The sequence below is a fragment of the Hemiscyllium ocellatum genome, unplaced genomic scaffold, assembly GCF_020745735.1.
Source record: "Hemiscyllium ocellatum isolate sHemOce1 unplaced genomic scaffold, sHemOce1.pat.X.cur. scaffold_103_pat_ctg1, whole genome shotgun sequence".
Lineage (NCBI taxonomy): Eukaryota > Metazoa > Chordata > Chondrichthyes > Orectolobiformes > Hemiscylliidae > Hemiscyllium > Hemiscyllium ocellatum.
Window position 1 is genome coordinate 2,374,006 of NW_026867652.1, and position 72,089 is coordinate 2,446,094.

At 42.3% G+C, this 72,089-nt stretch overlaps 1 long non-coding RNA gene and 1 other non-coding gene across 2 annotated transcripts in view; both read right to left on the minus strand.

Moving 5' to 3' along the window:
• Positions 1–15,539: 15,539 nt before the first annotated feature.
• trnah-gug (transfer RNA histidin (anticodon GUG)) lies at positions 15,540–15,611 on the minus strand. Its single transcript has one exon. It is a non-coding gene; the product is annotated as a tRNA-His (tRNA).
• A 35,646-nt stretch (positions 15,612–51,257) lies between these two features.
• The window catches only part of LOC132809307 (uncharacterized), a 21,461-nt gene continuing 629 nt past the window's right edge, over positions 51,258–72,089 (minus strand). The window contains exons 2-3 of the long non-coding RNA XR_009642254.1: positions 55,120–55,226; positions 51,258–51,935 (exon numbers count right to left, since the gene is read on the minus strand). This is a non-coding gene — a long non-coding RNA (uncharacterized LOC132809307). The remainder of the gene's footprint in view (positions 51,936–55,119; positions 55,227–72,089) is intronic.

Sequence of the window (72,089 nt, forward strand, 5' to 3'; positions counted from 1 at the left end):
GGAGCGAATTTCACAGTGACAGGGATTCTGGGAATCCTGGATGGGGCGGCAAAAGTGACACACTCACGAATGGTTTAGCGTTCGTCGGAAAGAAATTGCATAATACCTGCAACTGAACATGTTCAGTGTAAGAAGAGCTGGTGATGTTGAAAGGTGGAGCAGCTGGTTCCACGTGAACTGCTATAAATTGTTAATGTACTGAGCTGTTTGTTTTATCTTTGGATTAAATGGAAGCCAGTTAGCTCAGTCCGCTGGCTAACTGGTTTGTGGTATAGAGTGAGACTAACAACGCGGGATTAATTGTCGCACTGTCTCAGCTTGCCATCAGGAACATCATCTCCACCGCCTCTGTGATCTGTAATATAATTGTGACTCTAGTGAGTAGGAATGGACCTGTCGATGTCAAGCACCATTATCATTGCCATCTGTTGCCTTGAACATTTGTTCACAATGACCAGGAACGGGACTGAGTTCATTTAATACGCAATGACCTCCTCTCGAAAAATCCAGCGACAAGACTCGTCTTTATTCCTATTAGATTCCTCTGTTCTGCACAGCAGCAAAACTCTGTGTCATGACTTTACCAGATTCACTGACAACATTCAGTCTACCCAAAGAGGTAAATCTAATTCCTTTCGAACGGTTTAATGAACTGTGTGAGTTTGTAGCAAACAGGATTATATGCAACGAGTTGAACAACCTTTTCAATAATGTAATCCACAGCAGTGTCAGAGATTTGGAAAAGATCATCAAGCTAAATTATCACCTCTGTTTCTTGATGCACAGATGGAAAATTACCTGGGGAATAAGTGCAGTTTTACGATTAATAATTAATGCCTTTCCCAAAGACAGAACAATCCCACAAATCAGAAACTGGAGTTTTAGAATAGATGTTGCTTCATTCGACATTATTCTTCAACTACGCTTCAGTCTGATGCTCCAATAATTCCTGATCAACGTCAGTAAATTCAGCTTTATATAAGGATTGAAATTACAACTGAGGCATTTTGACACGCTGTTAAGTACCAAGCGCAGATCAGTTGCTGCATTGGAGCCACCGGCAACAAACCTATAACGTGCCCTACTCGTACCTCTGGGACCTTCGACCCGCCCGCTCTACTTTTGCTGGTGTTCTGAAATTAAAGCTAAGGCAGAAGAGGAGGAACTGATATGGACCTGTGACTTCTCGAGCATCAAGTTCAGGAAATGGGACACAGAATACTGATGCGAAAAATAGAATTGATTGAAAACTGGGTTTCTGTGTGTCGCTGCGTTGTTTACAGACAATGTTATATTATCGCTGTCACAGGGTTTCTCATTCGGACTGCTTCAATTTAGCACAGAATTCGATTCAACGACACTTCACTAACTTCCTTCTGCAAGTTCCTACAGACAACATGAAACAAACTGCACTCGTCATAAATCTTCAACATGGTTACATCCAAGGACATGTTGCGCAGTTTTCCTGAATAATGAAGATAGAAGAATGTTATGCAAGAGTAAATTGAATTTCAGTTTAAATTGTAAAGTGATAAGAACCCAGAGTAAGATACTGAATTTCCCAAATTCATGTTTATTACTGTGGCCAGTACTCTAGCCAGGCAAAGGGGAAATCTGTCCCTGAATCCCCAATAGCGACATGGCCGTTTGCTCGAATGTGCCCACTTGGAAAACTGTGTGAAGGAACATGCAGTCTGACAGACCGCCTGGGAGAATCCTTCACTTTCTGATCTAAAGCTGCAACAGGAACTGTGTATCCCAGCTGTGAAAGCAGTGGAATAAAGGGGAAGACCTTAGGATTCCTTGGTGTAGATTCAGATTGTCCTCATCCTGTTATTGTTTAGAACCCTCTGTCAGAAACAGCACAGAGAGAGAGGAATAAGAGGGGGGCATTGAACCCGTCAACACTACCCCGCCATTTGATATCATTATGGCTGACCAAACACGTCAATGTCTTTTCCCAGCCCATCCATATCAACCTGTTGCCCAAAGCGAAAAAGACACTGAATAAACCGAAAAATTCTGTGTAACTGTGGGAGGGAAATGTGTTTAGAGACAGTGGGATTCTGCCGTGGGTTTTGTGAATGAGCAGCCGATTCCGGGCTGATGATGTTTGAAATGATATGATTCCCTCAAACCTCACCACCAAGAAAGTGAGGAATCTTCTCTGGTCAGTAGCAGGGACCAGAACTCCAGACGATGGGAACTAATGATGAATCAGCAGAACAATCGTTGATGCCGCTGAAATCTGAACTAAACTCCGATTCTGGTGGGACTTAAACCCACAAACTTTGAATCGCAATCGTAATACAGTTGATGTCCAACACGTCTTTCATTGTGCCACAGAGCTGCTCTAGGCTCCAGTTTACTGCTCCCAAGGTTACGATATTCAAATTTTTCATCAAGCACCTGTGTATCCTCGCCCCACTTTCCCGTACTTGGTCATTGTCCGTGCATGCTTTAGCTCCTCAAGTGTTCAGCTAATTACTCCTGAAGTGTTTTGCTGACTCTTAGCTTTTCCACACGTTCAACATTGAGTTCCAGACAAACAACACTCTCAGGATGTAAGCATTCTTCCTAAATCTTCTCTGAACATCCTCTTTCCAGCTTTTTATCTATAGCCCTGGTTATTAACTCTTCTCATAATAAGTTTATTCCTGTCATACGTATCTATCCCCTTTCTGTGCACGTTAATCAATTCCTCTCTTGGTTTCCCCGCTCTCAGACAAAGAGCCCCAGTCGAGCTCATCTATCTTTGCAGTGGCGAAAGTGTAGTACTTTAAAAGCACAGAATGTCAGGCAGCATCCGAGGAGCAGGAGATTCGATGTTTCGGGCATAAGCCCTTCATCAGGAATGAGACTTTTCAGTCGGGGTTGAGGGAGGGGAATGGGTTTGATTGTCAGGTAGCTGGGAAAGCGATAGGTGGATAAAGGTGAGGGAGAATGTGATAGTTCAGAGGAGGGATTGACGGCTGGGTCCAGAGAGCAGTGCCTATTTGGAGGCATTGAACTGGGATAATGTGTGGAGGTGAAATGAGGAAGCTGTTGAAATATACATTATCCCGTGTGGTTGCAAGCTCCTAAGGTGGAATATGAGACGTTCCTCCTCCAGGCATCGGTTGGTAATCGAATAGGGTGGCTTGTGCCCGAAGCATCGATTTTCCTGCTCGTCAGATGCTGTCTGACGTGCTGTGCTTTTCCAGCACTACACTCTCGACTCTGAGCTCCAGCATCTGCAGCCCTCACTTTCGCTTACCTTCGCAGGGGGAATGGTCGAGCTCAGGCACCATTCTCCCGTGAAAACACACGTTTTCTGAAGGCTGGCAATCAGCATAGAACAAAACTATCCAAAGAAAAGCCGAACTATCTGAACAAAATCTGCAGGTCTTAGTGTATCTGGGGAGAGATATTCGAGCCAAACGATCCGCCTTTGGAACGAATGGTATGTGTCAGTGTTTCAGGAACGTGAAAGAAGGTGGACAGGGTTTAAAATGATTGAACGCGATGTTGAGTATGGAAGATTGCACGATGTTTCAGTAGGAAATGAAGTACCGCTCTTCCAACTCGCGCTGTGCATTGTGCGAGCTCTGTAGCACAACAAACTGAAATGGAGGCATGGGAACACAGTGGGATGTTGAGGTGACAGGAACCTGGAAGCTCAGGGTCTTTTTTGCTTGCAGACAGAAGGTAGGTGTACACACGTTTGTCACCCGTTCTGTTTTTCTCTCCTCAGTCTCGACGAGATCACACTGTGAGCAGAAAATGCAGTCTGCTAAATTAAGTGAGGGGCAGATAAATCACTGGAACATTACACAGTGAGGAGAGACATCGTAAACGAGCAGCATTACACCTTCAGGGATTTCGTATAATGGTGTCAGATGAGTAAGTGCTGGGGGTAGAGGCGGATGTGATGATGGTGTACAGAAAGAAATTGTCCTGCAGAATGCCGGTATTCAGTGGTATGGACCAGTGGGAAAGGGCGGTAGAATGTATATCTACCTGAGCTACCTGCTATAAGTAAAACCTCACTATGGAGCAAAAGTATCTAATGATTTTCATTCCAACACTAACACTAGGTGCAGCTTGCAGACTTCACGTATTTGCACTGTCACTGTCACTCTGTCTCCTCGGGAGCAATAGTACTGCCACACGCTGATTCAAAAAGCACAGTTCTTCCTGTGACATGTCCCTTCGAGAGTGGAGGGACAGGTATTAATAACCAGTACTTGGAATGGATCATCTGTATTGCTCAATAATAATCGCTTAACTGTCCACTTCCTTTTCAAATCACTTGACCCACAGCCTTGTATGTCTTGGAATCACAAATTCACATTTGAATACGTCGGAAAGTTATGTGGATTTTTGCCTCTCCATTCCTTGCATACGCTGTGTTCCAGATTTCAACCACCCACTATTTGAAAACGTTTTTCCACGCATTCACTCTAATCGTTCCTCCTCTGGCCGTAAATCGATTGTCCCCAATGATCGAAATCTCCATCAAAGTGTATTTCAGTCAATATATTCATATCCGTCAGTACTTTGTACATCTTAATTATGTCACCCCACCACCACCCCACCCCCCCAGCCCTACAATCTCCTCTGCTCTAAGAAAAACAACTCCAGTTTATCCAATCACTCTTCTTCAGCACAGACAATATCCTGGCAAACCTCCCCTGCATAACTGCACACAATAGTCTCACTAGAGCCGAATGAGCAAGTGAAGTAAATGATGTGGATGTCGACAGAAACTTGTGTTTTTTAAATAAAGTTTCTTTTCCTCAATGCTGCCCTGTGCCCTTTTCCTATGCTTGATGTTTCAATAATCGCTGGTCCATCTCAGTAGAAGCTGTGACATGAGGATCGATCTCACAACTGCGGTATCAAAATGGATCAACTGGTTTGAACATCCAAATGGTAAGACTTGAGCATCGTCACCCAGTAATAATGAGCACAGCAGCATAGACTCAACGAAGTTATTGTGAAAGTGATTGTAAGGGAAATGAGAGCGGAACAATAGACAATAGGTGCAAAAGTAGGCCATTCTGCCCTTCGAGCCAGCACCACCATTAATTATGATCATGGCTGATCATCTTCAATCAGTATCCTGCCTTATCCTCATAACCCTTGCTTCCACTATCCTTAAGAGCTGTATCCAACTCTTCCTAGAAGTATCCAGAGACTTGGCCCCCACTGCCTTCTGGGGCAGAGCATTCCACAAATCCACCACACTCTGGGTGAAGAAGTTTCTCCTCAACACAGTTCTAAATGGCCTACCCCATATTTTTAAACCATGTCCTCTGATTCTGGACTCACCCATCAGCGGAAACATTCTTCCTGCCTCCAGAGTGTCTAATCCTTTAATAATCTTATATATATCAATCAGATCCCCTCTCAGCCGTCTGAACTCAAGTGTATACAAGCCCAGTTGCTCCAGTCGTTCACTGTAAGATAGTCCCGCATTTCTGGGAATTGACCTCGTGAACCTACGCTGCACTCCCTCAATAGCCAGAATGTCTTTCCTCAAATTTGGAGACCAAACCTGCGCTCAATATTCCAGTGCAGTCTCACCAGGGCCCTGTACAGCTTCAGAAGAACCTCTTTGCTTCTATACTGAATTCCTCTTGTTATGAAGGCCAGCATGCTATTAACTGTCTTCACTGCCTGCTGTACCTGCATGCTTGTTGTCATTGACTGATGTACAAGAACACCTAGATCTCGTTGTACTGCCCCTTGACCTAACTTGACTCCTTTTAGGTAGTAATCTGCCTTCCTGTTCGTGCCACCAAAGTGGATAACCATACATTTATTCACATTAAAATGCATCTGCCATGCATCTGTCCACTCACCTAGCCTGTCCAGGTCACCCTGCAATCTCCTAACATTCTCCTCACTGTTCACCCTGCCACACAGCTTTGTATCATCAGCAAATTTACTAAAACTACTTTAAATACCATCATCTATATCATTCATGTACATTGTAAAAAGCTACGGTCCTAGTACTGATCCCTGCGATACCTCACTGGTCACCACCTACCATTCAGAAAGGGAGCCTCTTTGTTTCCTGTCAGCCAACCAATTTTCAATCCAAGTCAGTATTTTGCCCGCAATACCATGCGTCCTAATTTTACTCACTAAACTTAAAAGAGGAAAGTGATTGCGAGAGGGAGGGAATTCTCCGAGAATGGATGTGTCTGAATCCTGACATATGACTAGAAGAGATGTGTGTGTGTGTGAGAGGGGGGGTGGGGGGCGTTGATGGGAAAATGAACTCATAATCTCAGGGAATGCTTTCATGTAAAATCAACTAATTTCTTACTGTGTTTCTTCAGCATGAGTCACATGGACTAAAATGCAGTGACTCGGATTCGAACGAGCTGACTGCGGCCACCATGCAGAATATTTTAACATTCAAACCATCACTGAGTCATGCAGAGACACGCATTTAAAAACAGCAATGTTTACAGAGACAGAGGATATGTTAGGAAGAGTAACAGATACAAGACAGGAATATTAGGCGAGCGATAGCAGACATGTGGGGTACACAATTTGCTGAATTTTGAATTCGATATCCTCAGACCTGTGGTGGTTCCATCGAATACTGCATGTTGAAGACTGACTTTGAAACATTTCTCGGGAAATAAAGGGCCATGGGATGGTGTGGGACATTGGTGCAATGTATGTTTCAATAACAATGTGTTATTAACAATGTGTTAACAACAGTTTCCTAGAACCAGAATCAGACACACTTTGTTTCGCAGCTGCGAATACCTAACCAGACATGGCGGTGGAAATGAGCACGTGAAGCTATTCTGGTGCACCAGTGACATGATTGGCAAAGGCCCGGTCATAGAGTCACAGAGATATACAGCAGGGAAGCAGACTCTTCGGTCCATACCGACCAGATATCCCAACCCAATCTAGTCCCACCTGCCAGCACCCGGCCCAGATCCCTCCAAAACCCTTCCTATTCGTATACCCATCCAATTGTCTCTTAAATGTTACAATTGTACCAGCCTCCATCACTTCCTCTGGCAGCTCATTCCAATCATGCAGCATCTTCTGTATGAAAAAAGTAGCCCCTTAGGTCTATTTTATTTCTTTCCATTCACAAACTAAATCTATGCCCTCTAGTTTTCGACTCCCCGACCCCATGGAAAATACTTCATCTATTTATCCAAGTGCATGAAATGCTGAGGCTGGGAGTGCTTCCGGTCAAAAGTGGGGTGGAAGGGCATATTATTAAGATTCAGCAGCAGCTTTAACCTCCACTGAGGACTGGGTCAGAGGGAGCACGCTGGAGCTTTCAGTGAGAGGTCGGTGAATCGAAAGCATTCTCAGAGATTTTCCTTAACAAAGCGGTATTTTGTTACTTTGACAGTAAGAAATGCATTTGCTCACATCGTCTCCACATCAGTCTCCTGCTCCAGTAAACACTCTAATCCAGCGTACATTGCTTCCATTCCAACTCAGAAATGCGTCGTATTCTCTCTGGGATAATCTGAATTGACAATGTCATTCTTTGAATGGAGAAATATAGCAGGGAGTTGTCAGTGCAGCGGCGATATATTGGGCTAGTAATCTTTTGTGACTGGGAGGTGGCAGGTGCTGTTATTTAAATTCGATGAATAAAATCTGAAAAAAAACCCAATCTCAGGAACAGAGACAATAACTTTACTTTACTGAACACTCATAAGTCATCTCCCTTCGATAGGGAAATCTGCCAACCATAACGAGTCCGGTATATATGGGACTCCAGACCCACAATAACGTGATTCACCCATGTATGCCCTCTGACTCAGTTCAAGGTGAATTAAGAATGAACAACAAATGCTCTTCAGACCAATGATAACAACATTCCATGGGAGAATAAGGAAGAATAAAAATACACGAACAACGTGGAAAATGGGAATAGTACCTGTGTGGACTCGAATTCAACTGATTGTCAAACTAAATAGACACAAGGATACCCGTAGCGTCAAGAAGTCAGGGCCATGGGGTGAGTGCAGAAAGGGATTCAATTACCCGCTGAGGTGTAAACTCACTCAGTCACAATGCGCACAGGTCAGTCACCACTCCCATATGTGAGAGGTGATCACTCAGGAGACCAACTGACAGAGTCACCAGCTAGTTTACAAATGACAGCAGGAGTTCTATTCTGCTGTTATTGAAGCTGTTAATCCAAACCAGCAAGGAACCATGTCTGGATGCATGTTTCCAATGGAGTTCGCTGTTTTCTGATGTAGACCAATGATTTAGACTTAGTTGTAATTGCCATGATTCTGAGGTTTGCTGATGATGTAACAAATGGTCGTGTAGTTGACTATGATTAAGAATATCAGAGACTACAGTGATGTATCAATCAGGTGGAAAGATAAAATGTTGAATGGAATTGAATCCAGATCAATGAGTGTTAACGAAATTGTGGAGAAGAAACAATAACAGTGAGTATTCTGTGTGATGTAGACAGACAAAGAGATCTGGGAGTGGACATTCATGATCGCTGAAGATCAATGGATAGGGGAATCAGTTGAACAGAAGTGCGTACTGTAGAGGGTGGAGATTACAGTCAAGACTAAAGTGGTGCTGAAGAAGCACAGCAGGTCAGTCAGCATCCAAGTTGCAGAAGGAAATGACGTTTTGTGCAAAAAGCCTTCATCAGGAATAAGGCTGGGATCCTCGAGGTTGGCGAAATAAGTGGGGGGGGGGAGGGGTTGGGAGAATTTAGCTGAGAGTGCAATGGGTGGGTGGAGGTGGGGATACGAGTGTTAGGTCAGACAAGAGGGTGGCATGGATAGGTGGGAGGGAAGTTAGACAGGTGAGACAGGTCATGGGGACAGTGCTGAGCTGGAAAGTTGCAACTAGGTTAAGGTGGGGGGAGATGAAATGAGGAAACTGGTGAAATCCACATTGATGCTATGGGATTGAAGTGTCATGAGGCAGAAGACGAGACATTCTTCCTCCAGGGTGGTGAGGGAGCGGCGGTGAAGGAGAACAAGGACCTGCATGTCCTCGGGAGAGTGGCGCTGGGGTGTGTGTTGAAGTGTTTGGTCACGGGACGTCGGGGTTGATTGTTGCCAGTGTTCTGGAGGTTTTCTCTGAAGCGCTCTGCGAGAAGGTGTCCGGTGGCCCCACTGTAGAGGAGACTGCATCGGGAGCAATGGATGCATTTAATGACATGTTTGGAATTGCAGGTGAAACTTTGGTGGTTGTGGAAGGTTTCTTTGTGGCATTTGGCATAAGTGGTGTGTGTGTGTGGGCGCAGATTTTGCAATTGCTGTGGAGGCAGATGAAGGCGCCGGGAGGGGAGGGTGGGTCATTGGAGGGCGTCGATTTGACTTGGTAGTCGTGGAGGGAAAAGTCTTTGCGGAAAGTGGATGGGGTGGGGAGGGAAAATTATCCCTGGAGGTCAGTGTTACTGATTTTTTTTAGAAACCCACTGACTCCCACAGCTATCTGGATTACACCTCTCCAACCCCACTTCGTGCACAAATGCTATCCTGTGTTCTCAACTCCTCCGCATCCACCACATCTGCTCCCTGTGGACCTGTTCCACCACTGAACACACCAGATGGCCTCCTTCATTCAAGAGCAGACCTTCCCCACCCATGTGGTTGAAGATGCTCTCTAATGCATTTCATCCATGTCCCGTACCTCCATCCATGAAGTCCACACCTCCAAACACAACCAGAACAGAACAAGGACAGAGGAAGGTCTTCGCCTTACATTTCACCAACCTCCACATATATCACATCCGCTGACATTTTCACCATCACTAAATTGACCCCACAACCAGGGATATATTTCCCTCCCCAAATCTATCCGCTTTCTTCAAAGACCTTTTCCTCCGCTACTATCTACTCAAGTCCACGCCCTCCAATGTCTCACCATTACCTCCCAGCACCTTCCTCTGCCACTGCTGGAATTGCACAACTTGCGCCCACATCTTCCCCCTCACCTCTTCCCAAGACTCCAATGGATCCTTCCACATCCATGAAAATGTCACCTGCAATACCTCACGTGTGATTTGTTGTGTCTGTTGCTCCTGATGCGGTCACCTCTAAATTGGGGAGATCGGATGTCTTCAGACAAAGCACTTCAGAGAACATCTCCAGGACACCTGCAAGAATCAACTCCACTGATCCATGGCCAAACATTTCAACTCCCCCTCCTACTCTACCGAGGACATGCAGTTCCTGGGCCACTTCTATCGCCAATCCATCACCACCCAACGTCTGGAGGAAGAACACTCCACCTTCTTTCTCGGGACACTACAACCCCATGGAATCAATGTGGACGTCATCAGTTTCCGCATTCCCACTCCCCCACCTTACCCCAGTTCTAACCTTCCAGCTCAGTACCGTCCTCCTGACTTGTCCAACCTGTGTATTTTCATTCCCACCTATCCACTCCACCTTCCTCCCTTATATATCACCATCACCCACCTCCTTCCATCTACTGCGCTCTCAGCTAAATTCTTCCCTGTCCCACCCACGTCCCATTTATCTCTACACCCCATAGGCTCCCAGTCTCATTCCTGATGAAGGGCTTTTGCCCGAAACGTTGATTTTTCCTCAGATGCTGTCGGAGCTGCTGTCCTTCTCCAGCACCACTTTCATCTTGAGGGGAATCGGTTGATTGAGAGGGTTTTCGGATATTTTCTATTGTTGACCCCAGGCTGTAGATGATAGTAGAACTTTAACAACCACAAAATTCGGAAATAGCTACAGGACTGAGCACAAATCTGGTGTCTGCATTCATCAATATTTCTTAGATATTAAGATAAAAGTTGGAAGGTTGAAGTATGCAACTTTGCCAATCAAGACTGCTTCACCAGTCAATGAGTTTATCACTGATTCCTTTCCAAGTAAGGGTGCTATGGTCCTTGGAGGGGTACTTGCAAGTGGTGGCGTTGCTTTGCATATTTCAACCTTGTCCTTATAGTCAGTACAGCTGTTGAGCTTTGAAGGTTCTATCAAAAATGCACGGATGACTTAGTCCAGTGCATCATGTAGTTGGTGAACCCTGCTGCAATTGTGATATAGCTGTGAAGAGAATAAATATTCAGTTATTGAAGAGGGTACAATCAAGTGACTGCATTGTCGTGGACGGTGCCCAGTTCCTTAAGTGTTATTGAAGTGAAACCCATCGAGGCAAATGGAGAGGTATGTTCCACGTCTCATTTGTGCCTTGCAAACGATGTAGGATTCACGGAGACACGAGTTGAGTTTATAATTAAAAACTGTATAGCAACGGACATGATTTTGTTGTCAAAGTGTTTCTATAGACAACCTCAATCCGTTTTTCCTAAGTACTAGCTCCATGGACGATTACACGGGGAATTAGTTTAAAGGAAAGCCATTGAATGTCAATGGGATATGATTAGGTTTTCATTTGCCAGAGTTATCATTACTGTATTTCGTCCTTGTGTGGTTTTCAGTCGCTAGCTGATTTCAAGTTTCAATTCCCGTCTGTGCTTGTAATTTCAAAAGTTGCCTCACATTAATTTTTCCACCTGCCTTAATAATGTGTCTGGACGCTGCAGGGGACAGCAGAGATTTACAAACGTGTTGCAAAATCTGGATAAAATGGATCTTCGTGTAATGATTGGTTAGGCTGGGATTATTTCCCTGAAACAAAGGAGGCGGAGTGGAGCTCTGTAATCACATAATAATATTTATAAACGTTCAATATTCATGGGATCTCGACAGGGTAGATACGGGCAGGTGCTTCACCCTCTGGTATGAAGGGAGCACCAGAGGACATGAAATTTGTATTAAATATTGCCTATTTAATTCATAAATGAGGCGTAATTTCTTTGCTCAGGGGCCAGTGAGTCGGTGGAACTCCTTACCGAAACTGTTGTTGAGGCGGAGTTGGTGTGTTTTTTCAAACTGTGCCAGACAGATATTTAACCAGAAAGACGACGAAGCTTTGTCGATGTAAGGCAGGAGAATGGAGTTGAGGATTTTCAGATCAGCTATGAGTTCATTGAATAGTGGAGCAGACTCGATGGGCTGAATGGCCGATTTCCAATCCTACATCATTTGGTCTAACACATCATTTTATTGATAAATTTAGAATTCTGAGGGGATGGGATGAAGTGATAGAAAAGGTTTACAAACTGATCAGACAGATCGGGAACTAGGCTCATAAGCTCATGAAGAAGAAATGCGATGTGGCCTGGAGACAACAAATGGCACTGGGCATTCCGCAGATGGGTATGTGCAGAAGGTGTGCTTACTAAAGGAAATTGGTGGATCTTATATTGTGCCAACTTGGTGATCACACTGGAAGCTGGATCACGGTATAATTCACACAGGAAAAGGTTGTGAAAAATTGAAGTTTCATTTCATTGGAAACGCTTACTGTGGTTCCAATTCTAATTGACTGTTTTAAACACTGATCAGAACTTTGTTAAAATTCACAATCCCACTGGATAAGCTATTGCACCTGATATTTGTTTCATTTTCATTCGATGTAAATTCATAGCAAGTCAAGATGGAATGAAAGGAGGAAAGAAACGTTACATTCCTTTTCATTATCCCAATTTAACTTACAACACAAACAAATTGCTTTATTTCTACTTTGATGAGGTAACGATTTATCACAAATCTACGGTGCAATGAAGGGCAAGAGCAAGACTCTCCATCCAATGTGTATTAAAGATGTGAGGCATAAAGGGAAACCAAAGCTGCGTTTGATAGCAGTAACAGCCAGAGTAGGATTCAAATCCACACGTGCACAATGGAAGAGCAACCTGTCACCTTAACCCCGTGGCCACTTCAGCCCATTGCAAAGGGGCTCACATGTGACCCCGTCAAGATTACAAATGGTGCACCCAGGGGATAAGAAATTCCCTGAGCGGAATCGAATCCACACCATTATGTTTCTGCTTTCAACGGAATAATAATACCAGCAAAATCGAAGGAATTGTCCTCGTCCTTGGAAGGAATACCTGTCCTTGATTCATTCCGTGTCGGAACTGTCTCAGAATGAACCAGTAAACATGAAATTCCCGTCACATTCACACGCACATTTAGTCTTGACGCATAAATTCTTCAGTTTCTCTCTCACGTGACGAAGTATATAGGGAGAGAGAAGTGAAGGTGATGTTTTAGCTCGATGGGCTTTCTCATATGGCTGAACCTGAACTGGATAAAATTCCCGGAAATGCAATTTCGTTCGTTTCATTTTATTTATTTTTGCTGCAACCTCAGTCTGTTCTTTGCAATGATCCGAAGTGAATTGGATTTATATCACTGGAACGATTAATGTTGCATTCAATTTTGCCTCGAATGTATTTCAGCTTAAAGAAAATACTGATCAGAAAAACAGAAGGTTAAACTACAAAACAAGATGCCAGTTTTGAGTTTCAGTTACTTTGGCAGATTTTGGTGGGTATCAAATGAACCCAACATCATGGCGGTTGTCCTCTCATCTTTAAGGCATGGGATTAAAGCAGGAAATCGATCTCCAAGAGACGGGTCACTTCCTATTCATTGTGGAATATCTTTCTTTGACAATATACATAATCTCCTCAGTTCCATTTATAATGCTTCATGAGGAATATTAATAGAAATCTTTCAAAACTCTGAGTTTTTCTTTTGCGGAATCTTACTCAGCTGCATACGTGTCGGGTATTTCTTTGCATCTAAAGCCGTCCAAATTAGACATTGTTTCCTCGCACCTTCCACTCCCCACACCGCGCTTTTGCACTCTTACCTGGCCACAGGCTGTCTCTCTCCTGGTGAAACTCACTGCTTGTGTGTCTCTAAATATGCCTTTCCAAATGTTTTGGAAACGGATTCTCTGAGTGACAGAAATTCTGCTCCCACATTTCTTTGTCCGACATCGATGGTTTTCATTTCCTGACGTTCAGAAATTTGTGAACTTGAAAGAGTGAATTTACCAACTATTTACTCTATCCAACTTCCATTCGGTTTTCCTTGGTTCAGTTTCAAATTTTCCAATACCCAAATAAATAAAATTCCGTCCCCACTAAACGCCTTCAGCATCGTCTCTAATGTCTTAGCAGCCAATAAACGCTGACAGTGTCCTCTCTGATAGAATCACAGATTCCCTACAATGCAGAAAGTACAATTCAGCCAATCGAGTCTGTCGGGACACACTGAAGAGCATCTCAACCGGCCCAACTCCCCTCTTTATCCCCGCAGGCCTCTGGCTTGTGATTTCAAATAAACCTGTTGGAATAAAACCTGGCATGGTGTGACTGCTGACCTTATCACTGCGTTACCCATGGCTAATTCACTTAACTTACTGAATTCACTCCCTGGACACATCAACGCAATTTAACATGGCCAATCCACCTAACACCTAGCTCAGTGCGAACCACTGAGCAAATGTACCATCACATTGAACACTATCTGTATCATGTGTAATGGCTTTACACACTGGTAACTCAGCCGAGTGAAAGCAAGCTGCGCCCTCAAACCGAGCTCAATGCATCCAAACGCGGTTCTCCACTGTACAACCTCATTAGTGCTGCTGGAAATGTTTCTGCACTCAGATCTGAGTGATTACTTTGTTTTCTTCCTCAGATTCCTGCTTTAAATAAACATGTCAGTCAGGAACAACTCTATGTAATGGTTTTCATTCCAACACAAACACAATGTGCAGTTTGCACAACTCACCTGTTTGCACTTTCACAGACACCCTCTCTCCCCAGGAGTTGCAGCCCGTCTCCACGCTGATTCAGACAGCACTGTCCTTCCTGTGACATATCCAATCGAGAATGGAAGGCCAGGCATTAATAACCTTCACTGGGGAACAGAGCGACAATTTTAAAACATTTACGATGCCCCCAGCGGAAAATTGAGCCCCGTGACAGGCGGGGACACTGACCACGATACTGTGGAGGACAACAACATCGAAGGAGACCCTTCAGCCTGTTGTGGCCTCACTTGTTCAACACAACTGCTTAACGACCTAAATCAAGTGTTCCATTGTTTAGCCCATAGTCTTATATGTTTTGGCATCACAAATAATCTCTGGTCCATGTCAGTAAAATCTGCTACATGAGCATTGATCTCACAACAGCGGTAACCAAATGTATCAACTGATTTTCATGTCCCGATCGTGGGCTTGGGGCACGTTCACCCAGCGACAGTGACTGCAGCAGCACAGAGTGAACAGTATCGATGTGAGATTCTGCAGTGCCTTAATGAAATAAGAAATGACTCCACAACCACATGATGAAAGAGCATAGCTCCGACAGCTAGTGCCCATTTAAACCTGGTAGACTCTAACTTGGTGTTGTGTGATTTTTAAGTTTGCACATCATTGTCCAAAACCGGCGTCTCTAAATTAATGAAACGGGGGTGTGGGACGGAAAGTTCAGTTAGTGATCTTAGGAGGGAGAGAAATCTCTAGGAACTGTGGATTTGAATTCTGACATATGAAACAGAGATTTGAGCGAGCAGAATTTGAAGGAAAAAATTCATCACCTTGGAGAAAATTTCCATGTTAAAACAAATGATTCCTTTGTGTTTAACAAAAGCTGAAGCAGATAGAAAAATTACTGCCATGACTCGGATTCGAACCGAGGTTGCTGCGGCCACAACGCAGAGTACTAACCACTATACGATCACGGCAACACACAGACAAGCACGCTGATTGCTGCACTACAGTAGCATAAGAAATGTTAGGCAGAGCACGGAATGAACAATATCAGTAATTAGCGAAAAGTGGCAGATATGTGGGAACTCAGAATGGGCTGACTGTTTAACATCGGTGCCCCCAGAGGCAGTGGTGATTCCATCATTAATATGCTGAAGGCTGAGATAAATAGATTACTCCAAAACATCAAAGACTCCGGGGACGGTGAAGGTTTTGTTGAAATGTATGCTTCAATAGCAATGCAGTTTAACATCGGCTCCTTCACCAGTTTCCCCCCACAAGGCAGTAACTCCTGCTGACACATAGTCGCAATTCCCAGCCCCAGCATCATAGGAACTGAGTGGCGCAGTCGCGAAGATCCAACTTGAAATCGGTTGGGAATAAGGTCGCAGAGCTACTCGATGGCTCCAGTGATACAACCGGTGAATGCACGGTATTTCTATGACAGTTTAGAGGCACAAGCAATTCCGAGGTTGGGAGTGTTCCTGGTCAAAGGGGGGGGGGGGGGGAAGCGGCAGAAGGGAAAATTTATTCCCGTTTATAATGACATAGCAATCTACAGTGCATCTTGCTGAGACAGCTCAGTGCCACAACTGGAGCATTGGCGGCTGGTTTGACGTTTGATTCTGCTTCACGATCAACAACTTTCCTGGAATGAATTGCTTTCACCAATTTTCTTTCCAAATGTTTGATATCTCCCTGCAGTCTGCGGCTTTCTTCCTCATGGTTAATTGCATGATTAACTGTTGTATGATCTGCACACTGCTAAATGACGGCCACCGTAAGTAAAAATGAGTCATTGATCTACATGAGAAAACAGTGGAACTCACAGCAAGCATGCTTCGTAGGTTTGCAGGCAACATCAGAATTATTGACAGTGAGGAAGATTATCTAAGATTCAAAAGGATCTTAATCCAAAGAGTCGATGGACTGAAAAATGTAACATGGAGTTCAATCTGGATAAATGGAAGGTATTACATTTTGTACATCAAAAAGAGTAGGGCTTTGCGTGGTGTTGGAGAACACGGAAGCTAGGGGTACAGGTACATAATTCCTTGTAGTTTGCAATGCACATAGACAGGATGGTTAAAAACGCTTTGGCACACTTCCCTTCATTGCTCAGTCCTTTGTGCACAGGAGTTGGAACGTTATGTTGAAGCTTTGCAGGACATTGATGAGGCCTCTTCTGGAATATTATGTCCAGTTCTGGGCGCCCAGTTGTAGGAATGATATTATTCAGCTGGAATAGGTTTAGAAAAGGTATACACAAAAGTTGCCTTTTGTGAAATGTTTGAGTTATAATGAAAGGCTGGATAGGCTGAGGCTATTTTCAGATTCGAGATTGGGGTGCTGCAAAACCACAACAGGTAAGGCAGCATGCGAGGAGTAGGAGAATCAACATTTCATGCAAGTGTCATTCATTAGGCTCTTTCCCGAAACGTCGATTCTCCTCAAATGCTGCCTGACCTGCAGTGCTTTTCCAGCACAGCACACTCTCGACTCTGGTCTCTCATCTGCAGTATTCACTTTTTCCTAGTTGAGACTGTTTTCACTCTAGGTTAGGGGTTTGAGCAGTGACCTGATAGAAGTTTATGAATTATTGAGAGGTAAGCTAGAGTTAACGATAGCTGCCTTTTCCCAGAAGGGGAATTTCAAGGCGAGAGGCTATATGTTTAAGAGAAAAAGAGAGACATTATAAAAAAAGACATGTGAGACACTTCTTTTAAAGAGGGTGTTTTACGTGTGCAATTAACTTGCAGAGGAAGTGATGGATGAGGATGCATTTGCAACATTTAAAGGAAAATTGGATCCATCCATGAATGGGAAAGTGGGATTTCTAAAATAAAATATTTTCTTTCATGCCTAGTACATCTGTTATTTCCCAGAGGACTGTTAGGAGTCAACCACGATATTACGTATCTGGAGTTTTATGTGGGATAGAACAGATGACTATGGTAGTTTGCTTCCCGAACTGGCATGAGTGAATCAGGTGGGAGTTTCCACACCAACCGATTCACGTCATCACGAGAGTCTTCAAACTCCACCGTCTGTCCTGCCAGGATCTGAACCCTTTGACCCCAAAATATTACTTGGGATTTGGATTAACAATACAGTAATAAAACTACAAGGGCATTATCACCGCTCAGCGGGTACAGGAGGAGGCAGATGGGACTAGATCATTTTGGCAGTATGTTCAGCGTGGATTGGTTGGTCTGACGGGCCGGTTTTTATGTTGTATGACTCTATCACTGACGCCACGGAACAGGCAGTTGGTTGGGATTAACAGCAGCATTGACAACATAATCGAACTCCTGATGGGATATGTTAACCTGCTGGAGTCTCCGGAGGTTGTTTTGCTCAGTGATCCCTTCCCACACACGGGATTGGTGAACGGCCTCTCCCCAGTGTTACTCATTAAATGAGGTTCATTTCTGTGGTTAATTGAATCCCTTCCAGCAGTCCCTACATTGTCCTGCTTTCTCTGTGGTATTGGCGTCATTTTCTCTACCCAGAGTGAACGATTCTTTCAAATTGTGTCCACTCAGAAACAAATCCTGTTTTCCATGTTGTGAATGTGTTTTCATTCTTTCTCATTCACCCACAGGGTGTGAGAATGACTGATCAGGACAACATCTAATCTTCCCCACTTGTTCGTTGCTGCCTGGCTGCATCACAACCCCTGGAGCGATCCCAGCCTCGGGTCGCTGTCTGTGGGCAGTCTGCACATTGTCTGTGTGTTTGCATTTTTATTCCTCCCTCTGACCAAAGATGTGCCAGTTAAAGAGATCAACAATGGGAAATGCAGGTTTATGGAATAGCGAATATCTTGGGGTCTGGTGGGATGCTCTTCGGAGGGGTGTGGACTGGAACGGCCGACTAGCCTGCTTCCCCATACGTGAGGATTCTTGAATTAAGGATCAGCTAATGTTTTTTCTGGTCCTGGAGTCTCTCGTAGGCAGGACTGGGTAAAGATGGTAGAATCCCTTACATACGGGACATGAATGAGTGCGATTTCAGGAAATTAATGATCCCTGTTCCTGAGGTCAGGCTTGCATTCTAGGTTTTATTCGTCGAACTTAAACATTATCGGTTCGCTGTCCAAGTCCAAAAGGACAACTAGTTTAAAATATCACCCCAACATCACCGTCTCCATTTTGAAGTCTTTACTGTGGGAAGAAACTTATGCTGAGCTGATGCAAGCGAAAGCAGCTGCCACCGCCAGTGTCTGAAACACAGATCCAAATAGCAAAATCATCTTTTAAACCCACCACTGCCAAGTTGAGGACTCAACACGCTCCCGTTGTGCCACTCAGCTATCTTAGCAAGATGCACTGTAGATCGCTATGAGAGTATAAACGGGGCCAACTATTCCCTTGATCAGGAGCATACTCAACCGAGGAATTTCTTGCGCCTCCATACCATCACAGGAAGGGCCGCACTGTCACCTATTGCATCACTGGAGACAAAGACGAACTCCGCAGACTCACTCCCTTCCCCATTTCCGGTTGGATCTGGGCGGCTGTGCCGCAGTTTCTCTGACTCCGAGGCTGGGAACTGGTATTAGTTCCCAGCACTGGTTACTGCCTTGAGGAAGCTGGTGAAGTCGCTAATTTTATGCTAAAATGCTAGTGAAGCATACATTTCAACAATATCCTGAACTGTCGCCTGAGTCTTTGAGGCTTTATCGAAATCGATCAATCTCATTTTTCAACATTCTCATTTAAGGGATCTCCACAGTCTATGAGGACATCAAACTGAAAGATTCAGCTCATTCTCAGTTCCCACATGCCTGTCACAGTTTGCTGAGTACTGATATTGTACATTTGGTATTCTTCCGAACATATCCTCTGCTAGTATACTTATTGCTGCTGCCAAGCATCCTGTTCTGTAGTTGCTGTGATCGTGGTCGTCTGTATTTTGCATTGTCGGTTCTAAACCATATCACAACACTAAGTGTTCTCTCCGTTGTCCTTTGTGTGACACATCGTAAGAAATTAATTGTTTTACCTTCAAATTTCGCTTTCTCACATCTCTGCGTTTTATATATCAGGATTCAAACACACCTGTTATCGATGATTCCTCTCCTTCCCACGATCATTAAAACTTCCTTTCCGTCCCTCCTCCCATTTCTCTGAGGCAATGCACAATCTATCACTCTCTTTCACATTCACACTGTTCTGTCTATGCAGCGGTCACTGTTGATGGGTGAACGTGCACCAATCCCACCATCGGGACCTCCAAACAAGTTGATCCACTTGAATACCGCAGTTGTGAGATCAATCCCCATGTAGTAGCTTTTACTGACATAGGCCAGAGACAATTGGAGCGTCAGGCTCATGGGAAAGACCCAGGGCAGTTTTGGGGAAAAGAGATTTTATTGGAAAAGATCAGCTTTTGTGGCTTTCTGCATTGGTCTTGTTGTAATTTCATAGGACTGATAATCCAGAGACTAAGGTAATAGTTTGAGTACTCGGGCTTGAGTCGCACCATCCCAGATTGTAAAATTTAGATTCAGCAAATATCTGCAGTGAAGAATATAATGACTATTATACATCCATTGACATTTGTTGACAAAAAAAGCATCTGGTTCACTGACGTCATTTCAGGATGGAATCTGCTGTCCTGACTTAGTCTGACCTGCATGTGACTTCAGACTCATAGCAATGGGGTTGAGTCTCAACGGCCCTCTGTGCAATTAGGAATGGGTAATAAATTCTGCTTAGCCAGAATCGCCCTACTACTAATACAGAATTTTTTTAAAAACAAATGCTCATTAGGTTAAAGCAAGAGTGTTGTGTGCAGTTTTGCAAGTCACATTATAAGACCATAAGACATGGGAGTGGAATTAAGGCCATTCGGCCCATCGAGGCCACTCCACCATTCAATCATGGCTGATGGGTATTTCAACTCCACCTACCCGCATTCTCCTCGTAGCCCTCGCAGGAATGTAATCTCACTGAAAACATTGCAGGAGATATTTACCGGGATATTGTTTGGGACGAAGAGTTTCAATTAGGAAGAAAGACAGGACAAAGTGGACTGTTTGTCGCAGTGCAAAGGAGATGTAGTGGAGACATGATTGAGTTAGGGAATGGAGAGGGTTAACTGAACGAGTTTCCCATTGATGGAGGGATCGATCAGCAGGGGCCAGAGATTTAAGGAGAAAGTCATAAAGGTTTCAGATGATGTGCGAAAATGCTTTATCAGCCAGTGGGGGGTTGGAATTTGGAATACACTGTCTACATTGTTCAGAGTGGCAGACACTGTTAAAGGTGAAATGTGTTGCTGGAAAAGCGGAGCAGGTCAGGCAGCTTCCAAGGAGCAGGAGATTCGACGTTTCGGGCATGAGCCCTTCTTCCTATGATCAGAGGAATAGATAGAGTAGACAGTCAGAAACATTTTTCCTGGGTACAACAGTGTTACAATGGGACATAAATTTAAGGTGAAGGGTGGAAGGTATAGGGGAGATGTCAAGGGTGGGTTCTTTACCCAGAGAGTGGTGGGGACATGGAATGTGCTGCCCGTGGGAGTGGTAGAGTCAGAATCATTGGCGACATTTAAGCGGCATTTGGATAGGTAAATGAATGGGTGCTTTATCTAGGATAGAAGTTCGGCACAACATCGTGGGCCGAAGGGCCTGTTCTGTGCTGTATTGTTCTACGTTCTATATGTTCTATTTTCAGCTCTAATCTCCAGCATTGGCAGTCCTCACTTTCTCCTGGACATTGTTATAGCCTGAGTAAACATTCAGATGTGAACTTGTGATGCAAAGACATACAAGGCTGTGGGATAAACATTGTGAAATGGGATTCAGTTCATTAGGCAGGTATTTTTGACAAGTGTGGCCACAACTGGTTGAAGGGCCTCCTTTGACACTCTTGTTCTCGGTAGTATAGTAGTTAGTGTCCCCGCCTATTACAGGGCTCAATTCTCCACTGGGACAGTGTAAATATTTTAAAACAGTCGCTCAATTCCTAAGTGCGGGAATTGATAGTTGTCCTTCGATTCTCGATGAGGCATGTCACAGGAAGGACAGTGCTGCCTGAATCAAGGTGGGGAAGGACTGCAGCTCTCAGGGAGGCAGCGTGTCAGTGAAAGTGCAAACACGTGATTTCTGCAAACTGCACAATGTTACTGTGTTCGAATGAAAAGCATTTGACAGACTTGTTCCGGATTGAAGTGTTCATTGGAAGCAGGATGGTGAGGAAGAAACAGCGTACAAGCATTCAAATATGAGTGCAGAAACATTTCCCGCAGCACGGATCAGATCGTAACAGAGTAGCGTTTCGATACATTGAATTTGGGTTGATTTGCTTTGAAGAGGCAGAGTTACCAGGGTATAAAGTCATTAAAAATGATACAGGTTTTGCTCACGATGATGAACATTGGCTCAGTAATTCGCACTGTTTTTCGGTCTGAGGGTTATGTTGATTGGTTAAGTTAAATTGCTCTCTCGTGTCCAGGGAGTGAATTAAGTAAGTTTAATGAATTAGCGACGGGTAACGCGGGGACAAGGTCAGAAGTCACAGGACGCCAGGTTATAGTCCAACTGGTTTATTTGACATCACAAGGGGGAGGATTGCCCCTTCTTCTGGTGAAATATAAGGGAATAGGGAGGAGAGCTAGGTCTGGGTGAGATGCTCTTCAAAGAGTCTACACTGGATTGATTGACTGAAATGCTCTTTCTGCACTATAGGATTCTGTGATTCTATGAATTGATAATGACGGTGTTTACTGGGGTGTAAAGGCATTAGAGAAGATGCTGATAGGGGTGTACTGAGGATGAGATTTTATTCACTTGTCTTCTTGGAATACTGAGAACAGTTATCCCTGAACCAAGGAAGACTTAATGGGTTTTTTTCAAGTTATGAAATGTTTGGACAGAGTAAATAGGTGGAAAATTTCCTCTTTCAAGTAAGTAAACATCTAGATGTCAGGCATTCAATACCTTTGATAAAACCTTTGAAGGACAAAGAAATGATGAGAACAGAATCGCTGTCACTCCGAGAATCTGTTTTTCAAAGTGTTTGGAAAGGCACATTTGCTGACATGCAAGGAATACATTTCACAAGGAGAGAGACAGCGTGTAGCTAGGTAAAGGTGTAGGGGTGGGGTGAAGTCAGTCAGAAGTTGCGGCGAAACAATGTCTAAGTTGGTTGACTTTAAATGTAAATTTCTTTAATGTGTGCAGCTGAATAAGATTCGTTTCCAAAACTGCATTTTGAAATATTTCGCATAATATTCCACGTAAAGCATTGTAAATAAACTGAATGGATTTTTATTTATTGATAAGGTAAGATATCACAGAATGAATAGGAAGTGACAAGTTGCTTGTAGATCGACTTCCTGCTTTCATCACATGCTTTAAGGATGTGAGAACAAACACCATGATGTTTGGTTCATTTAATACTCAGTGAAATCTGCCAAAGCAACGCGTAACAAAACTGGTGGGTTTTCTTTTGCACTTTAACTCTCTGTTTTTCTAAGCAGTATTTTCCTTAAGCTGAAACAAAGTCAGAGCAAATTTGGATACTACATTAATCGTTCCAATGAGATATATCTAATTCACTTCTGATTATTACAATGACATTGTGAGATTTCAGAAAAATGAAAATGAAACGAACAAATCAGCATTTCTTGCGATTTAATCCAATTCAGGTTCAGCCATATAAGAAAAGCCATTGAGCGACAACATCACCTTTATTTCACTCACCATGGCTGCTTCTTCACGTGAGAGAGAATGTGACTGAAAAAAATTATGAGTCAAATGTAGGTGTAAATATGACGGAAAATTCTTGTCCTGTTTCATTCTGACACAGTTCTGACTCAGAATGTATCAATGACAGTTATTCATTCTGACCAGCATGGCTATTTATTGGAATATGCTGCTATTATAATTCCGGTGAAAGCAGAAACACAACGGTGTGGATTCGATTCCACTCTGGAAATTTCTCATCCATACTTTTCATCACATGTAACCTGATGAGGTCACATGTCACCCCACTAGAAAATGTGCAGAGGAAACCGAGAGATTATGGTGGTGGGTTATCATACTGCTGTGCTCCGCATTCACGGGTTAGAGTCACACTCTGGTTGCAAACTTTACGCACCCCTCTAGCAGTTTTTCTTTGCACCTCACACTCTGGTATACACTGGATCGAGAATCTTGTTCTTGCCCTTCACTGCACGGGAGATTCACAAATAATCGACATCACATTAAAGTCAAAATGAAGAGTGCGAGCAGTCATTCTACTCAATTGTAGATGAAATTGGTGTAATGAGAAGGAACGCATTTTTCTTTCCGCCCTACATTCTACCTTGTCTTTCTATGAATTTATATCGAAAGAAAGAGAAAAAAAAAGTGATGGGGAGCACAAATCTATCCAGTGGGGTTGTTCATGAGTATTTTAACCTAACACTTCACACAAAGATCTAATCAGTATTTCAAACAGTCACTCGGAATTGGAACCGCAGAAAATGTCTCCTTTGAAACAAACACTTCATTCTTTCACAAATTTCTGCTGTGTGTGAATCACACAACGATCCATCATCCAGCGTGATCACTGACTTGCCAACTGTATAAGATCTAGCAACTTCCTTCAGCAATCACAGCTTCTGTACACAGCCACCTGTGCTGTGCCCAGTGTCATTTGTTGCCCCCAGGTCACAGTACATTTCTTCTTCCTGAGTTTATGAGCCTTGTTCCTGATTGTCTGATCTGTTTAATAAACCTATTCTATTACTTCATCCCATCCTCTCACAATTCTGAACTTATGAATAAAATAAGGCGTTAGACGAAATATTAAACCAAGTGGAAGTATGCCACTCAGCCCCATGAGTCTGTTCAACCATTCAACGAAATCATGGTTGAACTGATTTGGAGATGCCGGTGTTGGCCTGGGGTGTACAAAGTTAAAAATCACACAACAGCAGGTTATAGTCCAAAAGGTTTAATTGGAAGTGCACTTGCTTTCGGAGCGATGCTCATTCACCAGGTAATCTAATAATCTTGAATTCCTTTCTGCTCGACAAAGTTTCTTCATCTTTCTGATTAACTATCTGACACAGTTTGATAATACCCAACCACACAGTCTCAACAGCGGTTACTGGAAAATGTCACAGATTCTTTGACCCCTGAGCAAAAATTTCTGAATTAAATGGGCAATATCTAATTCTGAGATTATGTCCTCTAGTGCTCTCCTCAGAGCATAGAGCAAGCCACCTGCCCGTATCTACCCTGTCAAGATCCCACGAATAATGAACGTTTACAATTATTATGTGATTATAAAGTTCCGCTCCTCCTCCTTTGTTTCAAGGAGAATAATCCCAGCCGAACAAATCATTCCACGAAGTTCTACTATATACAGAGTTAGCAACATGTTTGTAAGTCTCCACTGTCCCTTACCGCGTCCTTACATATTATTAAGACAGGTGGAGAAATTTCGGTGAGGAAACGGGTTGAAATTTCGGGCGCAAACGGGAGTTGGAACTTGAAATCAGAAAGCGATTGGAATCGATGGACCCACAGAAAGATCAAATACAGAGAAGATAACTCTGACAAACGAGAATCTAATCATATTCGATTGACATTCAATGGCTTCAATGTAACTGAATTCCTCCGTGTAATCGTCCTGGGAGCTAGTATTTAGGAGAAATGGAACCTGACTGCCCATATGAAGAAGTTGACGGAAAAAAAATGTCCGTCGGTCGACTTTGTTTAATTATTAACTCAACTCTCATCTCCGTGAAGCCTACATCGTCCGCAACGCACAAATTAGATGTTTAACAAAAATGTCTCCATTGCCTAGGTGAGTGCAGCTTCAATGCCACTGAAGGAACTGGGCACCCTCCACGACAATGCAGTCACTTAACTGTATATTGTTCAACACCTCAATATTTATTCCCTTAACTGCTAAGGCACAATTGCAACAGAGTGCACCACATAGAAGATTCACTGGATTAAGTCATCCAGGCTTTGTTGACAGAACCTTCAAAGCTCAAAGACTGTACCGACTATAAGGACAAGTTTGAAGATGCACTGAAACTTCACAATTTGCAAATTATCCTCCAAGGCACAAACCAGCATGACTTGGAGAGGGATCAGTGGCAAATTCATTGAGTGGTGAAGTAGTTTGATGGGCAAAGTTTAATATTTCAGCCCTCTATTTTTCATCTTTCGATTGTTAAAAATGTAGATTATTGCATGGACCAGACTTGTGCTCGTTCCTTTAGTTGTTTCCTAAACTGGCGGTTGCTAAAGATCGAATATCATCCACAGGCTGTGGTCAACAATAGAAAATATCCAAAAACCTCTTGAACACCTGATCTCCCTGTCCAACAATCTTCAGAGATCTGTGAATGTCCACTCCAAGATTTCTTTGTTCCTGTACACCACACAGAATCCTCACTGTTATTGTTACTATTCCCCAAATTCACGACCACACATTGGTCTGGATTCAATTCCATTCGCCATTTTTCCTTTCCACCTGATGGCTACATCCCTGCAGTCCCTGACATTATTCATCATAGTCAACTATACGACTATGTATCGTCATTAAACGTCTAAACCATAACTGCTAAAAAAAAAGTTTGAATTATTGATCTACATCAGGAAAAAGTGGTACTTCACTGGGAACAAGTATCCAAACATGGTTCCCCGCTGCATGGGATGAACACCTGCCATGTTCCAATCTTCAAAGGTTGCTAGCCCAGTATCTCGCCCCTTCATTTGCAAATGACACAAAGATTGGTTGAGTAGCCAGAAAACATAGGGGACTGTCAAAAATGAAGGGGAATATAGATAGACAGAAGAGTTGAGCGCAGAAGTGGCAAATGGAGTTCCATCCAAGCAAATGAGAGGTGATGTTTTTGGGAAGCCTAATTCTCAAGTCAAGTATACAGTAAATGGAAGAGCCTTGGGTAAACTTGATGAGAAGAAAGATCTGGGAGTTCAGGTCCTTTGTACCGTGAAGGTGACTGCACAGGTGGATAGAGTGGTCAAAAGGCATATGGCATGATTGTCTTCACCGGATAGAGCATTGAGTGTAAGAGCTGGCAAATCCTGCTAAATTTGTACAAATGTTTGGTTCGTCCGCGTTCAGAATACTCTGTTCAGTTCTGGTCGACAAATTACCAAAATTATGTGTACGTTTAGGAGAGAATGCAGAGAAAGTTTACACAGATGTTGCTTGGTATGGAAGATGCAAGCTCGGAAGAGAGGCTGAGTAGTTTACTTCTGCTTTCATTAGAAAGAACAAGATTGAGGGGCCCTGATTGAGGTCTACAACATCATGAAGGGTACAGACTGGATGGATTGAGATAAGCTTTTTCCCAAGATGAGGCATTCACTAATGAGAGGTCACGCGTTCAATGAGAGAGGTGAAACGTTTAAGGGAGATAGACATAGAAGGTATTTTACACAGAGGGTGGTAGGTGCTGGAATGCGTTGCCAGCAGAGGTAGTAGAGGCAGGCATGGTAGATTCATTTCTGGTGCGCCTGGAGAGATGCATGAGTAAGTGAGGAGCAGAGGGATGCGGATGCTTAGAAATTGGACGACATGTTTAGATAGTTGATTTCGACCGGCTCAGGCTTGGCCGTCCAAAAGGCCTGTTCCTGGGTTGCACATTTTCTGTATTCTTTGTTCTTCTTTGTTCACTACACTACCAACTGTGGGATACAGGTGAAGTAGTGTTACTTCTGCAAACATAATTACTTATGCAAAGTAAATGAACTCACACCAGTGTATAATTGTTTCAACCAAAAGCTGAGTCAACAAGAATGAAACCTATGTGAGGGAAATATATAATTGTTTTCATATTAGCTAAAATGTGCATACAAGAATGAAAGGTGCCTGCAAGCAATGGTAGATGGTACAGACACATAGATAAGGTGTTGTGAGGATGTAGGTTAAGCCAGATATGCTTGTACAAGCAGGAGTTATAAGCATTTTTTCCCATTTCTGCAAAAACAGAAAACAAACCCCAAGTAAAAGGTCGTAAGGTTCAATATGGTTGGGGAAAGGGAGGAAATGTCACAAGTGGGGGAAATAGATGGCAATGAAGGAGGATATACCTAACAGTTGACAACAGCCAGGATGTGGTGAAAAGGCCACGTAAAACCTATACTTTGTTATGCAAAAGGCCGGATAAGGCAAGAGCAAAACAATAGTAATGGGCACCGGGTTTGGAGTCGTGAATCCTATGTACTTGCTAAACTCTGCATGTCTATTTCAGGCACCACGCTTGCAAGCGTATAAAAAACATACTGAGTGCTTCAGATTTTGCCTCGCACTGAAATTATTGAAGTGAGTGGGCTTAGTTTCTCACAATTGGAGGATCGTCCGGGATATTCTTCTATCGCCAGGGGTTGTGGCTGGCCCTGGACACTGGGAAGATGTATCCCAGTCGCAAATGAGGAGCGGTTTCTTGTCCTAGTTTTGTCCGCTCCCTTGGGCGTCTGGTAGAATCCCACAAGAGGGACATCTGAATCAGACAGTGAAAGGAAGTCGATAAAAAACATGAGAAAAGGGGCCAGGCAACTCTGTGCACAGACCAACGTAAGAAAACTGACTTTTAAGTATTAACTTGGTGGCCGGCAAAAGGGGTATATAATTGCTGAGGGACTGATGAGGGCCTTGAGAAATAGGGGGTAGGCAGAGTAAGTCGAACTGTCACGGATTAAAGAAAGAAAAGCATCCTCGTTGGGGAGGATGTTGAGGGAATGGACAAGTAAAACTTGAACAAGGGAAAGAACCAATCCTTTATCCAGCTGTCTTCTGGCCAAAGTATGATTCGGATGAGGATTGGGTATGTCAGTATTCAAATTTGTATGTCAATAAAAAAACAAACCTTTAGTCAAGAAGAGTCGGACTATGTGTCCTGTTGGAAAGGCTGTTTGGGCTTGATGGGAGGAAAGACAAAGGATTCCCCCTCTGCCCCACCCAGTCCCTGGGGTCCTTTTGCTGCTTGCACCTCCCCCACCCGCCAGCCGCCTCATAAAATCAGATTAGGTGAAAATGGGGGGGGGGGGGAGAGAGACAGAAAGACAGGGACAGGGAACGTATGAGCCACAAGAGGAGAACAAAGGGGCGGTGGACAGGGGTGTTGTTGTTCCCGAGCCTCAATTCGCAATAAAAGGAAGGGAAGATAAAGTAGATGTAGAGGAGGCCTCTGGTGTATTTACACTAACGCCTAAGCGGGAAAAAACCAAAAACAAAAAAAGGGGCAGAATATGAAGACTTATCCCCTTCTGCAGGTACCAATAGGGGACAAAGAGATTGGGTTGGTGAGTGCCCCCCTCACCGGTGGGGAGGTCAGAACATTTAAAAAGGAAATGAAGGTTCTGGATGAGGATCCAGTACGGTAGTGTGAACAAATTAATCAATTCTTGGGGCCCAGTCTGTATACATAGACTGAGTTAATGTCCATTTTGAATATACTATTTACTGGGGAAGAAAGAGGACTTATACCAGGAGCAGCCATTAAAATATGGGACAGGAAACTTCCCAGTGGGGATGGGGATACTGGACAGGGAGAGACAGAGTTTCCCCTCAGAGATACCCAGTGGGAAAATCAAAACCTGGAGCATAGAGAAGAAATGAGGGAATTGAAATACCTGATTCTCAAAGAAATAAGAGAGGCAGTTCCGAAGTCGCAGAATTTGACTAAAGCCTTTGAAGTTAGAGAGGAGAAAGATGAGACTCCCTCAGCTTTCTTGCAAAGATTAAGAGACTCAATGTGGAAATACTCTGGAATGAACCCTGAGGACCCAGTGGCACAGGGTCTTTTGAAAGTACATTTTGTGACAAAGGCATGGCCAGACACAGAGAAAGATACTGAAGATAGAAGGGAGGAGCGAAACACCTTTAGATGAATTGGTAAGAGAGGCACAGAAAGTGTTTGCAAAGAGAGAGGATGAGAGAAAAAACAGAAGTCAAAAATGATGGAAGCTACGATTGATGAGGTAGTTAAGAAAAGAATGGAACCAATAGTGAGCAACGGAGCGATGGGTGGCAGTATATAGGACAGAGGAAGAGGGAGGGCGAGAGGAAAAGGGGAGCATTTGATAGAGGGTTCGGGCGACAGGCGCAGAGATGGAAGTCTCCACAGGCAGGATGCTATTATTGCAGAAAAATCGGGTATTTTAAGTGGGAGTGTCCTGACCTACAAAGGGAAGAAAGGCAATTCCGCTTATGAATTTTGATGAAGAATAGGGGTGTCAGGGTTCCTGCCCCCGGGAGCCACCAGGAACCCTTGATAAACTTGAAGGTGGGACCCTGTGGGGAAGAGGAAGTCTTCCTAGTAGATACAGGGGTAGCATGGTCATCGCTGAATTTTAAACCAAAGAAAGTAGGAATGTCAACATGGTCAATTACTATTGCCGGCGTGAAAGGGGAAGGATTTACTGTTCCAGTATTTGAAACTATGATGATAGAAGACCCTAAGGATACAGTGATAGGGGAACTGTTGTATATCCCTGATATTGGAAGTAACTTACTTGGGAGAGATTCAATTATCCTCTTAGGACTGGAGATTTGAAATCAGGAAAAAGAATTAGTTGTACAAATGGCAATGTTGACAGAAGATGTGGAGAGAGAGATAGACCCTATTATATGGGCTAGAGAAGGGAATCGTTGAAAAATACAGATCCGTCCCCTAGAAATAACTTTAGAAACGAAAGGGGACATTGTTTATGAGCGACAATATCCCATTTCCATAGAAGGCAAACGAAGGCTGCAGCCAGAAATTGAGGGGCTAGAGATGGACTGTTGGAGCCATGTATGTCTCCTTATAATATCCTGATTCTTCCAGTGCGAAAGTCCAATGGAACCTATCGATTGGTGCAGGATTTGAGAACATTGAATCCAATAGAACAGGTCAGGCACCTATACGTTATTAAGTAAGATCCCTAATGACCACAAATGGTTTAGTGTGATAGATTTAAATGATGCCTTTTGGGCTTGTCCCTTCGCAGAGGAAAGTAGTTTTTTTTCCTTTGAATGGGAAGATTCCATGACAGGACGAAAACAGCAATACCGGTGGACCGTGCTCCCCAAGGGGTTTATACAATCCCCGAATTTATTTGGACAGATGTTAGAACAAATATTGGAGAAATTTAGCAGCCCCAAGGGAACTACCCTGTTGCACTATGTAGAACGACCTCTTGGTAACAGGAAAGAGAAGAGAATGCATACTAGAAGCCGCTAAAAGAAATAATAAATTTCCTGGGTCAGAAGGGACTGCGAGTATCTGAAAACAAACTACAATATGTGGAGTGGGAAGTGAAATACTTGGGACATCTAGTTAGTGAGGGAAAGCGAAAGATAAGCCCAGAACGGTTAGAGGGAATAATGGGGATTCTGCTGTCCAGGACTAAACGGGAATTACGTATTTTTTTGTGTTTAACGGGATATTGCAGATTGTGGATTGATTTTTATGCTCAAAAGACGAATAAATTATATCTCAAACTATTAAAGGAGGAACCAAAGTGTCTAAGTTGGGACGAAGAGGAAAAAGAACTATTTAAGAATTCTAAAGAGATCTGATCAATGCAGCATGTTAGCCTTGCCTTCTCTAGATAAACCTTTCCAGCTCTTTGCTACTGTAGATAGGGGAGCGGCTTTGGGAGTATTAACCCAGACGTGGAGAGGAATGAAACAGCCAGTAGCATATCTTGCGAAGCTATTGGATCCAATGGCTCACATTCCGGGGTGGCCTGAATGTGTGCAGGTCGTGGTGGCCATTGCACTGTTGATGGAGGAAAGTAGGAAGCTTGCATTTAGGGGAACCCTAATAGTAAGCACCCCACACCAAGTGAGATTGATCCTAAACCAAAAAGCTGGGCGATGGTTGACAGTCTCGCGGGTTCTGAAATATGAGGCAATATTAATAGACGAGGATGATCTCGTGTTGGTCACGGACAATTGTTTAAATCCATCTGCCTTTCTTTCGAAAGGGGAAGGAGAATCTCCTCAGAATCCAGAGCACAACTGTGTCGACATTAGAAAATCCCAAACTAAGGTCTGCATGGACCTGAGAGATGTTCCGCTTCATGCAGGAGCCTGACTTTTTATAGATGGATCATCCCGGGTGACTGATGGGAAAAGACATAATAAGTATGCAGTTGTAGACAGGACGACAAGTAGTGTGTTAGAGGCAGGAAGGTTGCCGAATGGATAGTCAGCTCAGACTTGCGAACTCTATGCATTCGAAAGAGCCATTAGGGCGTTCGAAAATAAAGAGGGAGCAGCACACAGTAACTCTAAATATGCATTTGGTGTTGTGCACACTTTTGGAAAGATATTGCACGAAAGAGGACTGATAAATAGCCGGAGGAAGGAATTAGCACATGAGGAGTTGATTAAACGGGTCTTGGAATCCCAATTACACCCCCGAGACATAGCGGTAGTGCATGTAAATGGTCATCAGAAAGGAAATGAACCAGAAGTTAGGGGGAACAGATTAGCCGATGAAGTGGCTCAGGAAGCAGGCCTGGACCCACCAGGAGTGCTGATTCATTCCCTAATACCCATTGTCCCTGAGCCCCACAAGCTCCTATATTTACTGAAAGAGAAGAAAAAGAATTGAAAGATTTTGGGGCTGCAAAAAACAGCAGACGGGCAATGGATGTTACCTGATGGAAGGGAAATGTTAAACAAAATGATGATGCGAGAAATTATGGCTGTCCTACATCAATTCAGGCATTGGGGAGTACAAGCAACGAATTTTTCGTTCTTAGGGAATATGGATATAAAGGATATACAATTGCTAAATAAATATGTGAGGCATGTATAATATGCACAAAGGTAAATAAGAAAGTCTTGAGAAAACAGACCCTGGGAGGGAGAGACCTAGGATTTAGACCCTTTCAGAGTATACAAGAAGATTATACTGGACTATCCAGAGTAGGAAGTCTAAAATATATGCTGGTCAGAGTAAATCATCTATCTGGTTGGATTGAGGCATAAACCCTAGCTATCGCCACTGCAAGTGTGGTGTCTAAAACAATATTACTGCAGTTAATTCCCCGATATGGGAGAGTGAACCGTATAGATTCCTACCAAGGAACTCATTTTACCTCTAAAGTGTTACAGGAGATAATGTAAGTATTGGGAATTTCCTGGGAGTTCCATGCTCCATGGCGCCCACCATCATCAGGAAAGTTTGAGAGAATGAACCACTCAAACGACAGCTCTCTAAATTGATAATAGGAACCAGACTCCCTTGGACAAAATGTTTACCTATAGCTCTCTTGCGAGTACGAACAACCCCAAGGAAAGATTTGGGACTATCTCCTATGAAATCATATTTGGATTACTTTATCTGGGAATGAACAGAGAATTAACAATTCCCGAAACTAAAGACTTGTTCTAAAGAAATGTATACTGGGCTTGTCCGCATCTTCGTCTCTCCTCAGAAAACAGGGTTTATTGGCACAGACTCCGCCCCTTGAATTCACCGTTCATCCCATCCGGGCAGGAGATTGGGTCGGAGTAAAATCTTGGACAGAGACTAAATTTCAGCCGGACTGGGAAGGGCAGTATCAGGATCCTTTGGTTACCGAAACGACAATAAGGATGGCGGAGAAAGGCTGGAATCACTCCACTCGGATCAAAGGGCCAATGTAATCTCCAGTTGAGGAAGAAGTCTGGACAGCCGAGTCAACGCAAGACCCGCTGAAACTCAGACTGAAGAGACTTTGAGTAACTGGTTATACAGTGACGATGCGAGCGCGGGATTATTTCTGTAGGATTGTGTGTTAAGATTTTTTGTGCTTCAGCACAATTTTTACAATGCTGAGGATGCTTAGAGTTATGATGCTCGCTCTCTTAGCATTGGGATTTTGTCAAATATAATTTTCATATGTGTTATTAACGATCCCTGAGACTGATAATCGGCAAGGAATAGAGCTGATGCATGTAGCTTAGTAAATTGAGGGGATGTTGATAATCAGAGACAGTACCGCAGCTCTGAGATACATCTTAAGTCATTTCGGGATGGTACTTGGTATAGTGCTCATGTCACAATACACCGTGCCGCCTTCCAATCACCTCTCGATTGTGCCAATAAAGAGTGTAACCCAATATACCTAATGATAAAGAAAACCACATGGCACAAAGCAATTCTCGGGGTGGCGGAGGGGGCGGGGGAGGCACCTATGAGATACAATTAGATGAAACATTTGGGATAGAAATGTAAGCAAACGGGAAGGATTTCTCGGGCTGTTGTTTTCAAATTAGCGTGGGAGAGGGAAAATGGGCAGAACTATTGGATAATAAGGTACAACTTTTCACACCTCCCGATGTTCCTAAAGTAGTAAAAATTACAGAGATAAAGGACATGAAACAGACCATCGAAATAGAAACTGAATATGAGGATGCAAATGCCTGGTTTGAATGGGTAAAGTGTACTGTAAAAGTTCTGAACAAGAGCAATTGCTATGCATGTGCCTCCGGTAGACCAGTGGCCCAGGTGGTTCCCTTTCACTTGGGTGGAAGCGAGACAGGAAGGGCATGCAATGTATGATCGCCCTGTAACAGGATAATACTGCATGGAATGATAGTAATTGTACCTTCCTATCTCTGATGTTCGCACCCTTGGAGAAGAATGGTTCAAAAGCACCCTCCCGCCCCCCACACCCTATGTTTTCAGCCGCAGTCAGAAATCACACTACGTGTGTGCATAGACAAGGTACAAATAGGTCTATAGATTTGGGGGAGTTGAAAGTATGTACAGAGATTAAGAATGTCATCCAAACAGACAGGGGAGGAAACTAATCAGCACCAAAGCCTCCCTGAGGGGATCTGTGGTGGTAAAGTGAAGGCAAAATATTGAGACCCACCCTACCACTAGGTTAGAAAGGGATATGTGCAATTGTACAATTGGCAATTCCATTTACCCTGGCATTTGAGAAGGAAAAGATAGTGGGGGAAAAAGGAAGGAGTAAGAGATAATTGTTAGTCACTTCTTTCGATGACAGTTTTTATCTCGATTCTATAGGAGATTCTCGGAGGGTACCTGATGAGTTCAAGGGTCGTAATCAGATTGCAACAGGCTATTAGTCAGCTCTCTTTTGGTGGGTAACAATTAATAAAAATGTAGATTGTATAAATTACATTTTCTATAATCAACAGTGATTTATAAATTATGCAAGAGATGGGGTTAAAGGAATATCAGAACAGCTTGATGCGACAAGCAGGATGGCATGGAAAGCAGAATGGCCTTGATATGATTTTAGAGGAAAAGGTCTGTGTGTGTGTGATGTTAGGATGAAGCTGTTGCAAATTTATTCCTAATAACACTGCATCTGATTGTTCAATTACTCGGGTGTTAGGGGGATTGACTACCTCAGTGGAGGAACTGGCTGATAGTTCAGGATGAGACACATCTCTCATAGGATGGCTTTAATCATGGTTTGGAAAATGGAAGGGGATGGTGGTTTCCATCCTTACTTCCCTGATAGTAGTAGCCGGGGTATTGTTGGCCATTGCTGTTGTATCACGCCCTATATACGAGGACTCACCCAAAGACTGATTGAGACAGCCTTAATAAAACAGATGCCCCGAAAAGGCAATCAGGCAGAGGAACCTTGTCGATTAAATAATGAGGGGATGAGTGACACCAAGATGGATGAAATCTCTGGAATGATGTTTGTGAATTTTGGGGACAATGCTTAAAAGATAAATGCAGAAGGTAACAAATGGTCATTAAAGAAAAAGGGGGAAATTGTTGAATATAGGTAAAGTAGTGTTACTTCTGCCCTAATAATTAATTATTCAAGGTAAATGATCTCACACCAGTGTATAACTGTTTCAACAAGAAGCTGAGTCAACAAGAATGAAAATTATGTGAAGGAAATATAAAATTGTTTTTGTATTAGCTAAAATGTGCATGCAAGAATGAAACGTGCCTGAAAACAATGGTAGATGGTACAGACAATGAGATAAGGTGCTGTGAGAATGTAGGTTAAGCCAGATATGCTTGTACAAGCAGTAGCTATAAGCATCTGTTTCCCACTTTTGCAAAAACACAAAAACAAACCCCAATTAAAAGGTCATAATGATCAATATGGTTGGGGAAAGCGAGGAAATGTGACAAATGGGGGATTTAGATAGAGGTGATGGAGGATATACCGAACAATCGGCCACAGCAGGATGTGGTGAAATGGCCAAGTAAAACTTGTAAATTGTTATGCACATGCCGGATTAGGCAAGAGAGAAACAATAATAATGGGCTCCAGGTTTGGAGTAGTGAATCCTATATAAGATATGTATTTGCTAAACTCTGTGTGCCTTATTCCAGGCACCACGCTTGCAAGCGTCTAATAAACATCGTGATTGCTTCAGATCTTGTCTTGGACTGAAATTATTGAGGTGAGTGAGCTTTGTTTCTCACACTCTTTAATTTAAATTTACTGTGCTTTCTTTTCACTCAACTTCTCATCTTAATTGCTCCTCGTTTTCTTCTTAACTTTGAGACAAATCTCAAAAGTCCAGGCACAATAAAAGCGATATGAATTATAAATTAGCATCTGGACAAGAGAACCAATGAACAGCTACATAGACGTCTTGAACATCCGAGATATTTGAATGAAAAAGTAATGCCTTCCAAAAAAATCTCTGCACATCTGTATCCTTTTTCAATTCAACAATCCTGCAAATAGCTTACAATTGTCAGTTGATCTGTCTTAATGAGTATCTAATCAATGTCATTGTAAACCACTGAAAAAATTAAAACTTTTATTTATTAATATGCAAAGATTCATTCTCAATTCGTTATTAAAACAATAAGGGAACCATATTTTACCTGTCCACTAAGGTCAAGTGACCTGTCGCCCATAATTGAACATTCTAAATATTCCTAAAGCTGGAGAAATTGGAGCCGAAAAAGCCAAACTAAATCAAGCATTAGACAAAATAATCAGCTCCAGAAAACTGTGGAAATCCCGGCCAAAGAGGTCACAAAGGTTCGAGAGATCCAATCACAACCAGCCCGAGAGTTATGCTTTGAAGAGTTTTAAGCAGACTTCCTGGCACCATGACTTGCAGCCAATGCCTGAGCGTTATACACCTCGCTTGAAAATGACGACAAGTGAAGGGTGTTTGCACAAAACCCATTGAATGCTTAGAATCCAAAATTTTGGTAAAATGTTGAGAAACATTTCCCATATCATGGAAATCACCTTAACATTATTAAAATCAAACTACTCGTAATGGTCTTCAGGACCACCTAATTACTGTTCGGTGAGAAACATTTTGTACGTGCCTTATTGTTCTCCGGATGAATAATCACAAGAAGCATCACAGTCTCACTAGATCCAAACATATGGAAGAGAAACCTTATTATAATTTACACACTACATATTTCCTAGACCCATGATGACACCTTATTTCTGATGACTGAGGATACTACGTTTAACATGTATCGAGATGAAGCAAGTCCTGAATATAGGAATCTTTTTCTGATAAATTTCCAATCCAAACATTATGATAAAAATGTAATTGTGGTTCATTACATTGTCAACAGATCCCCATTAAACGTATTTATCTGTTTATTCAGAGACAATATTGAAACAAATACCTTGATAAATGCTGTTGACTGTATGTTTCTGTGAAAATAAATCTTCCTTATTGACTTATTTTCTTTAGAATTCTGACTCATATGTCCAAATATTGATGATAAGAAAAATTGCATAAATTAAATACAATGCAGTATTTGTTCTTCTTATATATTATATTTCTCCAGAAGAAAAGCTAAGAAACCAAGTATAGAAATCTTGAAGATCTGAGAATTTTGAATGACAAACCATTTCTGATCAACGTTCACTGAATGTCTAATGTCTTGTCATATCATCATGCCAGAATTTGTGTTCTCAGCTGACAGATTAAGAAATACCTAATCAACATCAGAGCAAAGCCGTTTGGCAATATTGAATCATTTACTTTGCAAAGGTTCCAAAATTATTTATCAATTCGTTGTCATTCCAAAGATCACACAGTAATTCAGTTTAGGTTTTGTAACAAACATCGTCTAATTCACATTTTAATTTAATCCATTATTTCTTAGAGTCAATATTAAAAAGGAATAATAGTTCTCTCATTCCAGGTCAACACAAACACAAACTAACTAATGATTCCCCATCCAACAATCACAGGTAATATCTCTTCCCTCTAATTTGAATGTTCACAGAAATCATTGGATTAATATTCGGCCTTACATATTAAATGGCGTTTGATATTTTTTGAGTTTAGATTACTTACGGTGTGGGAAAAGGCTCTTCGGCCCAACAAGTCCATACCGACCGGCCGAAACACAATACACCCAGACCCATTCCCCTACGTTTACCACTGCCCCTAACACTGCGGGCAATTTAGCATAGCCCATTCACCTAATCTGCACATTTTTGGACTGTGGGAGGAAATCCACGCAGACGCAGGGAGAATGTGCAAAATTCCACAGAGTCAGTCGCCTGAGGGGGGAAGTGAAGCCGGGTCTCTGGTGCTGTAAGGCAGCAGTGCTCACCACTGTGCCACCGTGCCGCCCATTACACTCCAACAAATGCTGTTCATTTTTACATATGACGGGCAGCTATATGAGATTTCGTTAGAAGAGTTCGTTTGTCAGAAATAGTTATTATTTTAAAGTTACTAAGAATATTAAACAAAGGTTCTAATTACAGATTCCTGAGAATCATAGGGGTAATTTGTAACATAATTAGATACATGTAACCAATGTGTATAAAAAAACATTATAGAAAAGCATTTAGACTTAGATGTACAGTTAGCTAGTTTTAGGAATTAACTTCAAGGTATGATGTTGACTGCCCATTAATTATATAGTCCTGGCAGTAAGAGTAGCTGGATAATTTCACACAATGTAACGAACATTGTAACACAAGTCATATTACTAATCTTATAGCAAGTAAGTTAATACTAACTGTCTTTTGCATTTCTTTGTACATATATAAATAGGACAGTGAACAATATGAGAAGTAATTGACTTTGTTAAAATAAAGTATAATGAATAGCAGAATTCAAAATGTCCCAACTGATAAGGCAAACTGAGAGGCCAGAGGGAGTGCATTGGCCATTGTGATGCAGAAAGTCCATAAAAATGCTGATTTTTACTGTACATGTTACAGTGTGTCATGGATCTCCCTTCCGAGATTGGCCTCGGGGGATGACCCCTGCATTAACTGGTTGCTACATGAGTAAACATCTTCCACATGCCTGAGCTCAGCCTCCCTCCTGAGTCCTCATTCCCTGTCAGGGGGAAACACTTCTACAGCTTTGATGACATTTCAATTCAATACAAACATTTATTGTGTGTGAAATGATTAATTTTCATGATAAAATTGCTTTGCATTTGCTTTTTTGGAGTACAAGAAAACAATTTGATTATATCCATTTGTTCTTTAGTTCAACCAACAATAAGTTTTAAATTATTGTGAAGACTACAATGGAGGAAACGGGAACGAGTCTTCCGCTCAAATGTCAAGTGATGTGACTATTTCTTTTTTTCAAACTATGTGCCCTCCAAAATGATTTTTACTTTCGTTTCATTACAAGAAAAAAATGTTTGGAAATGTTGACAATTCCCCTTTTCCTTCCATGTTAGTTGGCAGTGAATAATAATCACACAATTATGCGAATTCCTTTCCATACCAAATGTCATTGACGCTACAGTTTGTTCACAATAATAGTCATTTTCATGGCCTAAAACTTTTCCTCTTAATTCTGAAATAAATATTGAAATCTTTTTTGTGATAAAAATTATATGAACAAAATTAACATGAGTCTTCAAGAAAGCATATAACTCTTGCATTGCCTGCATTTTTGAACAAAATCTGTTTTTTTTTTCAATTGTTGCTGAATGATTTTTTTCACACCATCCAGCTAAGTTTTATGCTTTAATTTTCAGTTTCTTACCCTTAATGAATATCCAATCAACATCAGAGCAAAGTGCTTTCAAAATATTAAGTTAATTTATCTGTCAGAATTACAAAGGCATTTATCAATTACAATAATTACACAGCAATTTAACTTAGACTTTGTAGTGTTTTTTAAAATTTCTTTCATTATTTCTTATTGTCAATGCTGTCATATTAATACCTATTTGTTCAGGCCAATCCAAATACAAAACGACCAATAATATCCCTTGCAAACGTCTTTGTAAATATCTGATTTTTGCTCATTTGAAAGATTACAATTACATCAGCCTTTGAAATTCAGAGAGCTCCAGTTATGTTTCCCTGCAATATTATTCTTCATTTCTATATATTACTCAGTCTAATATCAAGATGAGATATCTCATTATTCTCAAATTCACGAATATGATTTTTAAAATCCCTTTGTTGCTAATATATCTTATATATAATAGTTATGCAATCCAGTAAGGGGTATAAATGTGGAATTATGCTTCCGTACAATAAATACTGCAAGGACATTGCAATGTACAATCTCTCAATCATTGTGAATATTGTATTTATTTTAAACTTCGAAACATTTTTGAATTGATTTGATTATAATTTACTTCGATGCTGACATTTACTGTATATCCAATCACAATATCAGTAGATTATAAGGAGATATCATCGTTCATTCCAAAAATCACAGTATCTGCTATATACTATATTCTGGTCACTAATAGCAAGATGTATCTAATTCCACTCAATCAACAGTCTTCGGAAAATATTTGAGAATGTTGCAGTCATAAAGCTGAAATATACAAAATCATGATAGTCATTAATTTTCTCTTGTTCTGTAGATCTTAATTAAAACGACACATAGAATTTTATGTTCCAGTGCTATAAATATGAGAAAAGATCAATTAATTCTTGAGTAAAATAAACAAATGTCACATGATATTATTTATCATTTTTTAAATTACTTGTCAGTTTATGAATTGTGTGAGATTTGATTTTAGATTTCCAGTCATTTATTTATATTGAATGTGACATTGAAATGGTGTGAAAATATCAGGTTGTGTTCATTTGAAAGTTGGATTTGCCAACTCTCACTTATCCCATTGATTGCATGATGGTTTAAGAACGTTTCACTCAGCAATCGTAGTAAATATAAAAAACTGTCAGATTTTGAATCAGATCATTCGCATCCAATTATCAATCTGTTCCTAATTCATGAAAATATCTCAATTTTATTGAAACCAATGTTCACGCTAAACAGTACACATAGAGCTACACAAAGACTTCCATCACCATCTGATTATTGTTCAGTAGAATAACCTGAGTAAGTACCTTATTGCTCCTGAAACCAATGACAACAGTAAGCATTTATTTACTATTCCATGCAACAAGTGCAATTGATATCTTCTATTTCAGTTCAGGAGTTAAAGATGATTTATGTTGTTTAAAACAATGCTTCTACTTTATCACAGATATTGACTGTAATACAATCATGCAAACAACAAACGTTTTGTCATTCTAAAAATCTTTAAGTTTACTTATTTTACATTTGTGTGCAATAGATATTTCAAATTACAACAATTTTTGTTGTATAATTCAGCAGACCTAAACTTTGAATTTGGGAAAGTCTCCATTTTTGCAAAATGGAATTCGTTTTCAGTTTATATAACACTTTAAATGACGTTTTTTTTCCAAATCACGCGCTATACAAAATGATTCTTGGTTTCAGTTAATTGTAAGAAAAGGACTGCTTTGAACACCTTGATTCTTTATGTCTTTTCTATTCCAACATTATTCATCAATGTACAATAATGACACAATTATTATAATTCCTTTATGTACCAAATGTCTGCATCATTTGTTCACTTTCATGCTCACTTTCATTATCTATTAACTTTCTTTCAAATTTTGACACAAATGCCTGAAATCCGATCATAATATTAATTGTCTGAATTAAAATAACATGTCTCTATGTGGAAACCATTTGATAGAAATTCATACTTATTGTGTTACCTATATTTAGTAAAGAAAAAAAAGTTCTATAACCACTGAATGGCTCATTTTTTCTTCAATTCATAAAGCTAGTTACTATATTGTATTCCACAATTTACCACTTTTAATAAATATTCAATCAACATAACAGCAAAGTGTTTTTGAAATATTGAATCATTTTATTGCTCATATAACAACATTATCAAGTCATTGTCATGATAATAATTGCACAATTATTTAAGAAAGTCTTTTGAACAAATAAAGTGAGATTTACATTTTAATTTAACCAATTGTTTCCGAGTACCAACACTGCAATATGAAACTTTATTTTCAGGTCAAGTATCCCACAATGGATCCAAGGACTTCGCATCCAACATTAATTGTGAATGTCTGATGTTTGCTTATTTGAATGAACTCCATAATCACAGACTTTAAATTCACAGACCTGCAATTACTTTTCACTGCAATAATTCCTGTTTGTTTGCACATATTCCTCACTCACATAGCAAAATGAGATTTCTCATTATTTCTAAATTCATTGATCGAATTTATAATTCAGTTGTTGCTGATACCTAATAATCATTCAATCCAGTATTTGATGTAAATGTGGAATTACAGCTCTTTACATAAATAACTGAATATATTGTAGTGTACAATCTCTCAATCATTGTTAATATTAATTCTTATTTTACCCACGGAAACATAGTTGAATTCATTTAAAGATATTTCACTTCGATGCAAACATTTATTGTACTTCTAATCACAATAAGATTTAGGTATCTTTCATGCAACAAAATCATGTAAAATTTTTGAGTTTTGTTAAGTCAAATGAAAAAGAGTTAACATCTCTGTATTGTTTCATTAAACAATGACAATGCATTTTGAATTTTTCGAAGTTGAGCATTTTTGCAAAGAAGGGATGTTGTCTTCAGCTGAATAATCACATTGAACGACTAATTCATAGAATCTGCTGTTTATTCTCTTCGAGTTCCCAAGCAACCAAATTAACTAATTTTGCTGGATCTAAATTCCTGGAAAGTATGTGATAATGTTTGAGTCTCAAAGATGAAGAAGTCGATGTGATTGTACTGATTTCTTTTATGAGAAAGAGCTTAATTAAAACATTTCAGGCACATAAATTGCTATTCTGCAGTGTTACAAAGGTGAAAAGCAAGTCAATTTCTTTATCAGTGAAATAAACAAATGTTACTTCTCGTTATTCATTAGTTCGCTCATTCCTAAATTTGTAATTAAACAATGCAATTCACCTGAATATTGTTGTGTCTTTTGATCATATTAATTTTCTAATTATTGTTCATTTGTGATTTGTCAGAGATTTTTATTTTTTGTTTTGCACATCTCTTACTCATTTCACTTCTTGCATGGGGTTGGGCATTGAGAACAGAGGATCAGTGGTTAGCACTCGTGTCTTACAGTGTTATGCAAATGTGTTTGATTCCATCCTCAGTCACATGTTTGTGTGGAGTTTGCATGTTCTGGTTTTCTCCCACAATCCAAAGATGTGCAGCTTAGGTAAATTGGCCATGCTAAACTGCACGTTCTGTTCAGGGATGTGTAGGTTAGGAGCATTACTCAGGGGTAAATGTCCAATAATCTGTGAGCAGAATGGTGCTGAGTGGATTGTTCTTTGGAACGTCAGTGTAGACTTGTTGGGCCAAATGGCCTATTTCTACATAGTAGGGATTCCGTATAATTAGAATTGTGTTTCACTAAACAAAACTGACATTTTTAAAAAAGTTGCCTTTAACACTTATCTTTAACAGTCAATTGTTAATCTTGTAAAATATCTCAATGTTACTGAAATCAATGTTCAAACAAAACACTGCACATGAAGCCACACAAAGATCTTCATGACCATCTAATTACTGTTCAGTGGAATAATCACAGTAAATATCTTATTGTTTCTGAGATTAATCACCACTATCACAGTTAGGATCTGGTTATCATTCCCTCCAATAAATGCAATCGTTGTCCCTCTGGTATTTCAGTTCAGCAGTTATACACCATACTGGATGTTCAAAGCATGGTTATTCTTTATTATGAATGGCCAAGGGTTCTAACGGCAAGAGTGTTGTTCGATCTGATTTTTTGCATGTTCTCACACAGGTTTTCTCTATAAATATTGCAAAAAATGTGTTAACTTGGTCTTGTTCAAGTGCTGATGCTAACCTTTTCAGTTCATGTTCGTTAAACATATTTGGAGAAAGTGAGGAAAGCTGAAGCTGAAGATCAGAGCCAAGAGTGTGGCATTGGACAAGGGCAGGCACATCCAAAGAGCAGAAGGATCGACACTTTGGGCTTTAGGCCATAATCAGAAAATATTCCTGATGAAGGGCTTATGCCCAAAACGTTGATTCTGCTTCTCCTCGAATGCTGCCTGGCCTGCTGCACCTTTCTGGCACCACACTCTTGACATTAGAAAAATTTGACTGAATATTCAGAGATTATACTAAAAGTTGCCTTTGTCAATTTAATTTACTTTGCTTTCTATTCACTGAAGTTTTCATGTTAATTGTTCCTCCTTTTCTTCTTAAATCTGATACAAATCTCAAAATACAGAACACATTAAAATTCACGTGAACTTTAAATCTGCATTCTCGACAAGAAAACCAATGGAAGGCAATATAGAATTCTTGAACAGTTTACACATTCAAATGAAAAAGCAATTCCTTCCAAAAAAATGTTTGCCCGTCTGTATCTCTCTTTCAATTCAATAGTCCTGCAAATAGTTTATAATTGTTAATTGATCTCTCTGAATGAGTACCTAATCAATGTCAATGTAACCAGCTGAAACATTAACAACGGATTGATAACTGGGTGTTACAGATTTTATTTGAAGTCAACAAATGTTTGGAATTTACTCGAATTCCACCAGGAAACATTCTTGAATCATAATGCAAGAAATGAGATATGTGAGAGACGTGCAAACCTTATTTTTAAATGAACAAACCCCAATATTTTCAAAACATTTCAATCTATCGGTCAAAATGAACAGGTGAATGGAAGAATAAAAACAAGTTTCTGACAATTCATAAACCGAACAAATACAAGTTCACTTTGATAAAAGGACAGAGCAATATTTAGATGAATCACAACATTTAGTTAATAAGTAGGTAACCAGCTGACTGACATGTAATTGGTGGTAGCACTTGTTAGTTTCCTGAAGAAGATATCAACATTATTTCAAATTTATAGCACGAGAGAATAATATTTAATGTGTCTCAATTGTTTGGACTTGCCTCTTTGGAACAAAAAAAGATCGATCACATTACTTAGACATCGTTATCTTTAATTCTGCAATATTTTCAAATATTCTCCAGGAACTTATAAGCAACAGAATTAGATACAGGTATCCCCACTATCCGAAAGTAGAGCGTTATTATGAAACCTTACAGAAGCTGAAAAGGGGCAAATCGAAGAAGCATTAATTTATATGGGAAACATCTCCCTTTTTTTTCGTAAAAGTGAAAATCCTCTTCAGATTTCTTTCAGTTAGAGAAAACAGGGACAGATGTAAGTCTTTTGTAAAAGCAAAGTGACTAAAGTGAAGTTTCCAACAATATTTCTTGGTAACCTGACACAAATAAGTATCAGATTTTGTGATTATTGATGTAATAGATAAAAGCAGATCTAATGTTGTATTGAAAAGCAGTTCACTCTGTGCTTAGGTTCTCTCTAATCACCATTCAGAGCAGCTCTTGATATATTTCTGGTGAAGGTATGATTTGAAACCTTCCCTCGAGTCCAGTAATATAGACACTGCCACAGCTCCACAAGCTCCTTTCATAATGTTCCCACCCAGGACGGGCAGGACTGCAATATTATGTTTAATGTGGTTATTCAAATCAAAACTAATCAGCTGTTTATTGCAGTATTCGAATGGGAATTAATTAGATAGTTTCTGTGTGTAATGGACTGGAAATTAAACAATATTTTACAATAACAATACAATGGTGGTCTTAAATAAACAGCAATCTCATGACAATTCTTTGAAAGACAGATTGATAAAACTGCATGATCATTGTACTTTGATTTAAAAAAGCAATTTCCCTTCCTTTCAAGAATATACAACTTCCACAAATTCAAAATGAACACTCATCGATAAAGAAAGGAACAAGCAGATGTTAATTCTATTTTCTGTACATAAACATGTGATGAATTTTAATAAGTTATGTATATATGTAAAAAGAAAGCTCTTATTGTGCTTCGAAATGCAATAAATGTTAGCGTGAAATGAAAAATAATCAAATCAATTCAACTGTGTTTTCTCAGTTAAAATACCGTTCAATATTCAAAGTAATCGAGTGACTGTACGCTGCAATATCTTTACATTAATTCAGTGCTTAGATATAATTCCACATTTATACCCCATATAGTGAAGCAAACTTGTGCCAGGAGTCAGAGGGGGTAGGGGAGGTTCTTAATGAGTACTTGGCTTCAGTATTCACGAGTGAGTGGGACCTTGTTCCTGTGAGGACAGCGTGAAACAGGCTGATATGGTCGAACAGGTCGATGCTAAGGCGGAGAATGTGCTGAGCATATTGAAAAATCACAGGGATAGATGTCCCCTGGGCCAGAAAGGATATAACTTAGGTTGTTATGGCAAGGGAGGCAAGTGATTACTGTGTTTTGGCAATGATCTTTGCATCCTCACTGTCCACTGGAGTCATACCAGATGATTGGAGAGTGGCAAACATTATTTCCTTATTCAAGAAAGGCAATTGAGATAATCCTGGGAATCATCGATGAGTCAGTCTTACATCAGTTGTGGACAAATTATTGGAGAAGATTCTGAGACACAGGATTTATGATTATTTGGAAAAGCATAGATTGATTAGTGATGGTCAGCATGGCTTTGTGAGCGGCAGGTTATGCCTCACAAAACTTATTGAATTATTTGAGGATGTGACAAACACATTGGTGAGGACAGAGTAGTGGATGTGGTGTATTTGGATTTTAGCAAGGTGTTTGATTAGGTTCCCCATAGTAGGCTCATTTAGAAACTAATGAGGCATGGGATACAGGGAAACCTGCCTAGTTAGAAAATAAATTGGATGGCCCATAGAAGACAGGATGAGATTACATGGATAGTTTTCAGCTTGGAGCACGGTGACCAGTAGTATTCTGAAGGGATCAGTTCTGGGACCTCTGCTTTCTGTGATTTTTATAAATGACTTGGATGAGGAAGTAGAAGGGTGGGTTAGGAAGTTTGCCAATGACACGAGGGTTGGTGGAGTTGTTGATAGTGTGGAGGGCTTTTGTAGGTTGCTAGAGGACATTGGCAGAGCTGGGCTGAGAAGTGTCAGATGGAGTTCAACCTGGGAAAGTGTGATGTTATTCATTTTGGAATTTCAAATTTGAGTGCATATTTTCGGATTAAATGCAGGATCCATGACAATGTGGAGGAACAGAGGGATCGTGGGGTGCACGTCCATACATCCCTCATGGCTGACATCCAAGGTGATAGGTTTATTGAGACGGTATATGCTATGTTGGCTTTCATTCTCGGGAAAATTGAGTTTAAGAGACACGAGGTTATGCTGCAGCTCTATGGATCCCTGGTGAGACTACACTTGGAATATTGTGTTCAGTTCTGATCACCTCATTATACATAGAATGAGGAAGCTTTAGAAAAGGTGCAGATGAGATTTACCAAGATGCTGCCTGAACTAGAAGGCACGTCTTATGAAAAAAAGGTTGAGGGAGCTGGGGCTTCGGTCATTGCAGTGAAAGAGGGTGAGAGTTTGCTTGATAGATTTTTATAAGATGATGAGAGGCATAGATAGAATGGATAATGAAAGAGTTTTCCCCACAAAGTGGCATAATTTTAAGGTGAATAGGGGAAGTTGTGGGGAGATGTCAGAGATAGTTTCTTTATAGATAGTGGTGGGTGTGTGGAATGCCCTGCCAGTGGTGATAGTAGATTCAGATCCATCAGCGACTCTTGGATAGGCACATGGATGATGGTAAATGAAGGGCATGTTGGTTTGTTTGATCTTAGAGTAGGATAAAAGGTCGGAACAACATCGTGGCCAAAGGGCCTGTACTGTGCTGTACTGTTCTATGTTCTATGGAATGAAATGAAAAATTATTATATATTAGCAACATATAGATTTTCAAACTTCTATTAGCATACTTACGAATAATGATAAATTTAATCTTGCTGCTTGACTGTGCTATCTGCAAGAATGAACAGGAATTGTTGCAGGGAAAAGTAATTAGGTTTTTCTCAATTTATAAGGCTGGGATTACACAGATCATTCAAATGAGCAAAAGTCACATTTTTAAGAGTGATGCTAGAGATAGTTTCTTTATAGATAGTGGTGGGTGCGTGGAATGCACTGCCAGTGGTGATAGTAGATTCAGATCCATCAGCGACTAGAGCGACTCTTGGATAGACACATGGCTGATAGTAAATGAAAAGCGTGTTGGTTAGTTTGATCTTAGAGTAGGTTATTCAACTCAGATACATATGCTTCCTTTATGGTTCTGTGGGTGCTCACTCACTCCTTCCCTTCAGTTTTACATGAATTTCACACTGAATGTGAGGGTGGGAATGAATTTGCAAATATAAATACTCCAACCGAAACCCCTCACAGGTCAGGAACTGTTTTTGCTACTTTCATCACTCACAAGGAAGAGGAAAATAAAAGGTTCAGTCACCACTCTTACAGGAACATAACGGTTATAATCACCAGGAAAGGCTGAACAGCTCAAAACGCTTTTCTCAAGGAAAGAGGAGGCTCAGAGAAAACCTGGTACAAGTAGGAAGCTTTGTGTCTGTGTTTTCAGAGATTTGAGGTTGAAATCATTGGGTTGGAAGCATGTTGCATTGCCCCAGATCATCAAAGGTGCGATCTAAATGTGCATCTTTCTTACTACCTGTCTGAGTTAACAATCAGATGGACAGGTCAATGTCTGAGTGTCTCACCAAATCCCTGATTGAATCTGTCTCCCCACACAAACTCAGATGCCTCACCACTCACTAGGTCATGGAGAAACTCTGCTGTTACAATGAGAACTGTCTTTGCTATCACCTCTCCTCGTGCTTCCGCCTAATCCCCACTTCCCTTCATTAAATCCCAGCTGCCTCTAGTCCACCCACATGGACATGTTGAAGAGCATGGCAGGAGATTGGATTGAAACCGAGAGTTCAATTGACAGAATGAAAGAGGAAGAAGGAAATAAACGGTGAGTGTGGATCCCAGCGGATACAGACTCCAGGATTAATCCTTGTCGGCATTCCTGCAGTAATATGAGACAGCACTCCACTTTGAGAGTTAAACCCAGGAGGCAGGAGAGGGAGCCACTGAACATTAGCAGGTTTAGTTCAAACACACGAGGTTTGTTGAGTCAGTAACAGTGTGTTAGACATGGAGGTGAAGTGAGCAATGAGGGGAAATGTTACCACAAGCTGGCGATGGATAACTTTCATTGGAACAGGAGGAGGCCATTTAGCCCCTTGACTTTGCTCTGCCATTCATGATGATCACAGCTGATGTGTGACCTAACGTACAATTTTTGAAACCCTTTAATTTCATCAATAAACTCTTCTGCAACAGACAAGATCAGTATTGGAAAACTAAACATCTGCAAATGCTGGGAAATCAGAAATAAAAACAGAAATTGCTGGAAAAATTCAGTAGGACTAGCAGCATCTGTGGAGAGTGAACCTTTCAGGACCAGTGACCGGTCAGGTGACCAGCTGCAGCTGACCATTCTGCCGGATCTGGAACCCTCTCTGGAACAGGTTCTGGTGCGAAGGGAATGAGATTGTCAATAACAAATGAGAGAAACAGGAGGACGAGCTCAATCAGAATAAGGAATTCACTTACCCCTCCCAGTGGGACACTCACCGACACAGTCACACTGCGGAGAGGCCGCTCACCTGCCCCACGTATGGGAAGGGATTTACTCGATCTTACAATCTGCTGAGGTACCAGAGATGGAACACTGGATTTAGACCCTTCACCTGCTCAATGTGCGATAAAGGATTCATTCACATCTCTCACCAGCGGACACATCAGTGCATTCCCACTGGGGAGAGGCCATTCACCTGCTCAGTCTGTGGGAAAGCATTCACTCAGTCCTCTGACCTGCTGAAACACCAGCGAGCTCACTCTGGGGAACAGTCATTCACTTGTTCCCAGTGTGGGGGGAGTTTCACTCAAATGCAGCACCTTCGGAGTCCCCAGTCAGCTCACACAAGGGAGAGGCCATTCAGATACTCAGTGTGTGAGAATGGATTCAGTGATTCATCCTGTCCCCTGAGACCCCAGCGGGTTCACAATGGCTAGGAGCTGTTCACCCCTCTGTGTGACAAGGGATTTGCTGCGTCTTCAACACAATTGAGAGACCAGTGAGTGCTCACAGGAGAGTGGTCATCCACCTGCAGGACTCTGATTCTGATGTTACTGTCCATCAGAGTCAGGAGTGGACCTTGTACATGATGACACTGTTGGAGTATTGATGTTGTTGTTGTTAACCACATTAACTGGGCTGGAGTTGATTGAACTTACATTGCCACTTTCTAAACCTCAGGATGTCTCTCTGGGCAGGATGTCTCTACAAATATCAATGGGACAATGAGCAGGGATCATCTGTTTTGATTTAAATTGTGATTACAGCACGGCTGCTTCACAGCACTAGGTACTAGGTTGGAGTCCAGTCTTGGTCAATGTGGAGTTCCCCCATTCTCTCCATGATAGTGTGGGTCCCCCTCCAGGTGCTCTGGTTTCCTCCCACAGCCCAAAAATGTGCAGGTTACGTGGATCGGTCGTGCTACCTTGTCCACAATATCCAGGATTGTGCAGACTAGGTAGATCAGCCTTGGGAAATGCAGTATTTCAGGGATGGAGTGCAGTGGGTCGTATGTTCTTCGGGTAGTTGGTGGGGTTTTGACGGGCCAATGCTCTCCTTCCACACTGTCAGGATTCTATTATATGATTGAGGAAAAAGGCGACACAGCAGGGTGTCCTTGGAGGAGGAGTATGTGGTGTGTATCAATGCTCTTGATGCCTTTAGATAGAGGTGGGCACTGAAGGGGATATAGTGCTTTATCCCCACCGCTGCCCCCTCCCCACAACTCTACTTTGATTTAGTCCCTTCTCACTCGGTCACTTGTAAAGGTTTGCTTGGCCCGTAATGGGCTTTGTTTGGAAATATTCAATTGGTTACACAAATGGTTTACTGCTGGTGATTAGATGTCGAGATTAGAGTGGTGCTGGAAAAGCACAGCAGGTCAGGAGCCGGAAAAGCAACATTGTGGCAAAAGCCCTTTTCCAGCACCACTCTAATTCAGGCTCTGGTTTCCAGCATCTGCGGTCCTCACTTTTGCACTGTTGGTGATTATATGTTAACCAAAAGCAAAATGGCGTAATGATGATTTTGATGGTGGGAAGGTTGCTGTGATAATATTTCTGTGTCAGAGAAATGGGGAAAAAGAATGCATCACAGCTCACAGAACGAGATCTGAAAAACAGTTAAATCAAACCAAAGGTTAATACAGGGAGGGAATATTTCCATGGAGCTTGAGTAGCTGAAAAGTGAATAGACAAAATTTTGTTTTACAGAGGTTGAAAGTTTTAAATCTGTTATATTCAGACAGTTTAATTTATTTTCTTTAATTTTATTTGCTGTGCAAAAACTTTGACAACATTTTAAAAACAAAATTCTCAAACCTTGTGTTAAAGATAAATGTTAAATAAAATCCATCAAACCATCCCTCACTGAAAACTTATGTGGAAGTGCAATCTCCTGGATATTCCCTGCCTACTTCTTCCTACCCGGGCTCCATGGCTATGTACAAACCTGGGAGATAGCAGCAGGAGGAGACCATTCGGCCTTTCAATCCTGCCCCACCATTCAATGGGAAACAGCTGACCATCCAGCTCAGTCTCCTGTTCCTGCTGTGCTCCAATCCCCTGTCATGACTTTACCTCGAAGAACTATATCTAAGTCCTCCTTTGGTTTCACTGCCTTTTGTCCCAGTGATGTTGCTGTGTTACTGTGTGGGTGTAGGCGGGGTAATGTGATGGTGCTGCCTCCTGGAGGATACACTCAGCATCCCTCTTCATCCTGCAGTAACATCAACTGGGTTTCAGCAACTAGAGATAGAAACCATTTCCAGGATATGGGCATCACTGGCTCAGCCAGCATTTATTCCCCATCTTGTTACCCTTGAGAATATGGTAGTGAGCTGTTGTCTGGTACCATTCACAGACCGACAATGCTGGGAGGGAGAGTGTTGCTGGATTTTGGCCGAGTGATTCTCTATCTTTGGTTTTTCAAATGCTGGTTAACATAATCACAAATTGCACATGAGTTTGAGATTTCAGTCTGCAAATCTTCACCATCTAGCGCCCTGTATAAAGGAATATGTACAGGTTAGAAATTCAGAGCAGACAATTCTAGTTTCTCTGTCTTATCTTTTCCCCTTTCTTTCTGCAAAGCTGTAACCCTCCAGCCCACTTACTCTCTCCCACCATTCTGACTCTGCTACCCACTAATGTACCCACCCCCATTCTCATGGAGTTGCTGATAAACAGATCCATGCCACCACTTCCTGTCCTGGTTAGACTCTGCACCCTTTCTGGGTTCATTTCCTTTCCCTTCAGTTACCGCAAGTCAATAATGTAACAGCAGAATGAAACAAAAGGAAACAGAAAGGGAGGTAGCAGATCCTGGACAGAAGAGGAACATTCAGTCTGGGAGAATGGGTCAGATCCTTCTTTGTTTCCCATTGGTCGATGCCCAGTGTTATGACGAGTTAGGGATGGCCTTTGGCCCCACATGGGTGGAATGACACTTTGACCTCCCGCCCCCCAACCGATACGTTCCTCCTCCAGCCAATCACAGTGTGAAGTACTTTCCGCTAGTTACCCCAAAGCACATGCTCCAAAATCGGCCCACATTCTGTACATTTACAGTGCCAGGCTTCCCCACACACGTGTGGTCCCCGCCTCAGGGATTGTGGGAGTTGTAGTCCCATTGAAGCCACTGGAGCCGTGTCTCTGGAAAGTGAATGAAATATGTGGGGTGGAAGGTGTTGTGTATAGGATCCCCATTCAGACACACAGGACATATGGGCTGTCACTGGGTTTTACTGAGACACCTGCTTCCACAACCTGATTTCTGATGTAAAGAACACAGATTCAGCCAATTGCAGGGCGGGGAGGTTAATAAGGGGGAGCAGATTTTAAGCAGAGGTGGCTCAGTGGTTAGCACTGCTACCTCACAGCGTCAGGGAGCCGGGTTTGATTCCAGCCTTAGGTGACTGTGTGGAGGTTACACATTCTCCCCATGTCTGCGTGGGTTTCCTCTGGGTGCTCCAGTTTCCTCCCACAGTCCAAATATGTGCAGGTTAGGTGAATTGGCCAAACTAAATTGCCCACAGTGCCCATGTATGTGCCGGTTAGGCCATTAACCATGGGAAATGCAGGGTCACAGGGAATGGGTGGGTCTGAATGGGATGCTCATCATAGGGCTGGTGTGGACTCGATGGATGAATACCCTGTTTCTGTACAATAGGGACTCTATTCTATTCTCAGGAAGAAGAATGTACTTGTCTCAATGAGCTGTGAATCTGTGGAATTCCCTATTGAAAATGCGATGGATGCCAGGACAATGAGCACATTTAATGAAGAGATATTGATGTTGAATTTGTAATGAGTTGAAGGGTGAGAGAGAGCAGGTGGGAAAATCCAGTTGGGACCGAGGTGAGCTCAGTCATCATCGAAAGGCTACATTGCCTCTCCTGTGCCCAGTGCTCATCTTCTTACGGTAATAACTGGAAAGCTGAATCCAAAACTCACCCACTTCACCAAAGGAGATTTTCGGAAAATGCAGGATAATCAGGTGGATAAGTGTTCCAAACTTAGACAGTGAGGAAGCATGTAGGAGATAATGGTTTTGCAATTTTAACCTCAGGGGAGACATGATTTATGATTTTAGACTGTGTAGTACATTCACACCGTCCAGAACGGTCTTGTGGGCGGCACGGTGGCACAGTGGCACCGTGGTTAGCACTGCTGCCTCACAGCGCCAGAGACCCGGGTTCAATTCCCGACTCAGGCGACTGACTGTGTGGAGTTTGCACGTTCTCCCCGTGTCTGCGTGGGTTTCCTCCGGGTGCTCCGGTTTCCTCCCACAGTCCAAAGATGTGTGGGTCAGGTGAATTGGCCATGCTAAATTGCCCGTAGTGTTAGGTAAGGGGTGAATGTGGGGGTATGGGTGGGTTGCGCTTCGGCGGGTCGGTGTGGACTTGTTGGGCCGAAGGGCCTGTTTCCACACTGTAAGTAATCTAATCTAATCATTTCAGAATACTCTGTTGTGAATATCTATCCTGTACTTTATTATAAAGTTAAGGTCACTGATAATGAAAACCAAAACACCCAGGAAACATCCCCTCACCTTGTAATCTGATAAAGGACTTGTGATAAGTAAGGATGAATTTAGAATACAGATGGAAAAGCGGGAAGATTAAATCCAGTCCCAAGATCCTGTGCTTAATCAAAGGAGACTACAATAGGATGAGACAGGAGTTGGCTAATGTAAACTGGAAGCAAAGAGTTTACGATGGGGTAGTTGACGGCCAGTGGAGAAATATCAAAGCAATTTTTCAAAGTGTTTAGCAAAAGTTTATATCAGTGAAAAGGAAGGACTGTAGGAAAAGGAGTAATCTTCTATGAGTGGCTAAAGAAATAAGGGAGTCTATCAAATTGTAATAGAAGGCATACAAATTGGCAATGATCAGCGAGAAACTAGGAGATTAGAAAAACTTTAAAGATCAACAGAAAGCTAGATGGGATTGGGGATAAAAAGTGAAGAGTAGCTTACCCGAGAGCCAGAATAGCAGTTGATACTGCTAGAGGGGAAGATGTGGCCTCTGTAATTAGATTAGATTACTTACAGTGTGGAAACAGGCCCTTCGGCCCAACAAGTCCACACCGACCCACCAAAGCGTAACGCACCCAGAAACATTCTCCTGCATTTACCCCTTCACCTAAGGCACAGAGTCGCCAGAGGAGGAAATTGAACCCGGGACTCTGGCGCTGTAAAGCAGTAGTGCTAACCACTGTGCCACCGTGCCGCCCACGAATTATTGGAGTACTTAACTGAAGAATTCTGTCATCGTAGAGATAGACCTGATAAAGTTAAAAATTACGCCGTGCTCGGAAAGCTGGTGCTTCCAAAAAAAAACCTGTTGGATTATAATCTGGTGCTGTGAGATTTATAACTTTGTCTACCCCACTCCAACACCGTCTCCTCCACATCAGAACCCTGACAGACAATCCCACTGAAACTGAAGCGCCTGTCAGGTACTGAAGTGAGCCACGGGGGAGTGTGGGGGAGGGGGGAGGGGTGCGATGTTAAAACAATGTGCTGAAATGGACTAGACTTTATAAACTGCCGTTGCCATGGAGATAATCCTGATAAACAGCCTCCATTCAAAGCTACAAACTTTGCTAACATGGACTTGGCTGTGTCGCAGTAATTTTTCCAGACGCATTGACATTTGAAATATTATCCACGGACAGAATACACACCTTTCCTTCCAGATGAAAAGACCAATGATATTCGGATCAGTAACCATCAGGTCTGAACATGAAGCTCAATTTGAATTTTTCATCCACAAATCCACCCTTTCAGTGCCCTACAACAGAGAAAACAACTCACCACTGTTAATACAGGACGGAACTTTATAAGATAATGATAGTATTAAATTGTAGTTTCCTTGTTCTCCCCCCAAAGCTTTAAATCTCAGTCTCACAATTTCTCTCTCTTGTTAACTGAAGACCAAACCAATCTCCTCACTCCTTCCCTCCACACCCAGTTTTCACAATCTCTCTCCTCTCCTTGAATTCAGTTACCTAGCTCTTGTCTGCAGACTAAGAACCAAATCAATGATTCTGACTCTGAGCCTCCCGGGTGTTGGTGAATCCTGCCCCCAGGTCCCCAGGTTTCCTTCCTGGTCGGAATCACATTGGGGAAAAATCAATCTGGAACCTCTCATTTATATTCCCCACCTCCACCCTCTGATGAGAACCATCCTGCACACACTGCATCCTGCACACTGGCAAAATCATATCTGGTTGAACTGAAATGAAGCAAGTTAGAACTCGCATTGCAGGCCCATCCTTGTCCCTTTCCATAACAATCCTGAATTTTCACAAAATGTGTTCTGATAACTTTCTGCAAAATCCTCCCCCATTCATACTTTGACCACTCAACAGGATACCAGGAGCGGGGCTATTCCCCGGGTCCTGTTCCCAGAGGAGGAAGATAAGGAGCTGCCAATGATAGATTAATCCCACACACCCATAGCCTCCCTCCCTGGCACTGACCCGCGCTGTGGCCAATTGCCCAGCACTGCGCCTGTGCATTGGTCTCCCCTCCGATAGCACATGCTCGAGATCACACAGGAGCCCGGGTGATTGACAGCAGCTGCTGCCCAATAGAGTGGAGGAGGCGGGGCTGGAGGACTGGGACAATGGGATTGTAAACAATGAATGAACGAGGAGGGACACGGGGAATGGACAGGTCAGTGAGGGACAGGAGCAGTGCAGCTGCAGGAGGGGATCCTGGACAAACTGAGCAATGGGAGAGGCTGACAGGAGAGAAACTACAGGAAGGTTCTGTTTGGAGGCTCAGGCAGGGACAGCTGGGAGACAGTATGGCCTGGTGGCTTGGGCACGTTTTCTAATCATCCTCTTCAAAGATGGTGTTACTCAACTCTGAACCAGATCCTCCTGGTCCAGAGGCAAGGACACTACCACCATTTTTTTGGTGGGCCAGTGGAAAGAAGGGAAGATGTTCTCAATCTCACGCACATGGAAACTCCATGAGCTCCTCCCATTTACTGTCTATGGTGGGGATGGAGGAGACAGAGCAGTTGGGAGTGGGTTAGGGATATAGGGACTGCCTTTCCAAAGGAACTCACCGGTGTTGGTGATATTAACAAGAATCAACACAGTCACTAACACAAAGCTGGTGTATGTGAACTTTATCCAGAATATGAACACCCATAACTTGGTGACGCAGACCCCAGTGTATAGAGTTAAGTCCTGTATATTATTAACAGCTTTGTTTGTGAGACATCACATCTCATGAACTTGAGTCAGTTTTTGAAGAAGTAACAAAAATGATTGATGAGGGCAGAGCTGTGGTCATGATCTACATGGCCTTCAGTCAGGCGTTTGACAAGATTCCCGATGGGAGACTGGTTAGCAAGGTTAGATTTCATGGAATACAGGGAGAACTAGCCATTTGGATACAGATCTGGCTCAAAGGTCGAAGGAGGAGGACGGTGGTTGAGGGGTGCTTTTCAGGCTGGAGGCCTGTGACCAGTGGAGTGTCACAAGGATCGGTGCTGGATCCACTACTTTTTGTCATTTATATCATTGACTTGGATGTGAACATAAGAGGTATTGTTAGGAAGTTTGCAGATGACACCAAAATTGGAGTTGGAGTGGACAGTGAAAAAGATTACCTCAGAGTACGAGGCACGTGGATCACATGGGCAAATGGGCTGAGGAGTTCAGTTTAGAAAAAAATGTGAGGTGCTGCATTTTGGAAAAGCAAACCTTAGCGGGACGTATAGAGTTAATAGTAAGTTCCTGAGGAGTGCTGCTAAACAAAGAGACCTTGTTCTGCAGCTTCATAGTTCCTTGAAAGTAAAGTCGCAGGTAGATAAGATAGTGAAGGCGGCAGTTGGTCTGCTTGCCTTTATTGGTCAGAGTGTTTAGTATAGGGGTCGGGAGGTCATAATGTGGCTGGACAGGACATTGATTAGGCAGCTTTTGGAATATTCCATGCAATTCTGGTCTTCCGATCAGAAGTATGTTCTCAAACTTGAAATGGTCAGAAAGGTATTACAAGGATGTTGCCAGGAGTTTTACCTGGAGTGTCGGAGGCTGAGGGGTGACCTTATAGAGATTTATAAAATCACGCCGGACATGGGTAGGTTAAATAGACAAGGTCTTTTCCCTGTGGTGGGGGAGTACAGACCTAGGGAATAGGGAGATGAGGGAAGGCAGGGATGGGGTGGCAGAGGGTGGGGAGACAGAGAGGCTGGCGGGATAGAGAGGGATGGCACAGAGAAGGGGGAAGAGAGAGATGGGGAACAGACAGTGGGGACAGAGGAAGCAACGGGGATAGGCGCGGGGAGGGGGCAGACAGACAGATGGGGGACAGACAGACAGGGGGAGACGGGGGAACAAACAGACAGGGGAGACAGGCAGAGAGGGGGAAGATGGAGAGAATTTTTACAGATCAAAATTCAACCCTGTTGCTGTTTTCTCTCCATCCCCTTCAATCCCTCTGAAGGACTCAGAACAACTGCATAGTTCCTGCCAAGTAGCGTTTCAGGGAGATCATTTGTTGGCATTTGGGATGGTGACCATTATTGGTCAGAGCACTGATTAATAAATGGACCGGGCTTAATTCCACTGTCTGTGTGGTGTTCGCATATTCTCCCAGTGTGTGTCTGCGTGGCCTTCCTCTGGGTGCTCTGGTTTCCTCCCTCAATCCAAACTCTTGCAGATAAGGTGGATTCGCTGTGGCAAATGAGAGGTTACATGGTTAGGGTGGGATGCTGTTCCGTTGATTGGTATGGTCTCATGGGCCGAATGGCCTGTTTTCACACTGTAGGGATTCTGTCACTGAGTATAGAAGTTAGGAGGTCATGTTGCGGCTGTATAGGGCATTGGTGAGGACAATTTTAGAATACTACATTCAATTCTAGTCTCCCTGATTTCAGAAAGATGTTACCACAATAAACTCAACCTCAATGACAAGTTCCTGGGAAATGTTGATAAATAAACAGACCGTGCAGTATGAGTTGATAGTTCCTTGAAAGTGGGGTTGAAGGTAGACAGGTCGGTGAAGGTGGTGTGCCGTATGCTAGCTGTTATTGGGCAGAGCACTGAGGATAGGAGTTGGGAGATCATGTTTCGGTTGCACAGTTTATTGGCTCGGTCACTTTTGGATTTTCCTTAGTGCTTTCAATTCCAGTCTCCCTGCTATAGGGTGGATGTTGGGAAACTTGAAAGAATTCGGAAAAGATTTACAAGGGTGTTGCGAGTATTGGAAAATTAGAACCATCGGGAGAGGCTGAATAGGCTGAGGCTATTTTCCCTGGATCACTGGACGCTTGAGGTGGCATTGTAGAACTTTATAAAATTATGAGGAGCAACGATAGGGTGACTAGTCATGGTTTCTTTTTTACCCCAGGATATGGGAATCTAAGAGTAGAGAGCATAGGTTTAACATGAGAGGGGAAAGACTTCAAAGGGATTTGGAGGCTTTGGGGAGGGTGAAAACAGGTTTACCAGGATGTTGTCTGGATTGGGAGAGGTTGGAAAAACTTGGATTTTTATCTTTGGCAAGTCAGTAGCTGGGGGGTAACCCGAGAGGCACAGACAGAGTGAATAATGTGAATCTTTTCTCCAAGGTGGAAGTCACAAATTCTAGAGCCACACATTTAAGAGGAGAGGAGGCAGTTTAAAGGAATGAAAACCAAAACAACTGCAGATGCTGTAAACCAGGAAGAGAAACAGAAGTTTCTGAAACAGCTCAGCAGGTCCAGCAGCATCTGTGAAAAGAAATTAGAGTTAACGTTTCTGAGGAAGGGTGACCAGTCCCGAAACAGTAACTGATTTTTCTTCACAGATGCTGCATGACCTGCTGGGCATTTCCAACAATATCTGTGCAGGTTTAAAGGGAGATATGTCAGACAAGTTTCTTAAGCAGAAGGTGGTAGTTGACTAGAATGTACTCTCCTGGAAGATGGTAAAAGCAGAAACAATCACAACGTTTTTGAGGCGTTTGGGCAGACACATAAGCAGGCATGGGGTGGCATTGCTGAACAAAGACACCTCGGAGTGCAGATTCATAGCTTCTTGAAAGTGGAGTCGCAGGTAGATAGAATAGTGAAGGCAGCGTTTGGTATGATTTTCCTTATTGGCCAGAGCATTGAGTACAGGAGTTAGGAGATCATATTGCGGTGCACGGGACATTGCTTAGGCCACTATTGGAATAGTCCATACAATTCTGGTTGCCTTCCTATCAAAACAATATTGTGAAACTTGAAAGGGGTCAGAAAAGAATTTCAAGGATGTTGCCAGGACTGGAGGATTCGAGCTACCGGGAGAAGTTGAGTAGGCTGTGTTCCCTGGAGCGTCAGAGACTGATGAGTGACCTTATCAAGGTTTGCAAAATCATGAGGGGCATGGATAGGGGAAATACACAAGTTCAGATGGTTGGCATAGTCTTATGGGCCAAATGGCCTGCTTCCACACTGTAGGGATTTGGTCACTGAGTATAGGAGTTAGCTGAAGTTGTGGCTGTACTGGGCATTGGTGAGGCCAGTTTTAGAATACTACATTCAATTCTATTCTCCCTGATTTCAGAAAAATGTTACCACAATAGGACTCAACCTCATCATGACAAGTTCCTGGGAAGTGTGCACAAACAAATATAAGGAATTATTAACTCACTGCACAGTGTAAGTGGGGTTGAAGGTAGACAGGTCGGTGAAGGTGGTGTTTGGTATGCTAGCTATTATTGGGCAGTACATTGAGGATAGGAGTTGGGAGATCATGGTTCGGTTGGACAGTATATTAGCTCGGCCACTTTTGGAATCCCCAGACTGCTTTCCATTCTGGTCTCCCTGCAACAGGAAAGATGTTGGGAAACCTGAACAAGTTCAGCAAAGATCTGCAAGGGTGTTTCCAGTATTGGAACATTTGAACCATAGGGAGGGGCTGAGGCTATTTTCCCTGGAGCAGGAGATGCGTGGGATGGCTTTATACATCTTTATAAAGTTGTGAGGAGCAACAACAGGGTGACGGGTCAGTTTCTTTATTCCCAGGATAGGGGAGTCCAAAAGCAGAGGGCATAGGTTTACGTGAGAGGGGAAAGACTTCAAGGGGACCGTAGGGACAACTTGCTTGGTACATGTATAAATGAGCTGGTTGGCATGGACAATTAGGACAGAGGGTCTGTTTCCATTCTGTACATCTCTATGACTCTGTTTCACAAAACTTGAGGAGGGTTTCACAAAATATCTGCAAGGTTATTGTTCGGACTGTGGAGTTAAAGGGAAAGGCTGAATAAGCTGGGGCTTTTTCCCCAGAGCGTCAGAGACTGACGGGTTACCTTACGGAGAAGCACAGACAGGGTGAATAGCCAAGGTCTTTGTTTCTACCCAGTGTCAGGGAGTTCAAAACTATAGGGCATTGGGTTTTTAGGTGAGAGGGGAAAGGTTTCAAATGGACCTGAGGGCCAAACGGTTCGCTCAGAGGTTGGTGAGCGTATGGAATGAGATGCTTTAGGAATGATGAACACAGGCCAAATTAAATTTAAAAGGCGACTGGAGGGGGACATGAACAGAAAGTGTTCATGGGTGATATAGGCCAACTCTCCCAAATGGAGCTGGATCAGGTTAGGATATCTGGTCGACATGGATGAGTTGGACTGAAGGGCCTGTTTCCGTGCTGGATAACTCTCTGACTCGAAGTGCCTCAGCAAAATGGTGGAAATCCACAATTAAAACAAAACCTGCTGGAGATCCTCAGTGGGTCTGGCAGCCCCGGAAATGGTGACAGATGCAGGAAACATTGCAGCTTTGAAGTAGTGTTGAGATGATCACACCAAGCTCTACAATATCGATTACATGCTGAGTGCCAGAACATGGGACGAGAATAAATAGGTATTTGATGACCAGCATGAATACGATGGGGTTGGAAAGCTGACGTTCTGGGTCAGGATTATTCATCAGGACTGACAAAGGGTCCCGACCCAAAACATCAACTTTCCTGCTCCTCTGATACTGCCTGACCTGCTGCACTTCCCCAGGTCCACATTGTATAGACTCGGACTTCCAGCAATGCCCACATCTTATCCATCCTGGTCATTGTGTTCAGGTCAGGCAGCATCAGTAGTGCTTGGTGTGTCCATCTCAACACTTCTTCAAGTGCACGATCTACCTGTGCCTCTACTTTCGAGGAATTATGAATCTGCACTGCAAGGTCTCTTTGTTCAGCAACACTCCCCAGGCCTAACCATGATGTGTATCAGTCCTGCTAAGCTTTGCTTTTCCAAAATGCAGCACCTTGCATTTATCTAAATTAAACTCCATCTGCCACTCCTCAGCCCATTTGCCCATCTGATCAAGATCCCATTGTAATCCGAGGTAATATACTCCATTGTCCGCTACGCATACAATTTTGGTTTCATCTGCCAACTTACTAACTATACCTACTATGTTCACATCCAAATCATTGATATAAATCACAAAAAGCAGAGGGCCCAGCACCGATCCTTGTGGCACTTCACTGATCACAGGCCTCCAGTCCAAAAACAATCTTCCACCACCACCCTCTGTCTTCTAACTTTGAGCCTGTTCTGTATCCAAATGGCTAGTTCTCCCTGTATTCTGTGAGATCTCACCTTGCTAATCAATCTCCCATGGGGAACCTTACCAAAAGCCTTACTGAAGTCCATAGAGATCACATCTACCACTCTGCCCTCTTCAATCCTCTGTTAATTCTTCAAAAACAGCTCAATCAAGTACGAGACACGTGATTTCCCACACACAAAGCCATGCCGACTATCCCTAATCACACAACATAGACAAGTACAGCACAGAACAGGCCCTTACGTCCACGATGTTATACCGAGATTTAATCCTAATGTAAAACACAGTAACTTAACCTACGCACCCCTCAACTCACTGCTATCTATGTGCATGTCTTGTCCCCAATGACTTCGCTGCCACCACCACCACTGGTAACGCATTCCATGCATTCACAACTCTGTGTAAAAAACCTACCTCGGACGTGTCCTGAATACCTTCCTCCTAATATCTTCATAGTATGACTTCTCAAACAAGTCAATCCTGCCCTGGGGAAAAGTCTCTGTACACCTGTATGAGGTCTCCTCTCTTCCTCTTTTTCTCCAGAGAGAAAAGTCTGAGCTTATTCAAACTTTCTTCTTACAGGAAGCCCTCCAGTCCAGGAAGCATGCTAGTAAACCTTTTTGCACCCTCTCCAAAGCCTCTGTACATTTCCTATAGTAGTGAGACCAGGACTGGACACAAAATTCCAAGTGTGGTCTCACCTGTGACTTGTAGAGCTGTAGAAAAACCTCATGGCTTTTAAACTCTATCCCCTGATAATGAAAGCCAAAAAAAAACATTTGCTTTATTAACAACCCTATCCACTTGGTTGGCAACTTTGAGGGATTTATGTACTTGCACACCCAGATCCCTCTGTTCCTCCACACTGCCAAGAATCCTGTCTTTAATCCTATATTCAGCATTCAAGTTCCCATTTATCCAGGTTGAACTCCATCTGCCATTTCTCAGCCCAGCTCTGCATCCTGTCTATGTTACACTGCAGCCTGCAGTAGCCCTCTATATTATCAACGACACTTCCAATCTTTGTGTCATCGGCAAATTTACTAACCCAACCATCAACCTCCTCATCCAAGTCATTTATAAATCCTACAGAGACCCAAGAACAGAGCTCTGCGGGACCCCACTCAACACTATCCTCCAGACAGAATACTTTCCATCGACAACCACTCTCTGCCTTCTGTCAGCCAGCCAATTCTGAGTCCGGATAGCCAAATCTCCGTGTGTCCCATACTTCCTGACTTTATGGATGAACCTACCATGGGGAACCCTAACAAATGCCTTGCTGAAATCCATTTATAACACATCCACTGCTCTACAGTCATCGACCTGTCTTGATACCTCCTCAAAGAACTCAATAATCACACTATGCTTTGACAAACTGTCATAAATTCTATCCCTCAGAATTATTTCCACAACTTTGCTAACAGATGTAATTGCCACCAATTTCCCTATTTCCCTTCTTGAAAAGAGGAACAACATTCGCCTCCTTCTAATTCTCCGGTACGACTCCTGTAGAGTGAGGAGGCAAACGTCCTCGCCAGCGGCTTAGCAACCTCCTTTCTCGCTTCCTGGAGCAGCCGAGGATAAATCTGGTCTGGCCATGGGGACATATCAATCTTGATGTTTTCCAAAATTTCCAGCGCATCAATTTCATCAATCTTGATCTGTCCTTGCTTTTCTAAATACGTGTAAATGCTGGCCCTCAGGGTTCCCTCCAACAACTTGTCTAGCACCGACGTCAGGGTCACGCGTCTGTAGTTCCCGGGCTTGTCCAAACCGCCTTCCTTAAACAGGAGCACCCCATTAACCAACCCCCAGTCTCCTGGCTCCTCAGCTGTGACTATCAATAATACAAAACTCTCAGCAAGGGGCCCAGCAATCACTTCCCTAGCTTCCTACAGAATTTTAGGGTACACCTGATCAGATCCTGGGCATTTATCCACCTTTATGCGTTTCAAGGTATCCAGTACCACCTTTTGTGTAATATGGACATTGTCAAGGTGTCACCATCTATTTCCCGACATTCTATAACTCCCATGTCCTTCTCCACAGTAAACAATGATGCCAACTACTCGTTTAGTCTCTCCCCCACCCCACCCCCACCGTATTACCGACAGCTCCACACATAGGCCACGTTGCTGATCTTTTGAGGAGCCCTAATCTCTTTCTAGTTCTCTATCGATATATGGGTCCACATGTTTTCCCTCTTAGAATCCCATTCCCCTACCCTTTTTACTCTACATATACCCCTGACTAATTCACTAAACCCAATCATCCCTGAACACGATGGGCAATTTAGCACGGCCAGTTCACCTACTCTGTATATCTGTGGTTTGTGGGAAGAAAGGGGAGCACCTGGAGGAACCCACGCTGACACGGGGAGGAATATCCAAACTCCACATGGACAGCCACCTAATACAGGAATTGAACCTGTGTCCCTGGTGCTGTGAGGCAGCCCTGCTAGCCATTGAGCCACTGTGCCACCCTGAAATTGTAATTGCATTCACAGCTACCTCTGCAAATATATTCCACACGTGAACCACTTTCTATGCAAAAATAAAATCCCAAACGTCGTTTTAAAGCTTTCCTCCTCTCACTTTAAAATGTCTGTACCCAGTCTTGAATCGCAATCCCTCCTGGAAAGGGCACCTGTTGTTCACATTACTGATATAAAATCCTGAAGACTAAATCTCTAATAATGTCACCCCTCAGCCTCCTATGCTCTGGTGAAAGAAGTCACAGCCTATCCAGACTCTGCTTAAAATTCAAACCATCCATTCCCATTAACCCACTGGTAAAACTCTTCTGAACCCGCTCCAGTTTAAAAATACCCTTCCCAAAAGTGGGCTATCCACCCCCACCACACTCACTAAACCATTTATAATAGTTGTTAACCTTAAATAGTTACCTATTAGTACATTTAAATAGTCTAATACTAGCTGGAAAATGAGTAAAGGGAAGGGAACAGGCGGCTCTAAGAAAGCAGGGACCCCTCCCCCACCCTCTCCCTCTTCATCTGCAACAAAGGTGTCTTCAGCTGCTTCAGGAGATTTTTCCAATGAAGATGAGCTTTGAGGAGATGTTTGCCAGGTGGGAGGCGAAGATTGATGCTTTTATCGATGAGTCTCGGCAGAGCAGAGAAGCACTATCAGCCGAGCTGCAGAAGCAGGGCAGAACCATTCAGGAATTGGAGTGCCGAGTCAGAAAGGTGGAGTCGAAGGCCGCAGCCTCAGAGACTGGGATAAAATCAACAGCCGACCACATCCGCTTTCTCGAGAATCGAGTCCAGAACCTAGAAAACCACATTGATGACCTCGAAAATCGATGTCGTAGAAAAAAATATTCGGTTGTTGGGCCAGCCCGAGCAGGAAGAGGGAGGTCAGCTGACAGCATTCTTAGAGCATTGGCTGCCACAACTTTTAAATCTGCATAATGGATCAGGCCAGGTAGGGGTAGAATGGGCCTACCGGGTCACAGTACGTGGGCCTGGCTCAACCCAGCGCCCACACCCGGTCCTGTTCCAGCTGCAGAGCTATAGGGAGAGGCAGATGCTCCTGGAAGCCTCAAGAAATCTGGGAAAAGATCCCCAAGCTATGACCCACAAAGGATCCAGGATCATGCTGTTCCAGGACTTCTCCCCAGCTTTGGTCCGAAAGAGGAAGGCATTCGATGAGGGGAAGAAGCGTTTAAGGGACTTAAATATCCAGTACTTCTTACGATATCCAGCGACGCTACGCCTTAGCCACGAAGGATCCATATAGAACTTCGGATCACCGGAGAAGGCTCAGGAATTCTTGGACTCTCTTAAATAAACTGTAAGAGATTGTGGACGCTGGTCTGCCTTTCCCATTATTTTGGTTTACATCACTTCATCTTTTCTTATCTTTCCCCCTATGTGTGTATGTGTGTGTGTGTGTGTGTGTGTGTGTGTGTGTGTGTGTGTGTGTGTGTGTGTGTGTGTGTGTGTATATATATATATATATATATATATATATAGGGGCGTTTGGTTAATGTTGATGGGGAGAGGTGGTTACCTTATTCTATTTTACTTCTGTTTTTAGGAGCGGGGTTGTTTTTCTTTCCCCTGTTATTTTGTGGTATTATATTTAAGTATTACATGTTGAGATTGTAATCTTATAGTTATATATGGTATTAATATTCCCAAATATATTTAGATGTGGGTGTGGGTGGGGGTGGGGTGTTCACTGTTACCTCTAGCTTTATATTATATTTGAATTCTCCTCATTTTATTGAGGAACACCTGGGTCAAGGGTGGGGCACTGGTTGGAAGAGGGTAAGATGGACTGTGGGAGAGGAAGTGACGCTTCCTGGGAACAAGGGAGAAAATCTCCAATTCGGAATGTTTTATATTTTTTATACTTAGAAAGAGTTTTTTGTTATATTGTTTTGAGTGTATCAGAGAATCTTTACTTTTGTAAATCTTGTATGCTCCATGCTCGGGATGTCCTAGATAGGGTTTCCCCTCCCGAGGGGTCTCGGATCTGTCCAGATGATTATGGCTGAACAGTCGGTTAAGTGGTGCACCTGAAATGTCAGGGGGAGTAATTCGCCAGTTAAAAGGAAGAAAATATTATCAAATCTTAAGAAGGAGAGAGTTGATATAGCTCTCCTACAGGAGACACACCTGTCGGATAAAGAACACTTAAAATTACGACAGGGCGGATTTGATCAGGCCTTTTTTTTCCTCTTTTAATTCAAAAAGCAGGGGAATCGTTATCCTTGTCCGGAAGAACTTCCCTTTGAAAATTCTAAATCAGATAAAAGATGAATCTGGACGATATATTTTGATTAAAGCCCTCATAAATGGAGAGGAATATGGGATCTTAAATGTATACTGCCCCCCGGCACACCCCTTTAAATTCATAACGGAAGCTTTTTCAAAACTGATGGCCTTTGGTGCCCGTCATACAATTATAGGGAGAGACTTTAATTGTATTATGGATCCGGAAATAGACAGGATTCCCAAGAGTGCCGCTGGAGTATCTCCCAGATCTAGACAACTGGCGGACCTGAATAAAGAATTAGGATTGGTAGATGTATGGAGATGTCTCCATCCACAGGGTAGAGATTTTTCTTTCTACTCTAATCCACATAAATGTCACACAAGAATTGATATGTTTTTTGCCCCATCGATTTTTCTAAACTCTATAGCAACCTGTAAAATAGGTACTATAGCAATCTCTGACCATGCCGCTGTATACATGGAAACTAAGGTAAAGAACAATGGGACATCTGCTCGGCATTGGCGTATGGACCCCTTCCTGATAAAATATAGCAAATTTTTAAAGTACTTCTCCCAAGAACTTAAAACTTTTTTAGAAATTAATACTGGTACGGCTAGCAATCCGTCAATGATGTGGGAGACCATCAAAGCTTATGCACGAGGTTTGATCATCTCCTATTCAGCGACCCAGAGGAAAATGAAGGGAAAGCAACAGCGTCTGCTCGAAGCTCGCCTAAAAGCAGCCGAAACAGCATACGCTGATAGACCTTCTATCACAAAATTGCAGAGGATTACAAGCTCTTAGGACAGCTTTAAACACCGCGCTTACTCAAACGGCTAAAAGGGAAATATTATTTGCGAAACAAAGATTATATGAATATGGCGACAAACCGGGTAGATACTTAGCATTTCTTGCAAAGAAAAAGAAAGCCCCTCAAACTATTCCGACCATCAAGGAAAGTACAGGTACCCTGACTCATGATCATAAAAAGATCAATGCGACCTTTAAAGAATTTTATTCTGAACTATATAGATCGCAGGACTGTGAAGATAGGATTAGGAGGATGCAGTCATTTTTAAAAAATTTGACCTTCCCGGGCCTGACTCCGGAACAGGTGTCGGCCCTAAATACCCCTTTAACAGTCCAAGAAATACTTGAGGCAATTAGGCAACTTCAGAGCGGAAAAGCACCGGGCCCGGATGGTTTTCAAGCTGAATTCTATAAAGAATTTACAGGAATATTGGTTGACCCACTTATGGATATGTATAATTTTGCGCATAGTCAGGTCTGTCTCCCGCCCACACTGAAAGAAGCAAATATTTCTCTTATCCTCAAAAAAGGAAAAGACCCAGAAGATTGTGCATCTTACAGACCAATATCCTTACTAAATGTAGACTTTAAAATTCTCTCAAAAATGTTAGCACTAAGACTAGAAAGGGTACTGCCATATATTATAAAGGAGGACCAGACGGGATTTATTAAGGGCCACAGATCATCCAATAATATCAGAAGGGTCTTGAATATGATCCAAGCCTGTCATCAGGGAAAGATACCAGGAGTAGTAATTTCATTGGATGTGGAAAAGGCATTTGATAGGGTTGAATGGTCATATTTATTTTACACATTGGAAAGGTTTGGCGTTGGACAGGTGTTTACCAAATGGGTTTCAACATTGTATAATGACCCCAAAGCAGCTGTTATTACTAATGGGTTAAGATCGGATGGCTTCAGTGTGGGTAGGGGCTGCCGTCAAGGATGTCCTCTCTCACCATTGTTGTTTACGCTGATAATCGAACCATTAGCAGAAGCCATCCGGACTGATCCTAATATAACGGCCCCGAGGATTGGTACAGGTAAACACAAAATTACCCTCTATGCAGATGACGTTCTCTTATTCCTCAGTAATCCTTTAATGTCAGTGCCTCGTCTAATTCAAGTTATTAATACATTTAATGCATTCTCAGGCTATAAAATTAATTTTTCAAAATCGGAAGCCATGCCAATGGGTGGTCTGGCTATGATACGCCACTTAATGGACGGATCCCCTTTTCCCTTCCGTTGGTCCCTGGAGGGCTTCTTATATTTAGGTATTTTTATCACGCCAGTATTTGATCAGCTGTATAGGGCTAATTTTGTACAATTAATGGAAAGGATAAGGCAGGACCTCCAGCGATGGAGAGACCTTCCGATTTCCTGGCTAGGGAGAATAGCATTAATTAAAATGAATGTTCTGCCCCGTCTCTTATATCCTATGAGAATGCTCCCGCTGATGCTGCCAAGGCTATCCCTACGTAAATTATATGGCTGGTTGGGCTCCTTTATTTGGAACCATAGACGGCCCCTTATTAAGCTGAAGAAGCATCAGCTTCCACAGGCAAGGGGAGGACTGGACTTCCCAGACTTTAGGAAATATCAGTTAAGCTCCCTACTAAGTTACATAGCTGATTGGGTTTCATCTGATCCACAATCAATTTGGCTGGATATCGAAGCCTCCCAAGTAAAATACCCACTTATTAACCTTTTATTTTCAGATAAGAGGAAAATCATTACAGACCACTGTAAAAATCCCATAATATTAAACACAATTAAGGCCTGGAATATAATGCGGCAAAATGAGGGTAACTCACATAAAACATCCCCCCATGCACTAATAGTAGGCGCATGGGGATTCCAACCGGGGATTACAGATGCCACCTTTAAACTCTGGAGATCCAGGGGCATCTCATGCTTAGGGGACCTATTTAAAGATGGGATCCTGATGTCCTTTGAGCAGCTGCGTCTGAAATTCGGAATACCTAATGGGGATCTCTTTCGATACTTCCAAGTTCGAGATTATATACAGAGGAAGACTACATTAATAGATAGTCTTTATAAATCAGACAGAGAACGTAATGTCTTACGACCAGCGGGGGCATCCTCCGTTAGTACTATATACCATTTGCTACATGATGGAGTCTCAGGAGACATGGATGACCTGCTTAAAACATGGGAGCAGGACTTGGGGCTAGAAATCTCTGAGGATATGTGGAATGACATTTGGGAAAATGCTAGAAGAATTGCTATCTGTAACAGAACTCAGGCTATCCAACTAAAGATACTTCATAGGGCCCATATAGCTCCGGCTCGACTGGCAAAATTTAAGGCAGGAGCATCTCCAATGTGTCCTAAATGCAAAATAGAGGTGGGTACTCTTGTACATTGTCTGTGGACTTGTCAGAAAATCCGCAGATACTGGACTAAAGTGGCAAATACCCTGGCAGAAATTTTAGGAACGGAAATTAGGGTGGACCCTGTATCTCTCCTTTTGGGCTTTTCGAACCTCTCATCTCTGGATATGCATGGGAAGAGACTATTTTCTATTCTCTCTTTCTGTGCAAGGAAAAATATTTTGGTGAACTGGGTGGCTGAGGGCCCCCCTGGACTTTCAAATTGGCACAGATTAATTATGGAATATATCCCCCTTGACTTCCTCACAAATATGGTGCACCGAAAGACTGAATTTTTTTATAAAATATGGCAGCCCTTTTTGAATTATATAAATGCAGATATTTCGGCTATCCTAACAAGGGCTTTTATTTAGTGAAGATTTCAGACCGGGCTGCTCCGGGGCCCCTTGGGAGAGGAATCCTGCGCGAATACGGGTTTTATTATATTTGATGTTTATACATTCCGAGCATGTAAGAGACTTAGGTATACACTCTGGTTAGTTATAGGTTAGATTAGTAGAAAGTTGTGATTTTTTTTTCTTTTTTCGTTTCTTTTTTTTCTTTTTTTGTTTTCTTTCTTTCTCTTTTCTTTGTTAAATTATGACTATTGTATATATGATTTAATTGTACATAAATGTTTGTATTTGAGAGTTTTGTTTATTTTTGTAAATTTGCAAAAATGTTAAATTTCAATAAAAATATCTACAAAAAAAAAAACCCTTCCCATAACAGCACAACCAGAACTGGGCACAGTATTCCAGATGAGGCCTCCCCAACATCCTGTACAACCTCAACATCCCGTCCCAACTCCTATACTCTGAGGTCTGAGCAATGAAGATAAATGTGCTAAACACCTTTTTAACCACCCTGTCTACATGTGACACATACTTCAAAAATCTGAACACCGATGTCTCTGTTCTATATCACTTCTCATGGCCTGACTTTTAGTGAGTGTAAATCCTGCCTTCTTTTATCAAGATGTAATATTTTGCATTTATTCCAATACAAAACATCCTTCGAGTATAAGGGCAGTAGGAGTATACTGAAGAGGGGAATCAGGAGGTCAAAAGGGGACAGGACACAGCTTTGGCGAATAGGGTTAAGGATAATCCAAAGGGTTTTTATAAATGCATTAAGAACAAAAGGATTACAAGTGGAGGCAGATGCGATTAGTTCAGTTCAAAACTATGGTCAACATGGACTGGTTGGACCACAGGGCCTGTGTCAGTGCTGTATAACTTTATGTCTCTAACCCTCGCTACCTCTGTAAATTCCTGTGTGCTCGGTACTTTCCCTGTCAATGCCACCTCATCCAGCCTTACAACTCTTCCATATCTCAATAATTCCTCTCCAGCCTCAAAACCCAAAAATTTTTATCATAAATACCTATCTCTGTAACATCCTCCGTCCTCAGAATACTTTCCAAATTTCATATCCTCCAGCTTCATTATCCTCCCTATCTCCAATCCCCTCCCCTCTCTCAAAACTTTGCGATATGTGCCTTTCTTTATTTCCAGCCTCCAGGACGCCCAATTTTTATTTCTCACTTGATGATGGCCCTTTCTGATTCCTGAGCTGAGCTTCTGAATTTCATCTTAAAACTCTCCAACTCACTTACCTACCAAAAACATCGACCAACCATGTGCCGTCTATTCTAGTATCACCTTTTCTGACCTGATGTCCAATGGAGCCTGTCATATTTCTATAATAAACATCTCAGCTGTATACAGAACAGAAAAAACGCTCTGGTGATCCATCTGTGAGAAAGAAAACTAACACCAAACTATCCTGATCTATTTTCCAGTACTTGTGGAAAAGTCTAATCTATCATGGCATCGCAAGTGTATACTAAATATATCTCAAATGTTTTCAGGATTTGTCTCCCACCCTGACAGACAGTGAGGCTTAGTGCAACTCTTGTTCTATGACGATATCACCCACAGGAACACAGAGCAGCTGGGTCTGTGCAAACCAGAGATCACCCACACATTGGGAAGGATGGCAGGTACCCTGAGAGGGGACACAGGAGATTTACCAGGATGGTACAAGGAATGGGGGATTTTAGTTGAAGGGACATGGGTGTTAATGGTACATATCAAGAATATCCAACTACAATAGATGGACTCTCCTTGACAACCTCTCCCCTT